This window comes from Ruditapes philippinarum, unplaced genomic scaffold, assembly GCF_026571515.1.
Source record: "Ruditapes philippinarum isolate M1 unplaced genomic scaffold, ASM2657151v2 ctg4974_1_1_1_1, whole genome shotgun sequence".
NCBI lineage: Eukaryota > Metazoa > Mollusca > Bivalvia > Venerida > Veneridae > Ruditapes > Ruditapes philippinarum.
The window spans coordinates 1-64,038 of NW_026863832.1; the positions used below are offsets into that span (position 1 = coordinate 1).

At 32.2% G+C, this 64,038-nt stretch overlaps 2 protein-coding genes across 2 annotated transcripts; both read right to left on the minus strand.

Annotated features, from left to right (window-relative positions):
* Nucleotides 1-11,667: 11,667 nt before the first annotated feature.
* LOC132723442 (N-acetylglucosamine-1-phosphodiester alpha-N-acetylglucosaminidase-like) lies at nucleotides 11,668-42,541 on the minus strand. Its single transcript, XM_060708167.1, has 10 exons — nucleotides 42,382-42,541; nucleotides 24,356-24,822; nucleotides 22,169-22,262; nucleotides 21,263-21,505; nucleotides 20,849-20,977; nucleotides 19,695-19,888; nucleotides 18,703-18,882; nucleotides 16,644-16,766; nucleotides 16,210-16,279; nucleotides 11,668-11,938 (listed from the first exon to the last, which is right to left on the minus strand). The coding sequence occupies exons 1-10, from the start codon at nucleotides 42,429-42,431 to the stop codon at nucleotides 11,683-11,685; spliced, it is 1,806 nt and encodes a 601-aa protein (XP_060564150.1). The 5' UTR covers nucleotides 42,432-42,541; the 3' UTR covers nucleotides 11,668-11,682.
* A 3,903-nt stretch (nucleotides 42,542-46,444) lies between these two features.
* Nucleotides 46,445-51,410, minus strand: LOC132723441 (carboxypeptidase B-like). The gene is made up of 7 exons (XM_060708166.1): nucleotides 51,309-51,410; nucleotides 50,771-50,878; nucleotides 49,901-50,017; nucleotides 49,145-49,229; nucleotides 48,452-48,651; nucleotides 47,745-47,829; nucleotides 46,445-46,826 (listed from the first exon to the last, which is right to left on the minus strand). Exons 1-7 carry the CDS (start codon nucleotides 51,381-51,383, stop codon nucleotides 46,642-46,644), a joined length of 855 nt encoding a protein of 284 aa, XP_060564149.1. The 5' UTR covers nucleotides 51,384-51,410; the 3' UTR covers nucleotides 46,445-46,641.
* Nucleotides 51,411-64,038: the final 12,628 nt, after the last annotated feature.

The window sequence follows — 64,038 nt, forward strand, 5'->3', positions numbered from 1 at the left end:
ATTAATATGACAATTACTGTATTTCTTTTTGTCTTTTACTTGGCAAATGAAAACATGTTTGCTTTATAGGTTTTTATGAAGTAGGATAGTTGTGTTATTGCCTTTAAAGAATCTGTTTTAAGACAAGTGCATTGAAATGATTTCTTCCTTGGTTTGTCCGCAAAGTGGGGCACTTGTTTTGTCCATGAAGTGGGGTGCTTGTTTTGTCCGCCAAGTTGGGAAGAAAAAATGATTTCATGTCTCATATACATCATATATATCTTCTTTCAAACAATTCCTTTTTATTTGTCTTTGGAACCTTTTTTTTTTGCATGCATTTTTAAGTTATTATTACTTAGTAATTTGTACAGTAGGTTCAGAGAACTGGGTAAAGCTGCCAATGTGCCTCCTTTCTATTTATGATAATTATGGCCTCATTTTAGCTCTGTACAAATATGGACACATACTTTTGTTTTTTGTCGAGAACTTACATAGTTAGAAATTGTCTAGGGCAAGTTGCAGAAGAAACTTTCCTTTTGTTATTTTTTGCCACTGACTAGTTAAAAAACTGTTAGAATAAACATTACGCTTTACTATGCCTATTTACTTACATGAAATCAAATGTAAAATTAATTTGAACAACTGTGCTCTTCTGAAAAAATAATAACACATCTTTTAAATACCTTATTTCATGTAATGTAGTGTTATTTACAATCTTGGTTAGAAAAATAATCATTTAGGTTAAGTTGTGTATGAAATGGCAAAATGTGTAAGGTTTTACCTAGGCGTTTATGGTAAAAATTATGATATTCAATTTCTTAATGTTTTGATATTGTAATGGTAGGACAGAAGTCTTGGTTCTCTTTTTTCACTAGGACTTTAACTATATATTCAGAACAGACAGTTTAATAATCATTAAATTTTTGTTATCTAAATACTTCCTTTAAAGTAGAATCTTTTAACTTGTTTTTCATACACTAAAATTTGCATTTTTTGTGTGATCAATACGAGGAAGGGACTGGGGGGATGGGGGAATGGCAGGGAACTAAAAGATGCATAAAAATGGTGAAGTTAAGGGAGATTGTAGCAATTATTATTAGACAAAAAGCAAAGAAAGATTACAGGTTTGAACCTGTACAGTGCTTGCAGCATTAGTAACTAGCTTATACCAGCCATTGTGAGCCAGGTCAGCCTGCGCATCCGTATAGTCAGACTGGACTCAATACTGTCAGCTGCTCAATCTATGATTTTGTTAATGAAATCTTTTAAAAAACAAAACAATGGACTGTTCCAAAAATAAAATAAGGACAAGTTTATTTTACGAAATCAGGGGGGATGGTGGGAGGGGAGAGGGTAAAGGGTACTTTAATGTTGGAAATAAGGAACGAAATATGTGCTCCTAGTGATCTCAATCTGGAAGTGCTTATTATTTAAGTCTGTATATAAAATTAATATAGTTGTATCTGCAGAAATGCCTGTGATGTCATAATTATGTGTCTTTTCTTTAATTTTTCTCTCTTTTGTGTTATTATGTTTCTTTTCTTTTTATTTCTCTCTTTTGTGTGAACATTTCTTTTTTTTTAATGAAAGAAGGGAGGCAACTATACTGTAAATATTGAGAAAAAAAACAAGAAATATGATGAAACAGAGTGAATTGCCCTTGATTGTGAAATTGGATGGTTTTAGAATAGGAAGAAATGTATAATTTTGAAAAAGAGTTATGCCTACTGTAAATATATATTCTTGTATTTGTGAAAGTTAAAATTGCTTTAAAATTATTTATGTACAACTTGGTGCAATATTTATTTGGACAAAATGGCCAAGCGCTAAAAAATGAGATCAGTTCAACTTTTGTGATAATTCTTTCCCCTTTTTTCCGTACTTTTTATTAATTATGCCTTTTCTTAGTTTATCAAAGCAGCAGCAGACAAATTCAGTCACATGATGTACAAAATATCACGTGTATTCTAGAATTAATCCGTACAGTTCTACATGTTGCTATTTATAATCGATTTGTATAGAATACATAATTGACCAATTTGTTAACATTTATTTGCTGCGATTGTCTGCCATTTTGTCTGAATATTTATTTCACCATACTGGATGAATGACTATTTTTAAATTTATGTTTTCTGATGTAGATGTTGATTAAGAAATAATTTTGTTAACTAAAAGTTTAATATATACATGTATAGATGCTTTTTCACATAAAATGAGTTATCTCCCCTGGCCGCCATTTTGAAGGTTATTTCAAATATATTTCGTGCTTAAGATGAGAAAAAGATAGTTCACGATTCTGTCATGTTCAAGTAAGCTGATAATTTAAAAAAAAAATAGGGCTTTAATAATGATTTCTTGGGTACTGGTATATATAAAAGAATTTGACTGTTCACCTGAATCAGCAGTTTACATTGCTTTTTTGTTTCTTCTTCATACTTTGTTAACATATCCAATAAAATATTGACCCCCAAAATGGCTGCCACTTTTGCTAAGGGGGGTAAGACTGACTCTGACACTTGTATGTTTTTTTCTTTTCAGTGAAGTAAAAAATGATGAATAAAACAAATGTGATAATTTTAAAATAAATCACCGAGAGGCTTTCATCTGTCCAGGCAACAATAAGCCTTAGGATTAGTAGTATTATCAAGACAGCATAAGAGATATTTCCCAGTATTTCCCCATAGATATATTGCAAACTTTTGGCTTATTTCCTAGGACGGGAAATTCCCACCCTGGGAAATTCTAGCAAACACTGCATACCCTATGCAAGTAAGAAATGATTTTGCCTCTATATGCAGGGTGATATGTCGGTAGTAAGTAAGTGTAGTAAAAGTGCTAAAAATATTCACTTTATTCCATGTTTCAAAAATATTATTTAAACATGTCCTACTTTAGCATCAGCAAAACATACTTAAACACTTCATGTGTTAGTTTGAAAATATTGAAATTTTAATTAAATAATTTCAAACAGAACAATTTTTCATTTCTGCTGATTTTTTTTTTCAACAGCAGGAAAGAAATTCAAGACAAAATTGTTGAAGCCATGAAGGCAAGATCAAATTTATTATTATTTTTATTGTTTCTATATTCTGTTTTATCATATTTAAAAAGTCAGTGTCTCTTTTTCTTATGGCAACATTTTGATCTCTTAGGTTAAAAAAGGTACTAGATGCATATTTTATGAAGTGCATTTGACTTTCATTATGATGTAGGGTATGATTTCAAAACACAATCATGTGTATTATTTCGTCATAGAAAGGGCACTTGTCACAAACGTACGATGTTTGAAAATGCAGCGATAGAAAATAATTGCAAAATTTCTTTTTATTAACTTTTGTTTTGCAATGAGTGACGAGATATTGATAAACAAAGTAAGATATAAGTCATATTTTATATTTGGTAAGTTAATTTTGAAGGATTAAACTTGGTATTGTTGTAACACAGATGATACAAAGAACATGTTACTTTTTTGTTTACAATGTACTGTTTTTATTTGAATAAATGATAGTTAAGCTGGCATGATTTTCGAAAGCTTGAATAAATGGTAAAAATCATGATTGTGAATTGATTAACTTTGAAAATAAAATGTATTTTTATTGATGTTTAAATGAAATTAAAGTATATTTGATAGTGTTGACAATTGACATGAACTTTAAAGGGACACGTTTTCATATAATTATTAATTTATGACACACTTATTTAGGTATTTGATTGTAAAGTATTATCTATTTATTCTATTTTTTTTTCTTCCCAGGCATTTATTTATTTGTTAAAGGGACTCCAATAAGATTTTTTTTTACTTGAAAGGGACTGGAAAATTATTTTTTTAGATTCCTGTACAGTTGATTGGAGGTGGAACAATAATTTATGTGCAAAATTACAGATCTTTTACTAACTCAACTTTTCAAGAACAATCGCATTAATTGTACAAAATGGTAAAAAAACAAAAACACAAAAAGCGCTCAAACACTTTTAAATTAAATCTTTCTTTGACTCAAACAAAAAAAAAAGACTTTGATTTTTTTTTGAGGATATTTTTGTTGCATATTTTTTTCTGTTTTAAGTTTCCCAGATGATGTATGTAAGAATTTCAAATTTGTTATTTTTAGGTTTTTTGATCTCATTGGAGCTTTCTTTTAAACATTATTGTTCATAATTCATTTTCTATGATACAAGATTTTAAACATAAGAAAGTTGCAAAATAAAAACAACAAACAAAAAACAAATAATTAAGATCAAAGGATATGTTTGTAGTGATTTAGATGATTCTATCTAAATCTTTACATGTAAACATTGAATATTTTATGCTAATGTAAGTTATTTTTTAAATTTCAATTTAGAAGGCATGTCCCTTTAAACAAGTGTAAGTTCTTTTATGTATATATTTTAATGACAAAGATTTGATTTTGTATGTATTATTACTTGCCCTGTTTTACCTGTGATTTATATTATACAGGGTTATTATATGTTCTTTTTATAACTGTTCAATTAAGATCAAAATCCAATTTTAAAAGTTAATTTAAAATTACCTAAACTGAAGAAAGTGGTATTTTAGTCTCATTATTTAACTTTTTTTGGTTTGAATTTTATTGCTTGCAACATTATTTTAATACACTGAAATTTTTTTTCATTTCAAACCTAAATCTAACTTTTTTTGGCTTTACTAGTGCGCTTTTGGTCATTGGTCTAAATATTTTAAAGAAAAGATTACATTTTGAATTGTATTTTTAGCAAGTGATGGTGTTAAGAAAAATATTGTTCTCATTGTTAGGTAAATACTAATCATATGTTGGTTTATATTATACAATAGAATTTACTCATAGATTGGGGCATAAAACAACATGCAGTTTCCGTGAAAGAATTATTGATACGGAGTAACCTTCCTTTTAAATTCTTACTTCATCAGAGTATTCTCCCTTTGAGCAAACAATTTTTTTTTTCCAAGTTATTTCCATTTAAGAAAGCTTTTTTTTTACCAAAAGAGATTTCCTTAAGAGAAAGCAAGTTTTGCTTAAGAAGAATAATCTCCCTTTAAACCAGCAATTCTTGTTTCAATATAAGGCATTTATTCATAGTTATCTCCCTTTGAGCAATTTATTGCTACGAGATTTTTTTCCGTCATTGAAGGAATTTATTTGATGCTATTAATGATAAACTATACTATATTTATAAAGCCTTGCATAATTTTGTTTCTTGATTTATATGTTTTACTTATTATGCAGTACTGACAAACATTTATAAACAAAAGTTTAAAAACATTTTAAGAATTTATCACATAGTATTTTTTAGCAAAAAAATCATTTTATACATTAAGCAAAGATTGAAAACTTCAGGACAAAAATTTATAGACATTTATACATTAATGAAACTAGGTGGTTTTGACCCCTGGTGTTGCTTTGAAGATTGTAATACCCGAGGTTTGCCAAAATCATATTTCTGTTTTGGCGCCATATGACCTAAATTGTGTTGATGCGCCGTAAAACCAAACAAAACGAACATAATTTGAAAATATTTTTCTGTTATAAAGCATACAGAAAAATGTTTTGCTGCCAAAGGTGGATATTAAGCAATGAAGATAATATTTATTAAGCCATTATGCATTTAGTAAAGGGTTGGTTCTAATTATTTTGTGAGAAGACATTTAGTAAAGAGTGCAATTCAGTTTAACACAGTTTTAACCTATTCAGGCATTTAGTTAAATGTTTTAGCTATATTTTGGTTTGCTAATTTTAATGGACATTTTTTTTTAATAAAAAAAAGGTTGGTTATATTAATAAAAGAAATTAGATAACATTTTTCAGTTGAATTTTTGTAATAATTTCAGAACTAAAAAAAGAGAAAAAAAGAGAGAAAAAAATCTTTATATTATTATGATTTTGTTAAGGTTCAACATTAAATTTTTACTTTTGAAATACAATGTTCTTGCCCATATCTTCACAATCCATGTAAATATATTACACTTCTTAAAGCTATTGATGATTAAATAATAATTGTTCAGTTTTTTTAACCATACAACAACTGTTTTATTTAGTTCTTAAAACAAGCATGTATAATTATTGTTATGTTATATTGTGACCCTGACATGGTACTAGTCTTGTTGTTGGATGCCCCATTTCATGATGTAATATTCTTTCATGAGTTGTTGAAATAAATGTTTAAAAATATGTGACGTAATTGATGAATAAAAATTATAAAATTCTTTTTAAAACATGACAAAAAAAATAAATAAAATGTAAAATTGATTTTCTTGTTGTCTTTTGTCAATTTTTATGAGCTTCGCCAGCTTCATTGTGGTTAAAGGATATTAATCTTTACCCCACTATATGTCTAAAATGGACTTGTCCATCTTTTTATCTAGGCATAACCATTTACCATTTTTAGGGAAATTTTCAAAATACATGAATGTTCCAAATGAATGGTGAACAATGCAGACCATTATCAGACTGCATGGATGTGTTGGCTTTGCTGCCCTACCTTGGACTGCACTGGTCACATGGGTAGAAAGTGTAGCTGCCAGCAGGCTAAGAGTTAAGCTACACTGGGTTGTCTGTACTTGGTAATTATTCTCATGGAAAGGCTTATAAAAAAGTTCTGAAATAGAAAGAGTCATGTTAATAAATTTGTGTGAAAAAACAAACAAACAAGAAGTGCATGTCCAAAATATCACAAATGTTCTGGTAAAATTTCTCTGTTAAGAATAGCAGCAGAAAATTTTGTTTCCTTGTATTAATCCAATATCAATTTGTATGATATAAAACAATATTTTTAGACTGTCCATCAGACAAAAACAATGCAATAACACAATTTGGAAATTTACGCATATATTATTTTCAACCAGTTATAGCAATACAGCCTTTAAGGTGGCTGACTTCATATCACCTGTGCCCTCTAAGCTGTGGGTACAGATCCCTCTAGATACAGGCAGGCATGTAGGTGAACCACTTGAAGCAGAAAAGCCTCCTGATAAAAGGGAAGAGGCCAACTGTGGCCAAGCAATTACGGTTGTAGACTTTAAATCATTTACTACTCACTGCTGTGGGTTCAAATCCTGTCAAGGACATTGAACTTTTATGTGAAGAAAGATATTCAGCCAAGTCGTCTGCTTATACCTGGAACAATGCACGATGTGACAACCATTGTCTTTCAATGACTTTTTTCAATGTTGGTGTGGCATTAATATGAAAGGGGAGGTAATTTCCATCGCAGGAAAGGAGAGGTTTTAATTGTATTGAAGGGTAGATAACTACGATCAGATGACAAGGGAGGTAACTAAAGTCTTACATCATAGTATGAATGGGATCGTTACTTAAATCCTATGAAAGGTGTGGTAACTCGATCATTTGAAAAGGAGGTATATTTATTCATATGAATGGAATAGCAACTTAAATCACATTTAATATAATGAAGATAAAGACAGTTTGTCCCATGAGTTTAAATTGTTTGTGTGTAGAAATTGAATACCCTAAAAACTTGATGATAAGCTGCAGCTGACTAAAATGGTTGGTGTGAGATTAGTGGCTTATTTTCAACGTTGATACATCTCAGTCTCACTTGATTTTTTTCTGGCCATTTCAAATTCAAGTAAATGAAATGAATTAACATGCGCATGAATGAAGATTTTTCTGTTTTAGGAGTCTGTATTCGGTAGCTTAGGAGTATTTGTTTGTTTCTTTAATAAATATTCCCGTACTTAAAATAATCATAATGCCCCGCCCACCCAAGGTAAATCTATTAAACGTTTATAATTATACAATTAGTGAGAATATTTTTTAGAGAGCTTTCATCTCATTGCTGGTAAACAATGAATTTTGGAGAATTTAGATGTTTACACAAGGTGTATCTGATAAATTGTTAAATTTTCAGACAGGCTTTCTTTCAAGTTGCTTTGGACTGTAAGAAAATTGAGGTTTATTTTAAAGGACGGCTTATATTCAGGGCAGGCTTATTAAGGGATTTTTAGGGAATACATGAAAATCGGGGCTAAACCATTATTTTAATAAAAATAAATTATAATTTAAATATTTATTTCATATATGTATTTTTTTCAACAGTATTCATAAAACATAACTAATAAATATTTAAGGCGCATCATGACAAAACCAACATAATGGGTTTGCGACCAGCATGGATCCAGACCAGCCTGCGCATCCGCGCAGTCTGATCAGGATCCATGCTGTTCCCTATCAATTTCTCTACTTGTAATAGGGTTTGTAAGCGAACAGCATGGATCCTGATCAGACTGCGCGGATGCGCAGGCTGGTCTGGATCCATGCTGGTCGCAAACGCATTACGTTGGTTTTGTCATGACGCGGCTCATTTCAAACAAGACTGATAATGAGATGTATATAATATATATTATTATAGATAAAATAATAGTATTTAAGAAATAACAAACTCCATATTTTCAATATTTTCGTAAATATACAAAATATGGAATTTGTTATCTACACTGCACAAGGAACATTTATATTATCATATATATGTAAACAAAGATACAATCTTGCCATTCAATTACAACTAAACATACACATGTACATTTATGTTAAAATATGCATCAAATCTTCATTCAGTAACATCAAAATAATTTTTATGAAAATAGATTTATTTTTGTTAACAACACATTTAAAACAATTCTAATAATACATGAACATTTTTTTGTATCAGAATATATTTCTTACTTTCAAAATGGAGTTATTTTGTTTTGTGAAATTAAGAGTTTTTCTTTAAATATTTTTATTTGCTTTTGAAATTATTTAAAATGTTCTATTTGTAAGTGTAATATATCCCATATTCACTGACAACAAACAAATGTCTCCTATAAATCAGAAGAAAGTTTGTGTATGATTTTAACTCATAAAGCCTGCTGGTGGCATCTAAATCTATGCATGCAAAAAGTGCAGACCACTTGAAATTTTTTAAATCAGGGGCTACTAAAATATCCCCAATAAATTTTCCCCTCTTGTTTATTTAAAAAAGGGAAATTTTCCCACGGGAGGGTAAACCCCATTTTTAACCCTATACATTATTTGAATTCAGAAGAATAAAATTTATCTCAAATGAAAATCACAGTAGAAATGTACTTTAAAAATATACTCTATCTTCTGTAAAAATGTACATATTCATAAAAATGACAACAACATAAACAATTTCGGATTTCATTGTTAAAAGAGAACAAATTAAATGACATCATGATTTTGAAACTGCATGCCTCCAGATGAGCTTAAATATTTCAAAATAATCAAACTTGAGAAAAATGTAGTAAAATTTTAAGAAAAGTAAAATATTCACAATTAAAGAAATAATATGTTATATATGCAATAAATTGTGCAGTATCTCATACCATATTTCTACTGTGTGACTAAAACACTAAGGGCTATTTTTGGATCTTCTGAACTATTTTTGGTTATTTTCCAAGATTTTAAGTGCTGTTTGCAATGTGTATATTACTTTCTTTGTTCACTTGACAATACATATTAAAAATTTTCATAAAAAATAACATGAATCTGAAGGCATACTGCCAAACCAACAAACAAGTCTACCAATATCTTTACACAGATTATATCAAAGTAACAATCATAAATCCAGTCTAAAAATATTAAACAGCTTTCTTACATAAACACTTTAAACCTTTTAATAGATTACACACAAGAAATTAAATTTACGAAATTAAGATAGAGTAATTATTTGTTTTGCCAAATATTTTAATAATTTTTATGAATGCAGTCCTCTGTAAAAAAATCATTTAATGCATACATTTTTTTGCAGTAAATTAAAATGCAAAATAATAAAATTTACAATTCTTTATTAAATATTATAGCCTTAAAGGGATACTCAGGAAAATAAATGACAAAAATATCAAAATTATCTTATGTACTCAAATCACGCTAAAATGACATTTGTGACAGTCCAAGCATGAATTTCTGTATAAATTCTATAATATTTTGGGTTTGAAGCGTAAATATATCTATATATGTTGAATAAAATTTAGACGCTAACAGAATCACCGAGTATTTTTAAAACTAGTCATGTTACTTGAACAAACCCTGGAAGTTACATTAACAGATATTGTGGATATTGTATGACTGAAACAAACCTAAATCATTCATTTGACATGTTCTTTAACGTTTCCAGATGTAAAAACTTAACTATAGTGTAAAGGTGACATCAATGCCAATGTCTGCAGTAGTACAATAGCTCTCCCTATTCTTCCAATAGCTGAGCTGATACTAGTAAATACATGTATACTAATAGCAGGTACATATACATACAATATATAACAATAAACATATATATTCAACATGAGCATTAAAAATAACAATAGCACTTTGATGGGTACAGTTATTGCTGAACTAGGATTTCTGATTTCAAAATTCATAATAAATATTTCACTAATTTGTATTTCAATGATTCAAAATTTCATTCAATAGAAAGAATAATTTAGACAAAAAAAAATAAACAAAATATCTTGATAAAACACAAACGTCACATAAAAAAACTAATACTGAAAATAGATTTTCCTTAATTTTTGAAGGTCAAGGTAGAGCCTTCAATTCACAAGTTCATATATTTTTTTCCCCAATTAAAAAAGGAAAAATCTCCTAATTTTTTTTTAATTTTGCCTACCTTCATTTGCCAAAAGGAGACCCTAGACAAGATCCTTACTATGAAACTGTAATTTGCTTTTTGCAACAATTAAAAACATGAGTATTATCACTAGTGTATGTGCAGCAAAAATTGTACAATAGGGAAAACACAATAAAAATTCTCCCTTCTAGATTCCCCAAGAAACAGAGCACAGCAACATCATTAAAAGGTCAATGTCATAAATGAACCTCTCCTTTATACTAAAAGGTATTTTTTAAGCATTTTTTTAAAAATTTCCCTAATGAAAAGTTTAGGAAATCAAGATGCACCTCCCATTCCCTCTGATCTTCATGTTCAATATGAAAAGCTTTTTAATTTTAAAAGTCCCTTTGCAAATTTTTTTTCTTCATATGAAAAATTTATAGAAAACATTTTAAAAACTTCAAAATATGTAAAAAATTTGTAACATCACAGAAGTTTGGGCTAACCCGAGATATGGCCAATAATATTTTATACCTGGCATACCAGGATAACAAACATATTATCATGTACCCTATATTTGTCCCTGTCCTCGAGTCAACACCGTTACTGTGTATGTGTCACAAAGTCTCAACAAATGTTTGTTTAGAAAGAAAACAGTTGGATATTTTTTAACAACAAAGTAAATTAAATGTATTTGCCAAATTTCTTCAACATAAAACGCTTAGATCATTAGAAAATATAGTGCATCATTCAAGAATGGTTAAAAATGCTTAGGGCAACAAATCATGGCCACCCTTGGATATATACAGTATCTTTTGTACAGGAATGATAAATCATAATATCAATTTAGAATAAATTACATAATAAAATGCGCATCACAACAAAACCAACATAATGCGTTTGCAACCAGCATGGATCCAGACCAGCCTTTGATCCGCCAATCTGATCAGGATCCATGCAGTTTGCTGTTCCCTATCAGTTTCTCTACTTGTAATAGGGTTGGTAATAGAACAGCATGGATCCTGATCAGACTGCGCAGATGAGCAGGCTGGTCTGGATCCATGCTGGACGCAAACCCATTATGTTGGTTTTGTCATGGCATGGCTAATTTTTCTTTACGCAACACCCTGAGTGACGTCATGACACAAAATCTTTTGGCTTTTCGATGAGAGCAGTTTCATCACATTCGTCACTGGGCGTAGACGATGTTAAACTGGAATACTGCTGTCCTTGGAATAAAAACACGTTACCATTGGTGGATTTGGCACGTTTATATTTCTTCTTCTTGTTTTTATCTCGGCACTTTGAGCGAACTTTACAAATTAGGGCAATGTTTAACACTATGCTGATAACTGCTATTACAGTTGTGATTATCACAGATACTATTGCACTTCTGAAATATAAAAAAATATATATTTTACAAACATTTTTCCCTTCAAATTAATTCTTCCAATTAATTTTTTATATGTCAATACTAAGTTTAGCTGTCAAACTACAAAGCATTAATCACCAAACTGAAATACATGTTATTTGCATACGGTAACTCTTCAACAACAAGGGTGCCATAGTCACAAAATACGCCCGTTTACGAAAGCTTTAGATGGAGATGGGAGCATTATGGATAAGTGTTATCTAGCAAGCAAGTTTTTATTCTTGGCACTGTGTTGTTAAATGAACCTTAAAACAAATCAGTAGGGAAGATATGCACAGGATGTGTGACCTTGACCTTGGTCGCAGGGACCTGAATTTTATGCACGGCACTCAGCCTCACAATGATGAACATTTGTGCCAATTATATTGAAATCCCTCTATGCATGTAGAAGTTTTGCTCCAGACAAGCGTTTTTCTATGAGCTCTAACTGTGACCTTCACCTTTGACCTAGAGACTTGGTTCATGTGCAGGGCGCTACGTCTCATGGGGGTGAACAATTCTATAAAGTAACATTAAAATTCCTCCATGCATGTAGAAAATATGCTCCGGACAACATCTGGATATTTAATCATCTCCAGTGACCTTGACCTTGCAAATATTAACCTAAATTAAATGTGTCACACCTGTAGTCATGATAGTTACCATTTGTGCTACAATCCATCAATAAATGATGACTAAATGGTCCCTATACACATCTTCAAATTTTTATCTGAACTTTGACCTCTATGTGTAACCTTGACTTTGGTCGCAGGGATCTGAATTTTGCGTGCGACACTCAGCCTCACAATGGTGAACATTTGTGCCAAGTTATATTGAAATCCCCCTATGAATGTAGGAGTTTTGCTCCGGACAAGCGTTTTTCAATGAGCTCTAAGTGTGACCTTGACCTTTGACCCGGAGACCTGGATCATGCATGGAGCAATACATATCATGGTGGTGAACATTTCCATAAAGTATTATAAAAATTCTTCCATACATGTAGGAGATATGCTCCAGACAAAATCTGGATATTTCACCATCTTTAGTGACCTTGACCTTGCATATATTGACCTAAAGTACATGTGTCACAGCCGTAGTCATGATAATGACCATTTGTGTTACAATCCCTAAATAAATGATAATTAAATGGTCCGAATACACATTTTCATATTTTATCTGAACTTTGACCCCTCTGTGTGACCTTGACCTATGCTGCAGGGACCTGAATTTTGGACAGGAAACTCTGCCTCACAGTGGTGATCATTTGTGCCAAGTTATATTAATATCCTTCTATGCATGTAGAAGTTTTGCTTCGGACAAGCATTTTCCAATGACCTCTAAGTGTAACCTTGACCTTTGACCTAGAGACCTAATTCATGTGCGTGACATGGCTTCTCATAATGGTGAACATTTCTATGAAATTTCATTAAAATCCCTCCATGCGTGTAGGAGATATGCTCCGGACAAATCTGGATATTTCATCATCTTTAGTGACCTTGACCTTGTATATATTGACCTTAATTATATGTATCACAGCCATAGTCTTGATAATGACCATTTGTGTTACAATCCCTCAATAAATGATGACTAAATGGTCCATATACACATCTTCATTGTTTTATCTGAACTTTGACCTCTATGTGTGACCTTGACTTTGGTCGCAGGGATCTGAATTTTGCGCGCGACACTCCGCCTCACAATGGTGAACATTTGTGCCAAGTAATATTGAAATCCCTCTATACATGTGGAAGTTTTGCTCCGGACAAGCATTTTTCAATGACCTCTAAGTGTGACCTTGACCTTTGACCTAGAGACCTGGTTCATGTGCGCGACACTGCTCCTCATAGTGGTGAACATTTCTATGAAGTTTCATTAAAATCCCTCCATACATGTAGGAGATATGCTCCGGACAAAATTGGACGCCGCCCGCCCGCCCGCCCGCCAGGGGCGTTCCCATAATACGTCCCGTTTTTCAAACGGGCGTATAAAAAGCTGATACAATTTTAAATCATACAATAGTAATTTTATCCCATAATTTTTTTTCGATTTTAGTTTGGAAAAATGTTCATTTTAAATATACAGTAAAAATATAAATAGTTATATTGATCAGCCAACCAAATGAGCTTACTCAGAAAGCAAAAGAGCTTAGTTAGAAAGCAAAAGAGGTTAGTTTGACAGCAAAAGAGCTTAGACAGCAAATGAGCTTAGTTACACAGCAAATGAACTAATACAGTAAATGAGTTTAGTTAAACAGCATATGAACTTAGTCAGACACTAAATAATGAGCTTACTTAGACAGTAAAGAAGCTTAGACAGAAAATAAAATCTAAATTTTTAAGGATCTATTTTTTTCACTCACTTTCAAAATTTCTGTCTTTGGTACAAAGTGACATTATCAAAAAGCATTACATTTGTATTTGTTATTGGTGAACATTTTAATAGTAATCCACGACAGATACAACAAGAGCTGTCCGTAAGACAGCGCGCTCGACTTTTTTAGTGCTTGCCTATAATACAAAACATTGACAGTTAAGGGCCATAATTCAAATAAAATCTTTGACAGAATTACCTTCTCCTGGACATGTTTGGGAATCATGATTGTAAACAAGTATTCCAACTTTCAAATTAATATCTCAAACAGTTCAGTCAAAAAGTGGACTGGTACTAAAAACTTAACCAAGATTCTAAGTCGATAAAAGGCCTTAATTTTTAAAACAAATCCTTGACAGAGTTACCTTCTCTTGCGTACAGATGGGGGTAATGATGTGAAATAGCATTAAAAGTTTCAAAGCAATATCTCAAAGGGTTAAGGCAATAAGTGGATTTTACCCATATTCAATGTATTTTCTAAGTCAAAAAGGGGCATAATTCTGTCAAAAACCTTGACAGAGTTATGTCCTCTTGTCTGTTGATAAAGGTCGTGATGGTAAACAAGTATGGTCAGTTTCAAAGCAATACCTCCAATGGTTTTGAAATAAAGTGAGGTGGTACAAAAAACTTAACCAAGATTCTAAGTCGATAAAAGGCCTTAATTTTTAAAACAAATCCTTGACAGAGTTACCTTCTCTTGCGTACAGATGGGGGTAATGATGTGAAATAGCATTAAAAGTTTCAAAGCAATATCTCAAAGGGTTAAGGCAATAAGTGGATTTTACCCATATTCAATGTATTTTCTAAGTCAAAAAGGGGCATAATTCTGTCAAAAACCTTGACAGAGTTATGTCCTCTTGTCTGTTGATGAAGGTCGTGGTGGTAAACAAGTATGGTCAGTTTCAAAGCAATACCTCCAATGGTTTTGAAATAAAGTGAGGTGGTACAAAAAACTTAACCAAGCTCAATACACTTTCTAAGTCAAAAAAGGGCCATAATTCTGTCAAAAACCTTGACAGAGTTATGTACTCTTGTCTGTAGATGGAGGTTATGATGGTGAACAAGTATGGTAAGTTTCAAAGCCATACTTGTAATACTTCTGAAATAAAGTGGGGTGGTACGAAAAACTTAACCAAGGTGTGACGCCAACGCTAACGCTAACGCTAACGCTAACGCCGACGCCGGGGCAAGTAGGATAGCTCCCCTTTTCATAGAAAAGTCGAGCTAAAAAGTAATTGATTATCATAACATATGAAAAATATAAAATCAGATACGTGATATTTTGAATTTCCTCTAATGTTAATGAATCATGGACAACATGTGTTAAAGATTTTTATATATAAATGAGAATAAAAGAGCAATGACATATTCAGATCAATATTCTATTCAACAAGGTGTCTAAATAATGGAACATATTAAGTAAAAAATTATTGATCCTATGATTATACAGAAACATATCAATTCTTGGTTAAAGGCATATTATGCCTCAGAAATAATTTGTTTAATTCTACAGAAAGGTCAACCATGTGTGTAATATTGTTTTGATAATGGATTTAGAACATGTTAGATGTTAAACTATTAAGGAATTAAGGAAAGTAGCACAGAACATGCAGTAATGTGTCATAAAGGCAGCAAATTGTAAACAAATTAGTATTTTGACCATGATCCATGCAAAATACTTAATCACTATAACCATACCAATTGCCAAAAGACAAAAGATGCAAAAGATATTAAATCTATATGGCCAATGAGTAAATTTTTGGGAAGACTGCAACAAAAACTAAAACTAAAGATTTTCTTTAAAAAAAAAAAGAGTAAAAAATGATAACATTTCAGGGACTTAATGGGCCTTTAAATCAAGTTTTAAAATAAGATTCTCTTACTGTTTTTGTTGGACCATTGCTAACTCCACCTCCCTTTTCTGCTCTAGATTCTTTACAAAACATGTACCAGCTAAAAAATTACACAAAAAAAAGATTTATGGCAAATTCATATTCAATTGTTTAGCCAAACAACTATCTTTTGCTGAATAAGTATTACTGATAATTATCAAGAAATTTCCAACATGCTTTTTATTGAGATTAAAAAAAAAATATAGCCTACAGAACAACCCGTGTGGAGAAACACTCTTTGGAAGATGAATATTGCTTCTGAGAGGTGTTGCTGTAAGGAGGTTCAATATTTTGTTAAGTCTTTGAGGAAAAAGAGACGGTTGTTGAAAACAAAAATCAACAACGACAATGATGCAGCAATCATAATAGCTCAACTTTTTTTTGAAACAGACAAGCTAAAAACATAAATATATATTAAGTTTTACATTGAAGATAATCTTCCTGAGTATATGTGTAGTTACACGCCCCTGTGACAGGATTGCAGACGCAGCTTTCCTCACATGTGCACTCATTACTGCATTTACTGCCATAAAATCCCAGCTTACAACCTAGAACAAAACTAGAAATGTGTCATCATGCCACGGATGCCCCCGCATGCAGCCAAAATTTCAAATGTTATAATATTTAGTTCCAAATTTGTTTGCACAAATTATTTTTTTCATTCTAAGTTCAAAGCCCTTAAAACTTTTCAATGTTAACACAAACCATTTTTATACAATGTTCAAGGCACTGAAATTATTCAGTCTTAACCTTTTAAAAATAGCATATTGCATATTTGTAGCCAACATAATGGCTATATACATTTCCACAAAAGTATGAGTGGTGAAACTGAAAGTTCAAAATTTTTCCAACATTCAGGAAAGATAAGTTTGTCTAAAATCATTGAACCACGACCAAATTCAAACTTAAACTGCTTATTCCTAAGATGTATCTATATTATTTTCAAAGTGAAAGGGACATAACTCTGCCAAAAAATCATCGAACCATGACCAAATTCCAACTTGACCTGCGCATTCCTTTGACATATCCATATGTCAATTTTGAGTTGAATATGTAACACTGTTGGGTTGATAATGAACAGAAACTGTAAATTTCATATCATTTTCAAAGTGAAAGGGGCATTACTCTGCCAAAAATCATCGAACCATGACCAAATTTGAAATTGACCTGCGCATTCCTTTGACGTATCAATATGTCAAATTTGAGTTGAATGTTTAATACTGTTGGGGAGATAATAAACAGAAACTGAAAATTTCATATTATTTTCAAAGTAAAAGGAGCATAACTCTGCCAAAAATCATCAAACCATGACCAAATTTGAAATTGACCTGCGCATTCCTTTGACGTATCAATATGTCAAATTTGAGTTGAATGTTTAATACTGTTGGGGAGATAATAAACAGAAACTGAAAATTTCATATTATTTTCAAAGTAAAAGGGGCATAACTCTGCCAAAAATCATCGAACCATGACCAAATTTGAACTTGACCTGCGCATTCCTTTGACGTATCCATATGTCAAGTTTGAGTTGAATGTGTTGTACCATTGGGGAGTTTATGAACGGAAACTGAAAATTTCATATTATTTTCAAAGTAAAAGGAGCATAACTCTGCCAAAAATCATCGAACCATGACCAAATTTGAACTTGACCTGTATTTTCTCATGACATATCAATATGTCAAGTTTGAGTTGAATGTGTTGTACCGTTGGGGAGATAATGAACGGAAACTGAAAATTTCATATTATTTTCAAAGTAAAAGGGGCATAACTCTGCCAAAAATCATCGAACCATGACCAATTTCGAACTTGACCTGTATTTTCTCATGACATATCCATATGTCAATTTTGAATTGAATGTTTTGAACCGTTTGGGAGATAATGAACGGAAACTGAAAATTTCATATTATTTTCAATGTAAAAGGGGCATAACTCTGCCAAAAATCATCGAACCATGACCAATTTCGAACCTGACCTGTATTTTCTCATGACATATCCATATGTCAAATTTGAGTTCAATATGTGCAAGGGTTATTAAGATAATGAACGGAAACTGATGATGACGGAAGGACGGAATGACGGAATGACGGAACAGGGTAACACTATATGCCCCTGCCATTATATGGCGGGGGCATAAAAATACTGACATAATTAATTCCAATTGCACATCAGCAAGCTAAGCAAATAATAACAAAATATTTAAAAAAATCCATTGAAATCTTAAATCACAAGGGTAAATCTAAATGTCCCCCCCCACCCTATAGTGGGGGCACAATTATTTACATGCATAAGGAACAAAACGCAGAAAACAAATTTCTAAAAACTTAAATTGCATATCTGTATATATAAATATTCACAGTCTAATAAAGTATCTCTCTAAACTTTAGTTTCCCCTAATATCTGATAATATATCTGGTTTTAAAGATTTCTGACAGGTGTTATGGCCCCCATATAAAGGGTTGTTTGCATGTATAACAAAAATCTTACGATATTGGCAGAGACGTCCCGAATATCCCGGCTCACAGGAACATTCTCCGGTGATTGAATCACAGGTTGCGTTATTCTCACACTGACACTGCTGCTCACATTGGTTACCATACCAACCATCTTTACACGAGGAGGAACAGTTTTTACCATGGTAACCAGGTAAACAAATACACCCAACTGCTTGAAATCATAAAATATATTTCATGATTCAAAATGAAGTCTTTTATAACATATACACTTCCATGAAAAAAAAAATAAAACTTAAAAATTCAGAAAAAATATGCATGTCTTGCCATAAAAACAAACATATGCATCTTCAGGTAAACGCTCTTGACCAAGTTAATTGGACAACATAAGATTTATGTATCAAAGCAGAAGCAGTGGCCTAGTGGTTAGGGTGTTAAACCACTTGACATGGGATCATGGCTTCATATAAGTTCAAGCTGCCATGTTTCCTAACATGGCTCCAGTACTTGTTAAATCCAGAAACCTACAGATTCAAATGGTTCCAAGATAAGTTTAGATGATATTTAAGCCTTTATTTGCTGGAATCGGATATAATTACATGAAATCACTAGTATAGAGCCAGGCTCGACCAGTCTGACCAGGCTCGATACTGTCTGTAGCTCAACTTTTATATTTCGATATTTCAACTCCTTAATGTTCAAATGGACTGTTCCATGACAAAACCAACATAGTGCGTTTGTGACCAGCATGGATCCAGACCAGCCTGCGCATCTGCGCACTCTGATCAGGATCCATGCTGTTCACTTACAAACCCTATTACAAAAAGAGATACTAATAGCGAACAGCATGGATCCTAATCAGACTGCGCAAATGCGCAGGCTGGTCTGGATCCATGTTGATCGCAAACCCCAATGTTGGTTTTGTCCTGGTGCGGCTCAAATGGAATTTTCCAAATTCAAAAACTGGGCAAATCCATTACACAAATATAGCAGGTTTAAAGTTTGAAATAAAACATGTTTACATACCCTCAGCACAAACACCATGATTGCTGCAGTCCCCTGGACATTCTAATTTATCACAGTTAATTCCTTTCCAATAACCATGGCAACGGCATTCTCCTAACTCACACACACCATGTCCACTGCAATCTTTGGATAAACAATGCGGCTCGTGCACGCATAATATTGTAGATATTTTCCTGGCACAATTGTATTTCCCGCTATAAAGTATAAAATTCAAAACCTTGTTATATGCACATGTATCCTCGTGCCTGAACTTTGAAGTTTATATCTAAAGAACATTTAAAGGCTTAAAAGAACTCTACTGAATTTTTTTTACGTGACTAGTATTTAACCTACCCTCGCGCAATATCCTCTATTTATTGTTTATTGCCATAAAGATTGATTTTGAATTTATTTTCATGTATACTTGTATTTCTTTATTATCTTTTTCAATTTAAATTGATGTAAGATTTTCAAGTCTTATAACAGTAGCTAAATGTAAACAAAGTGTTTTTTTGACTTTCAAACCAAACAAGAGCTGTCGGTAGGACAGCAACGCTCGACTATTCTTAGTGCTTGATAGTAAAAAAAATGCTTGATACAGTTACCTCCTCCTGTTTACAGGTTGGGGTAATGATGGTAAACAAGTGTGCAAAGTTTCAAAGCCATATGTCAATGAACTTTGAAAATATTTGAGGTATTACAAAAACTTTAACATAAATTCTAAGTTAAAAAAGGGGCATAATTCTGTCAAAATGCTTGATAGAGTTACCTCCTCCTGTCTACAAGTTGGGGTCATGATGGTGAACAAGTGTGCAAAGTTTCAAAGCCATATGTCAATGGACTTTGAAAATATTTGAACTATTACAAAAACTTTAACGTAAATTCTAAGTCGAAAAAGGGGCATAATTCTGTCAAAATGCTTGATACAGTTACCTCCTCCTGTTTACAGGTTGGGGTAATGATGGTGAACAAGTGTGCAAAGTTTCAAAGCCATATGTCAACAGACTTTGAAAATATTTAAACTATTACAAAAACTTTAACATAAGTGGTTACGCCGACGCCGACGCTCGGGGTACTACAATAGCTCTACTTATTCTTATCGAATAGTCGAGCTAAAAAACTGGGTCGCTATAATTGTCCTTACTTTTTGTGAAACTTAATAAGACAATAATTACCATTTATCAGAGGGATGGTTGACTAGAGTATTGTTCATGACGAGGGTTGATGACCCACCACCGTCCAGATTTATGGCGTTCACAGCACCAAGATCCTTCATCAGACCTGCAGCATCATACAAACTTGCCCTAAAATTAAATGGAAAGAATAATTATGTAGTTAAGAACGAGTTAAATTGTTAGGGCTGAGTGCCCCCAACCTGAATAACTATAAGTACAACCTCACACAACTGCATCAGGAATTGGATTCTTTGGCTCAGTGGTATAGAGCATTATAACTTTCAATAGTAAGCGGGAAATTGTGAGTTTGAATCCCAGTCATGGCATAAACAAGGTACTAGTAAGGTACAAACTTCAGTGATTAATCTTACTGGCTCCAAGTGGTATTTTGATCGAGAAAAGCTAAACACTTACCCAGCGACTCCTGTCTTCCCTTCGACCTGCATTATCATCACTCGGCCCTGTTTGTCGTGACCGACCAGAGTTCTCGCAGAAATCACGGAGGCAAACGTCTGCAATGTGCCCGTCTCTTCTGTATCCCTACACTCACTGTTTATACTTTCGTCTACATGATCGTGGCCGTCTTTAAGAACCCAGATTACCCCACCCACTAGTTGTAAGAAATCATCTTTAACTAGGTCGATCTCGGACAGATATCTGTAAAAATATATGATTTCTTGTCAATCACTTTAAACAATTACATACAAACAAAAACTAAATTTATTTTTTCTGAAAGTTCCTAAATATGGAAGTGAATGTATTTCAAATGACTTTAATGTATATCCAAATATCATAATTATCCTTTTTTATTTAATAGTTTTTATTTCATTCTGCAGTATTTAACATCCCCCCACCCACAAATAGAAAGGTCCAGAAAAGGGACTCCTTTAAAAAAAAGCAAAATGGAGTCCAAAAATTTATAACTTGCCTATTATTGTGATATTTTTTTCTTTACAGCTTACCAATATTATTCATTTACTTTCAATATTCAAAACGTTCCATAGACTCAGACTTTTTCCCAAAAGAATGACACACAGTAAACGGCTTATCTTTATTATACATAAATTGTAGAAATTGTGGACCGACCCTCAAAATTTCATATCTGTGCATTTCTGAAGTCTGAATGATCATTACTATACACCTCCTGTATGTTATAAAAGTAAATCCCATTCAAGTATTCATTGTCTCAGAACATACTAATAATATTACCTAGACCAGAACACCTTACATCTAATCAATGGCTTGGTGAAAAATTATCGTACCACTAATATAACATATGACAATACATTAAGAACCATATATAATCATGTTATAACTTACCCAGTGAAAATTTCTCCCGACTTTGTTATACCAAAATGAGCATTCTGTACCCCCTCAGTATCTTGTACCAATCTACCATCACTCACTATATTACCTGATAAAACAAATATAACATTTCATTACAAAATATACATATATATTCATATTAAACAAGCTATTTAATTTAAGTTCTAGACATGACATTTAGTTTATGTGATAAATATTTTCTCCCATTTTTTCTAACACTCATTTTGTTGAACTCTGTATCATTACAGTCACCACTCATATCTGCATTATAGCAAACTAATGGTTATTTTAGACATATTGCAACATTTACAACAATATCCATTTGATACTGACAATAAAAATATTGTTTACAATCAAATTTTAATGTTTTCATTTTTTTTATGATGTCAAGTCTTATCCCAATGTCACCAGGGATCAGATTATCAGACCCATTCCCAAGGGCTCATAATCTTATTGTTTCCCAATATTTATATAAAAATTCCCAATCAAACTGTAATTAACAATAACCAAACTGAAAAACTTGCTGAAGTTCATTCCAGTATCTAACAAACCCAACAAACTGATGTTTCCTCATCTTTGAATGGGTTTTATAGTCAAATTTTATTGTACTTGTTAAGCTCTGGTTGATATTTGTATTGATTAGAATAATCAATGTCTCACAATTATACCATGTCACAAAATACTATGCCAAAAAGCCAGAAAGGAGTTTTCAAAAGGTAGAAGTCTACCAAATATTTTTTCCAAATTATGAAATTTTCAAGGCAAAATGACCAGACTCTAAACTAAAATAGTTATTTAAACATAAAAGCTGATGTTATTTTTCATACAATATATACATGTATATACTTGACCCTGACTTAGGCAGGGATAGTACTAACCAGGTGAAGTCAAATAGTTTATTGGCATAAATGAGCCGCCTCATGACAAAACCAACATAATGCGTTTGCGACCAGCATGGATCCAGACCAGCCTGCGCATCCGCGCAGTCTGATCAGGATCCATGCTGTTCACTTACAAACCCTATTACAAGTAGAGAAACTGATAGCGAACAGCATGGATCCTGATTAGACTGCACGGATGGTCACAAACCCATTATGTTGGTTTTGTCATGACAGGGCTCAAACATTTTACAAGTTCATTGCCAAATGATTGGCAGTTTTTAATTCACCTTTATCCTGTCCTATGTTTAAATAAGTCAAAGGTCATCCGTCCATGTGCAGTCCCTTTGATTGACAATTTAACATTTCCCACATGCCTTGAGACATAGACCGTCCAACTTTGATATTTCACTCAAATTTTATGACTATTATTTAAATTAAAATATTACAGTATTGCACCAAAGTTAGTGAGAACTTACATACCTTGAGGGCAAAAATGTATAAATATTAAAACTGGACATAAAAATAATTTCAAAACTAGAATTTCAAAATTATTAATATGTTATATTGTATATGGGTGGAATGAAAGTGCATGTAAACATTTTCAAGTCAAAATGTTGGCAAATTATTAGTTTTCATCTTTTAGTCCTTTTAAACAAAATTACAACAGCAAAAGATCTTCTGTAAATTTATTAAGAGAAAAATCTTAATGCAACTTTCGATACTGAAAAAGTGTATGTGTCCATAATTATTACAATTTTAATGAACACCGATAAAACCATGATATAAAAATGTTTGATTTTCCTTAAAAAATATTAAACTGCAGTTGAATAGTTCACTTCTTACAGTCAATCTGTAAAATTATAAGAATTGGGAGTTCCTGTCAAAACTTTCAGCTTTCTACTAAATTCTTCTACATTAAATTTAAATTTTGTGTACAAAATTATGAGGTTTGTTATGAAATGTCCAGGATAATTTGTATTACATATGTACTGGTAATAAAAATAGTATCAATTCATGCACAGAATGATTATGATCAAAATTATGACAGGCAGTGGTTATGTGTGGTGGGTCTGTCTAAGGATTGCTACATGTATGTCTAAGAATTGACTTTGATCTGTCTAGCTGCCAAATCATGACCTAAACAGGATTTAAAACCAAAGCAAAAATAAAACGCCAAGAATGTTTCCTCACATGGCACCAGTACTGGTAAATAACTTCTAGAAAGCCGACAAAGCATTCATCAAAAAAAAGTTTCGAGTTTTCATTATAACTGATGTAAAATAAATAAGGCTAAACTAACCATAGCAAGCTCCGTTATGTGTGTTAAACAATCCTGCATTTGTTGCTACGAGGCATCGTTTGCTTTCTGCTGTTACTTGTACTTTAGCTAAATTCATTGTTTTATCTCTGAGTTTGCACGTGCCCTCGTGTAGCGGCTCGTACACTGAGAAAGTCTTCATGGGGTTATTTGCGTATGCTATATGTACTTTCACATTTCTTCCAAAAACCGTAACAGTTAATTGCTGAGAATCAACAATTGGTAACGTCAGTTTATCGGAAACTCCTTTCCCATCTTTACCCACTGTCCCATGTGCGGGATATGTTTGACTATCTAAGTGACCGTAGGCGACATGTGAGCAGTCCCTCTTTACACGATTTCCGCCGTCAACTTTATACGGGTATTCTAACACGACGTCCGATGGATAGATCTGGTTTAAATCGTCCACCACTCTTCCGGTTAAATCACTTGCCAAACTAATCACGTTACTGGAACAAACACAAAGAATAAAGAATACAATCATCATTAAGCATCCCAAGTTATTTAAAATGTTAACGAGTTAAATACAAATCTCGACAGTCAACTCTCTATGGCTGTCACATGTTTTATGTCCAATATTCTCATACTCAAATGATCCAACTTGACATATGTATCCATGACCGGTTTATAGGTTAACAACATTGTAAGTTATAGTCAAATAAATATACAAATATACATAATTATGTATTTAGTTATTTTAAAATGAAGAAAATTTAAATTGCATGTGAATAAAATCAATAAAAAGCTTAATAATAATTGTAATGAAATATATTCAATTAACAACAAGCAGAATGTATTTCATTGATATTTCCCCACCATATGATACAATCATACATGTATAATTTAATTGAAGCTTCTACGTACATATGTGCATTTGAATGAAATGGAAGTCTGTCTTTTGTAATTGTATTGTGCTTTGTAGACTGTGTCAAGAAGAATAACTCTTACATAATTTTAAAGTACATATATTAAAATTAAAAGGACATTATTCTGACACTGTGTAAATGTCAGTCATTTTATGAAATTTTAGTTGAAATATTTTAAAATTAATTCAGTACATGTAATAAGTAATGTTATTAATAAAAAAAAAACATTTGAAACCAAAGTTGTATGTTTTACAAATAAAGTAATATTTATCAAACGTGCTTATGCAAAAATGGTTCTAAATCCTATGGAGTTAGGACCTTTGTAACTTTTAAAACAATTGCATAAAGTATTTGAACTTAAAATTTAAATATCTTTCAACTTTTCAATCAACTGAAAGGTTATCATATACCCCCTAATGTATTTGCAGATTAATATTAAGCTTAAAAAAAGTTAAGGCTTATCAAACAAATCATCAATTGTATAGTTTGTATTTGCTACTCATTCTTTAGTTGATAAATTGATGAATATTTGATTGATTAACTAATTGATTTATTGACTGACTACAGGAAACAAAAACAAATGAGTTTTAAACATAATTATATTCTTCATAGAAAAAAACAAATCTTTAACATTCAAGCCAGGAACCTACCTTACGAATAAAAGTTTTATTTTCAATAATTCAGAATATATATTTCAAAAACATTGCATAAAGGAACTGTAACAAACATATTAATTTTTCACTAGACAACTGCATCAAAAGAATCAAAGTTACAAATATTATAAAATACATCAGCTTTAGCTGTATACTTTCAATATCAGCATTATTTTTTTAAGGTAATAAGCTTCCCCATTATTACAACATTATAAAATACATGTTTGCCCTTAATACATGACATTGCTTAGGCTTTATATACCTTTAGCTCCATAAAACAAATAATGAGCCCTTATTAAACAAATGATGAGAAATCATTTCATATTCAAGACAAGTCCATTAGGACATGGTCAGGGTTTATAAAATTGGCAGGTAATACATGCTGGAATTCTTGATGAACTTGTCCAGCATCCATTTTCTTTTTTTCTTTTTTTTTTTTTTTTTTGGTAAGTGTCCATCATCATCTTCTCAAATATCTGAGAAATTTAAGTTAAAAGTCATGTATGTATACAGTTAAACCTGTGGTTAAGACTATACCTCTGTATAAAGACCAACCTGTAAATAAAGACCACTCATTGATAAACCTTCATTGATAAAAATACATAAAAATACAGCCAAGTAAACCTCAAATAAAGACTACTTGTCTATAAAGGCCATGCATGGTCTCTCCTTTGGATGGCCTAGTTTGAAGATATAATGTGTATATACAATGTATATTATATACTATATTGATTATCCACATCCCATATTTGTGAATTGATACATTAACATTTTCTCAGGTCCTGAAAAGAAGCCTATATAATGTATGTGTTAATATAATGGTGTACAGCATGCTTGTTCGAATATTATAATAAGAATTTGTATCAAGTGAATAGAACAGCTGTTAACTGGCTGATTGTTAACGATGAAAAGTAAATCATTTTTATTCTAATGTAACAGAAAGCTGGAAAAACTCACGTTGCTATTGTTAAAGCAAATGTTAAGTATTTGCTTGTAAGCCAGAATAGAGATTTGCATGGATGGAAGTTTGCAATACAATTTATTAGGTGTGTAATAGGAATGGGGGCGTTATTTTCTTTACAAGAGTACAACAAATCTTGGCTATAACATTTATCTGTAAGCTAAAGCCTTTATACTTATAGAAAAAATTGCCATCAAGTAAAGGGCTACATATTGAGATACTGAAACATCACCTTGACCTCTAAATGAACTTGACCTTCAGGGTCAAATTTTCCAAAATGGTAGAAACTTTATACTTTAAAAAAAACTATTGAATGAGGACTTTGTTTTTACACACAAAAAGGTCACCTTGACCTCTAAATGAACTTGACCTTCAAGGTCAAATTTTCAACTTTCAGATGTAACAAATTTTGGAACTTGGGTATTTTAACGATCTTTGTTTCATACATAAGAAATGCACCTTGTACTGTTCTAGTGGCATTAATTTATATACCTATCAAGTGTAAATGGTCAGTGTATACAGGTAAATGTAAAAATAAGTTTACATTTTAGCACAATTGCTTTGAGCTTTTTCTTTTTTTTCAATTTTAAATTCTACTTCACACGAATAAACAATAACACATGTGACTTAAAAGGGGATTCTATGAATTTCCATGAATATCGTTTAGAATTTTTCAGTAATATCTAATTGCTAAAAAGAATGGGGCAGACTCTTTGATATTTTTTATATTTTATCTTGAACATTTGTTATTATCAGTAATTTGGTCAATCCCCATTATAATAGTATTTTCAAATATGCAGCTAATCCAGTTCAAATTAACAGTGCAACAGCACAAAAAGAGAAAAAAAGAGAAAAAATAGAATAATATCAATAACTTTTTTTTACACTAAAAGATAGAAAATGATGTAATGGATTAAAACAACAACATCTGTTGTCAGTATCCAATATAAAACAGCCTTAAGAAATATGTTGATGGTGTTTTAAACATGTATAATATCAGGTCAATCTAGTTAGAATCTAATCAAATGGACATAAAAGAAAATGAATAAACATATGTGACATCTGTTTTAACAATAAGGGACCATTGAAGGAGACACTGAGGTCCTAGATCTAGAAATGAATGGCAAAAAAAACTTGATCAATACTTAAGTCAATGTTTGAGTATGGGGGAGACGCTACATTTTTCATAACTGGGTTATTATGCACCTTTTCTTCATGCATCAACATCAGGATGCACTTAAAACATGAGTTTGCAGGGAGCAGGATTTAAAATACAAGAGGGCCATGATGGCCCTGAGGTCGCTCACCTGTATATAGCCCCCCCCCACCCCCACCCCGGGCCAATTTTTACCCAAGGGCTTTTATTTGTTTATTTGAACAGACTTGGTAGACACCCATAAGAAGATGTTTCATGCTAAACATCTAAGTTCTAGCTCATTGGGTTTTTTAAAAGAAGATTTTTAAAGTTTTTACTATACACATATAGTTAAAAACAATGACACCCCTGGGCAGGGCCAGTTTTGACCCCCGGGCTTTTATTTGAACAAACTTTGTAGATATTTACTTAAAGATGTTTCATGCTTAATATCTAAACTCTAGCTATTTGGGTTTTTTCAAAGAAGATTTTTAAGTTTTTGCTATACACATATAAGGAAAATCAATTAACCCCCCCCCCCGGGCGGGGCCAGTTTTGACCCCAGGGCTTTTATTTGAACATACTTGGTAGACACCCATTAGAACATGTTTCATGCTAAATATCTTAGCTCTAGCTCTTTGAGTTCTTTAAAAGAAGATTTTTTAAGTTTTTACTATATGCATATAGGGAAAATCTATGACCCCCTGGGGCGGGGTCAATTTTGACCCCAGGGCTTTTATTTGAACAAATTTGGTAGACATTCACTAGAAGATGTTTCATGCTTAATATCTAAGCTCTAGCTCTTATGGTTCTTTAAAAGAAGATTTTTTAAGTTTTTACTATATGCATATAGGGAAAATCAATGACCCCCCAGGGTGGGGCCAATTTTGACCACAGGGCTTTAATTTGAACAAACCTTGTAGACACTCACTAGAAGATTTTTCATGCTTAATATCTTAGCTCTAGCTCTTTAGGTTCTTTAAAAGAAGATTTTTTAAGTTTTTACTATATGCATATAGGGAAAATCAATGACCCCCTGGGGCGGGGCCAATTTTGACCCCAGGGCTTTTATTTGAACAAACTTGGTAGACATTCACTAGAAGATGTTTCATGCTTAATATCTAAGCTCTAGCTCTTACGGTTCTTTAAAAGAAGATTTTTTAAGTTTTTACTATATGCATATAGGGAAAATCAATGACCCCCCGGGGCGGGGCCAATTTTGACCCAAGGGCTTTTATTTGAACAAACTTGGTAAACACACATTAGAAGATGTTTCATGCCAAATATCTTAGCTCTAGCTCTTTGGGTTCTTTAAAAGAAGATTTTTTAAGTTTTTACTATATGCATATAGGGAAAATCAATGACCCCCTGGGGCGGGGCCAATTTTGACCCTAGGGCCTTTATTTGAACAAACTTGGTAGACACTCACTAGAAGATGTTTCATGCCAAATATCTAAGCTCTAGCTCTTAGGGTTGTTTAAAAGAAGATATTTAAAGATTTTTCTTTCGGTTGCCATGGCAACCAGAGTTCTGCATGGAATTAAATTCTTTGAACAAATTTTAAAGGTGACCACCAAAGGAACATTCCTGTGAAGTTTGGATGAAATTGGCTCAGTGGTTTATGAGGAGATGTTATTTAAAGCAAAAGTTTACGGACGGACGACGGACGACGGACGGACGGACGGACGCCGGACGAAAAGCGATCACAAAAGCTCACCCTGTCACTTTGTGACAGGTGAGCTAATAAGACCGATCGAGGGTTGACTGCAAAACTGCAGTAACTTACATGATATAAAGAAGGACTTACAACAATTTTGCCATCAACCATTAAAAAGATAATTCCAAAAAAATGTCATTAGTGCTATTCTTGCTTATTGTATCATGTATAACTTGGCGAGTCCGCGTTTTTGTTATCTTATGTTGTTGTTTTTTTTTCTGTTTTTTTGCAGTCAACTAGTTTTAATTATAGCGCCATGTGTCATTAATATTAAAACATGCAATACCGGTATGAACAAAGTGTGCTCATGTACTGATTCTATTTGTTAATGCATGTTTTATACTCCCTTAATGTAAACTTGCTTGTAAATTAGCTTCTCATTAGTCAATAAGATGAACTATCTTTTCTTCCGTTGCTTTTTTGGTTTCAGTGATTTATTATTAAGTATCAGTCATCGAATTTAACACTGGCCCGGTGGCCCATGGCCAGTGTAAATTAGTTCGGACCAGCTAGTGTAAATTAAAAGAAAATTTAGTTAAATATATATAATTTTATATAGTAGAATAAATTCAAAACTGGAATTCAGGCCAGTAAATTCATTGACTTAAGTATGGAAGTCAAAATACTACTTTGTTTACATTTTGCTACTTTTATGACAGATAATTTCGCATTCAGTTCTATTTTCTTCAGGTAAACAAGCATGCTCTGAACCTTTATATAAATGTTATAACATTCATGTTTGCCTATTCTAAAGAAGTATGGTTGAACTTGTTTCTGAGGCATATTGTGAGGGATAATGTGCCTTTAAATATCAATAAAGACAACACTTTATTTCACATATACATGTTTACACAAACATACATTTAATCTTACCATTTTATAATTTAATGTATGTATTAAAAGATTATTTTGAACAGGTGAGAATTATCTTTAAAGTGAGGCAAATTATTATGGGGTGAATTGCCAGTGGGGCAAATAGTTATCATTTTGACTGTTACATGAAAGCAGTGAAACAGCAGATTTTCTGGAGGTTTAATAATTTAAGAGTTATTAAAAGTTTTTATAAGTATAAAAGCGAATCTTGATCCAGTGGTCTTAGGACTTTTTGATTGATGATGTTTATATTTAATGAGGGTTGCAACATCCACCAGTTAAGGCACAAAAAGCAGCTTTTGCTGTCAAGTAAGGACTCCTAGTATGTCTTCAGTCTGTCCAGTCATGCCCTTAAAGGCTTAATTTTTAAAGTCTGGAGTGGTAATAATTTACCTCCAAGAAATTTCCATGGACTATTAGCCAAAGATATGAATTTTGAGATAAAAGAACCTCACTGTATGGCAGCCAATGAGAACCTAAATGGACTGATTAACCTAAGACAATTTATGAAAAGCAGGGACTGTTATGCCAGCTAAGGGCCTGCCTTTCAAGCTGTCACTCTCTGTGCTAGTGGTCCTCGCGCACCTTAGCACACTTTCTTTGTAGTCCCTGCCTACTATGTAGGGCAACTCCCCTTGGCTTTAGTCAGGGCATCAGCAGCCCAGTCGTGGGTTGCTATAGAAGTTTAACTCCCCAGAGACAAAGGGGTAGTTTGGTCTACAGGACCTACCCTATATGTACAACAGTGCTTGGGTCTTGACCAGTCAGTCAAGGTGTCCATAGTGATAAATCAGCAAAGCTCCAAATCTTCTGCCGATGTCCTGTGCCTTCTCTCCGACAAGCAAGGGGAATAGAGAAGCAGTCTTATGACTAACAAATACCCGATACATATTGCATTAATGTATTGTCAAGGCAAATATCCAAGTAATCATTTCAGCTCAAACACAACTGAAAATTGGTCTTCATTAAAAATATACTATGCTCAAATTCAATATTAGAAAATATTGATAATTGCTACACAGTCTCTTTGTAAATATAAAATAAACATGTTTTGACTTCAAACAAAGTAGTTATGTAATGTTTAAAATTCTATGTACACTATAGGTGGTCACAATATAAATATATAGATCTTTATTAAAAAATCCAGCAACTTTACTTGACCTGTGATAGGGAACGCAGCTTCCCATACATAGGTTATTCATTCTTTTATCCAAATTAGACATATTCAGTAAGAATTTCATACATTTCAATAATTTTTTATGATTAAAATATTTTACTCAAGAATGAGAATATTATCTCTTTAATTGTTAAAGTCCTCTTAGGACCACTAAACTTCTATATTGAGTGTATTCTACAATAACTAGCAGAGATCTGCCAATAATTTGGAAGCTCACTTGGTCTGAAAATAATGGGCCATTTGTAAAAAAACATGGGCCATAGGTAAATAATATAAACTTTGACCTAAATGTTTGTATATTAGTATATTTTATACTGACTATTTTCAAATTAAAAGTGAGTGGTATATAGTGAGACCATTAATCACTAAAAATAGTGCTCATAAAAAAATTTGTTTGAACTCAAGTACAGACTACAATAACAGTGACCAATTTGATTTTTTTTTTGGTTTCAATACACAATACTCAAAGAATATTTAAATATCATGAAAGTTTTAAATTACAACTGCAAAACTTTTTCTTATATGAACATTTACTGCACATTTCATTTCATGACATTCGGAGCATTTATCTGCATATTGAATTGATAGTGAGCTTGAAGAGCTGGCCCAAAGGGCCTGCTCACAAAGCGAGCTTTACGGTAACGCGAGTACCTGCTAGATGATGGTTTTTAAAACTTTCATCCGAAGTACCAAATTGACACATCGCAACTTTTTGAATTAAAAGATAACGATAAAAACTGTGGTATTATGATTGAAAACGGAAGAGTAAACTGGTGTCCTGCGCACTTACATTGGCACCATAATGGGACAGGGAACCAGAATAAACGGAAGTAGTGTATAAAATACCGAATGACAATTTTAAAACGGAACAAGAGCTGTCGGTAGGACAGCAACGCTCGACTATTCTTAGTGCTTGATAGTAAAAAAAAATGCTTGATACAGTTACCTCCTCCTGTTTACAGGTTGGCGTAATGATGGTGAACAAGTGTGCAAAGTTTCAAAGCCATATGTCAATGAACTTTGAAAATATTTGAGGTATTACAAATACTTTAACATAAATTCTAAGTCGAAAAAGTGGCATAATTCTGTCAAAATGCTTGATAGAGTTACCTCCTCCTGTCTACAAGTTGGGGTCATGATGGTGAACAAGTGTGCAAAGTTTCAAAGCCATATGTCAATGGACTTGGAAAATATTTAAGGTATTACAAAAACTTTAACATAAATTCTAAGTCGAAAAAGGGGCATAATTCTGTCAAAATGCTTGATAGAGTTACCTCCTCCTGTCTACAGGTTGGGGTCATGATGGTGAACAAGTGTGCAAAGTTTCAAAGCCATATGTCAATGGACTTTGAAAATATTTGAACTATTACAAAAACTTTAACATAAGTGGTTACGCCGACGCAGACGCCGACACTGACGCCGACGCTCGGGTGACTGCAATAGCTCTACTTATTCTTATCGAATAGTCGAGCTAAAAAGTAAAATAAAAATGAAAGATCATTGCATACTTTTTTCAAGGTAAAAGTAAATCGAGCTCGCTTTGAGGCTTTGCCTTTTTCATATTAGGGAGGTGTTGAAAAATTCTTTTTGTCAATTAAAAGATTAAGTGCTGAAACTGGTTTTCAAATTGATGATTCAACACCATGTTATCTTAAAGAAGGATTTGCGATATCAATATTAAAACCTGTCGCTGTTTGTATGGGTGTTGACTGGATGACGAAATAACCCACTTACAAACTTGCTTGCATGATTTCAGTCGGCCATATTCCCTAGCCATGAATGATAACTCCCTGTTTCCCTGTCTAAAATTCCACCAAATTATTTTCCCTTTTAAATGAACTCAAAGAAGGGACCTTTTTAAAAGACTTTGTATTTATTTATTCGATTTTTTGTTCAGAAACGGACAATTTTTTGTTTACCTTTGTATAATTTGCTTTCTATCTATATATGGTTCCTATGGTAAACATATGAGTTTTGATGGTAAAGAAATGAATTTTCTGAACCGAAAGTAGTCTAACACACAGCGTTGCTGTCATCACATGTAAACAATACATTAAATCGTTAAGAATATTGAGATATTTGTTTGACTATCAGTTTCAAATGCAAAATATTAATATGGAAAACAACTATGTGTAGTTTATTTGTATTGTTTTAATGTGTTTGTCTGATATTTTAGTTGTAAAAGCCATGTACACTTAGAGGTGGCATCGATAAGGATTTTTGTATCGATATATCGGTAATGAATTATTGGCGATACAGCGATATATCGATTGCTAGGCTAAATTTTAGATTTCAAGTCTTTTTAAATGTTTCCTAAGGACACTGACAATGCAGTTATATATAGACAAATGCAAAAAGGATAAACTATGAAAACTGAACAATTTGTTTCTTTTTTTTATCATATAGCTATAAATGAAAACTAATGACTAGTAACTATAAAGTTTAAAGCCTTTTCCATTTTACTTTAGTTGTTGTTGTTGCTACTACGCTGTTACTGATCATGCTAAATTCAGTCCTTGCCGTTCCAAATAAGCCGGGTTTAATTGGCAAATTATAGTGTTTAGAACCTGAATAATTATTAAAGTTTAACATTTTGTAATCATAATTTTTACAAAGAAACACTGACAATTTTTTCTTGGCATTTTCCCTTTTTAAAATCTGAATTGAGGGGTCTTGACATAAACTTAGCAGACGTGCAAGATTACAACGAAATTATGCAGCATTCGTTAGAGACACTGGGAGGTAACTTTAGCATTGATTTCCGTTTTCATTTTAGAAAAAAAAATGTTTCTGGCATCCATAACTTTAAATGTCGCTTTTTTTTTACGTTTAGCGACAGTAAACAGGTCTGTCAGTTCTATAAAACCTGTTCGCTGAAGTCTCTTTAGCTAGAAATATATGTGCATTCGATATCCGATATTTATAAAATGGAATCGATATCGAATCGGATAACAAAGATCGTTGATACACCGATATCGATTGAATCGATGACACCCCTATGTACACTTAGTGTCGCTTCGTAGCAACCGAGTTTAAAACATGAGCGGTAACTGAACAAGATATGGCAAAGCGCATGCTCGCGCACTGACTTCTGCTCTATCGAAATACTGCATAATTATACATATAGTGAAAGTTCGTAAGTGTAACCAAACCAGTAACCGAAGGGTTTTGTTAGCGCGACCATACATATTCGGTAGTCCAACTAATTGTACTGCGCGACGAGATATTGTGCTATTTTCGTGTCTGGGCAATATCTCGCCTCTACGTACAACATAAAAAGTACCTTTTCTGTGGTGAAATTTGCGCCGGGATTTTGAGCGCAAGCTTTGGACCGTCTAAAATCGTATTAGAATTCATATTTTAATAAATTTGTTACGATACCTTTAAAGATTATTCATTTCTACATCAATTTCATGTTTTATTTGTGAAAATATTCCTAACATAAAGATTTTGATAGAAAAGTAAACACATGAACCATCAAAATAAAGACATCGCCGCTAATGTCACGTGACAAAAACACTGTTGATTACTACACTGGTGTGTATGCGGTACTGCGTTACTGAGAAACGCCGGAACACTCTTAGTAAAATATCAAGTTTAATGTTACATTTAAGACATTTATTTATGCAAAAAAAAACAAAAAACTATGAAAGGATGAAAATATTATTTTATTGGGGTAGATGCAAAACTTATTCGTTATTGTCAGAGCGTTCTTAGAAATATCAGAATCATCATTATCTTTTTAGAAAAGCTACTCTGTAAATGGACTCCTCACAAAATATTTTCTAGTTTATAAAAAAAAAATTATTTCGTTCAGCTTTCCCAGTAAATATAGGACATGGGACCTATTGGTAACTATAGATTTTTTCCCCCACGATTATGATGAAAATAGGAATATGTTAATAGCAGAAACACGAGGTTTATATGTTTAAAGAGCAACGAACGGATTCCTAGTGCCTTAGCGACTACGAGAGGACGCCATTCTAAGGAATTTGACAGTCTGTTATTTATATTAATGTTGATTAACTATTAAACGATAATTTCAATGTTCAAAATATTTTTTATCAATAATAAAACGAATAAATGTCAAACGCGGTATAAAACGAATAAATGTCAAACGCGGTGCCTCGACATTATACATGTATGTGCGGAAACAACATTCCATGTGATTTTTTTTTATTATTTTCTTATCCACGCAGGTCCATAATTCTTGCTAGTTTATTGCAAAAGCTTTCTGATGATGATTATAGAAAGAAAAACACACACACACGCACACACACGTAGGTATGAAATTGTTTTAAAATGACCGTGGTACAGGGAAAAATACTCGGAAATTTATTTCATGAAACAGGTGCCCGCTTCATTTTTGTTTGTTTGTTGTTTTGCAAAAGACTTTCATAATGTTGGTATACAGTAAAGATTTATTCCATACATTTCACTTTTATGCCGTCTTAGAAATTATTTTCTTTTATAAAATACACGTTGAAGAATCAAGGCGGTTATTTTACAATGTTACATAAACAAAACGCTGCGCCACAGAAGTGTAGGGTGTGGAGCTCAAAACGATTGAAAATAAAGAAATGCATATTTGTCAATCCCAGCACATGTACTGATCATGTATATATATATAAGAATACTTAATATAAGCCGTTTTGAAAAAAAAATCATATTTCAACCTCTATCATAATACACAAGATAAAAATGTTCGCCGGAAAAAATCCGCACACCTACCGTCAAAAACACCATGTATTTTATTCCGTTTCAAAATTTTCACATAATCCTTTGGCCCACAGACACAGAAGATATAATTCTCTTCATGATGATGTTCAATTTTAAACTTCCACATCAATATAAACAACGCAACAGCCGAAATAAACATCGAGATTATCGCCGTTTTACTCCATTTACAAAATCTTTCGACAAATTCAAACGTGGCACCCCAACGTTCACCTTTCATTTGGATTTTAAAGGCGTTTGGAGCTACACACCCAAAGTGCCTGTGATTTCTTTGATTCTTGTCCAATCATATAAGATTTAAGGGTTATGCAACACGTTAAATCATTTTAAACAATAATATGATACAGATTGCTACTGCCCCAAGTATTAAAGTTGTTGCTTTGGAAAACGAACTTTTAAAATCGGCAAGAAAACACGGCACCTCTTCAGTTCTTTTTTTTTCAATAATTTTTAACATTCTAGTGAATTTAGATAGAAAACCAGAAAATAGTTCCTAAATATTAAATGTCACAACTCAAAACTTAAAAAGTTGGTATATCTTGCGTTAATTCAGACCGAGGAAACTCGTGGCCGTAACACATTTAAATTCTTACCACCGTTTAAACAATTTTCATGAATGAATTATAGAAAGAAATTTAAGCATAAGATTATCGTCTTTAAAATGAATCATCAAGTATATTTATAATTATAAATTGAAAAATAAATACATGTAATTACAATCTAAAAATAACTTGTCTTTACAATTTGGACCATGTTCAATTCAATTCTTTATTCAATTCTTTATTAAGATGATTCAGGCCACCAGCCCATACATCACAATAAACATAAAACATAATTACATATTATAATACATAATCACAAAAAAAAGTGAAAATTTACAGTTATTAACATAACAAGCAAGACTTGTAAATCACAATAAACACAAAACATATTTACATATTATAACACAAAATCACAAATACGATGAAAATCTACAGTAATCAACATATTTACAAATATAAACAGGTATATAAGTAGTTTTATAAAAACGAAAATATAAAGAGTGACTATTTAATTTGCCTGTTCCTGCATCTTGAAGAAACGAAAAACAAGAAAAAACAGGAACAAGGTTGTATTAATTCAAATATGCCCTTAAATAAGGGAGATTACTTCAAGTATTAAATCTAGATAATCTAGATTTTTTGCTATAATCAATTGACATAAAAATTAAAATTAATCAACATGTTAACACTGCAATAATGACGACCTCAGCTTTAGAGCATAATAAATAAACATAGCTAAACATTTTATTGTCTGTTCTTTCTGGATGACATTAATACATGAAATTTGTTCAAAGTTGAATTATTATAATATTTTTTGTTAATATAATTTTCTCTTAGATGACTATAAGTTGAACAAACTAAAATAAAATGAAATTCATTTTTCAATCTGGTCTTCACAAAAGAAACAAAATCTTTGATTTCTATCAATACCTACGTGTCTCCCTTTTTCAATCATTAAAGGGTGTGATGATGACCGAAGACTTACTAAAGCATTCCTAAATTTCTTGATGTCAACAATATCAAGGTAATTTTCATACTCAAACACTGATTTATAATTAATATAAGAAGTAAGTTTAGCATTTGAATGACATTCAGCAGACCAATCTTGTAGATACTGATCTTTAAGCCTTAAATCGAGCTGTTTTTAAAAATAACTTTATATTTGAAACATGCTGCTGTTCCCAAAAATATAACCAAAACCATTTCTATATAAAAACAATTTAACATTAGAAGCCCAATTTCTATATCCAATACTGTCATAATACAACAACATATGGTAACATTTTTTGACATATCTATAATCTTGCATAGAAAGAACTCTTAGCCAAAATTAATACAGCGTATACTACTTAAAATATGCATTGGGTATCTTCCACAGTCACCAACAATTACAGCATTACAAGAACGTAGGGGTGCATTCATATATCGTTTACATGCATACAACTGTATTTTTTCAATATTATACATATATTCAAGACCCCAAATTTCTGATCCATACAAAAGAATGGGGACAATTTTAGCATCAAAAAACTTAAAAAATACATTTTTTTGACATAGGCATTAAATGATTCAATGAAGATAATAAGGAGACTAAAACTCTCTTAGCTTTATTAGCATTGTTCTCAGCCATCTTTTGCATCGATAGCTTACTACTAAAATATATAATCCAACATAGGAGAATCCATTAACACATTGTAATTGGTTGTTATTATATGTCCATTTTTTCATGACGAGATAAGTAGCCACCTTTTCTAAAGACCAAAATTTTAGACTTTTCTATGTTAACAGACAATTTCCAATCATTACAATATTTTGACAAAATATTTAATTGTTTCTGTAACCCATTACAGTATCAGCAGTCAAAGCAACATCATCAGCAAATAGTAAAAGTAAAATTTGTACAGTATCTGGTGTCAGCTGTATTCCAGCAATACCACTGGATGCTATAGCATCATATAGTTCATTTATAATAAGAGAAAAAAGCATCGGGCTTAAATTACAGCCCTGACGTAACCCAAGAGGACACTCAAAAATTTCACTATGTTTAGAATCCATTCTGACACAAGCTTTGACAGAATTATAGATACCTTTAATTGCCCTTAAAAGACATTACCTTTAATGCCCTGATGATGTAAAACTAAATACAACTTTGATCTGTCAATGCTGTCAAAGGCTTTTTTAAAATCAATAAAAGCCACATACAACTTTCTACGTTTTTGACATAAAACTTATTTGCAATAGAATAGAGTATAAAACCATTATCTATAGTAGAATACCCAGAACGAAATCCTGCTTGTGCCTCTGTTAATCTGTCATATGCACTTGTAAAAAATGTTAATCGTTTGTTTAAAAACACTAATATATATTTTACTACAAATTTCTAACAAAGCTATTCCCTATAATTATCAGGGTTATTAGTTGGCCCTTTTTTATGGATAGGAAAACAAGTACTGAAAGAGACCACTTTTCAGGAAACAAACCACTTAAAAATATCCTATTAAACAGTTTACGTAGATATGGTAATAATAAATCAATTGTTTGAATAAATGTTCAGGTATTAAATCTCCTGCTGTTGATTTATTTCGTTTCAGCTCAGTTATAGTATTTTTAATCTCTTCATCTGTAATTTCACCATTAAACAATATGTTTTCTACTTCATTTTCTACTCCATTGTAACAGTTATTGTATAAAACATCATTTTCACTATAGCTAATTGATTCATCATTTACAGCATTACTTTCATATACGGTATTTGTATCAGATTGAAAAACTGATTTGAAATGCTCATACCATTGATTTAAAGATATTTTAGGCCTTGTTTGTATTGTTTGTTTTGAAAGTTTAATTTTCTTCCAGAATTGCTTTTGGTTGTCGACAGAAGCCATAATTGAATGAAGGGTACATCCATCAAAATTTGATTTCTTTACCTTACACAACTTATTAAAATTCCTTTTACAATCAATATATTGATTCAAATCACTGGGACTTTTGCTTTTTCTGAACTTTCTTAAACATTTGAGTTTCTCTCTTCTACTTTGCTTACAGTCATGATCAAACCATTTACATTTATATCTTGTGTTTCTTATTATTATTTTCCTTTTGAATTCAGAACAATTAGCCAGTATTAGTTGCTCAAAAACATTAATAACATCATCTATATTGTTAGATGTGTCACTAATCATTTCATCAAAGGAGTCAAACTCACCATTTATGATACTTGCTTCAAGATTGCCTTTGTAAATTTGTTCATCACATAAACTATCAAATCTATAGCATACAGAACCTTCATTATCATTAATTACATTATCATGATTAGGTTTAACTTGATTTGTTTTCAATTTTAAAGAACATAACACAGGCATGTGTTTGCAAATAGGCATGTCATCAACCACAAATTTACAAATATACATAAACACATTTTTACAAGAAATAAAATAGTCTATCACACTACACCCAGATGAGTCGATATATGTAAATTCACCTTTGCCTGCATCTTGATCAAGTCTCCCATTTACTATAGATACACCATATGTTTTACAGAATTCAAGTAGTTCTCGTCCTCCTTTATTAACACACTTATCACAAGAGGATCTTATTGTTGTTATAGTTTCATTTAAAATATCATTATACTCCCTAAACATTGGAACATTGTTTTCAGAAAGAACAAAATCATCTAAGTCTGAAGTCCGTGCATTAAAATCTCCACATATGAACAATTCAGATGAGATAAGATAATCATTGCTAATAAGTTCGTTTTCAAGACATTGAAAGCCTGTCTCTAGCTCATTGTCGTAAAAAGGAGAACCAGTTGGTGGCATGTAAACACAGGCATACAAAACATTTGATTCAAATTCAAATAATTCTTTGTCAATATTTAGCATAACACCAAATTTAAAGCTATTACAAACTTGTTTAAAGCTATTACAAACATGTCAGCATGGAAAATTGTTTAACTGATTCCGGATAGGAATCACGGCTCCAATTTAAATACTTATCTATAAATCAAATTTATCTAAAACTTAATCTTATAAATTTTAAGTTGACACAAAGAATTTAAGTAAGGAAGAAACAGAACTGCGCAGTATCAACATTTCCGAAGTGTATATTGGTCAGCGTTGTATATTGGTACCGGTGTCGGCGTTGTGGAAAAGTTGACACGTGTAACGTTTCAAAAATAAATACATGGTTGAATATATTTTCTATAGATTCTACTGGAACAAAAACTTTTCTGGAACATCGCTTAAACAACACCCAAATATCCAAGCCATTACGGCATGCTATGATTATAGTCTTTTATTACACGGATAAATGGTACATGTACACGCAGACAAACGAAAAATGGGCGCTCGGCGTAACGAGTTTTACTTTTCTGAAAACTGTTGAGGAATGAAAAATTAACGCAAGAATTTACCATTTGAATTCAAAAAATCTTTCATAGCGTAATGCACGTTTGGAAAACAAAACTTTCTAGGCAAGGAGTTGCTGATTTTAATACGCAGCAAGTTGTAACTAACATAATTATTCTAACATAGATAATACTACAGAGTGGTGACAATATAAGTTTTAATGAAATACAGTATTTGTTTATCCTTTAATAAACATGTTTATAAAAAAGAGGTCTAAATTAAAAGTTTCTCCGCATCATTTTAAAGATTTCAATCAATTAGAAAAAAAAGGTTAAAAATTATTTCCTGGCGATTTATTTTAATGTATCAATAAATATAAATAATAATAACAAGATTAAAGAATAATAAGCACTGTTTAACAGTTTTTCATATTTTTTGCCACGCAAAATTCACGCAAGGTACCGAACAATATCGATTTTTAGCGTATATGTTACATTACTGTAGCAACATCACAATATGGCGGCGTTGGTACACAAACGAGACGGCGAAATGAAACTAACGTGGTTTACTTTCTTCTAAGTTGATAGTCTAGCACTTTTTGTGCTGTTGATTCCTTAAAATTGTATTGTTGAATAGATTCTTAGTTTAAATTGTCTGCATTTTTACATTAACATCGAAATCCACGTTTCACCACAGAAAGGTCTCCTTTTGGTTTTGACGTTAAAGCGAGATTCTGCCCCAGAACGAAAATATCTCAGAATCAAGCTTTGGCACGTCAATATATTCAACATATTCGGCCGAGATTTAGACGTGCCCATGGCCCTTTGCGGACCTTTTAATTTTGTAGTGCCAATGTCGCAAAATTGCGGCCTTGGTAAATTCCGACTAGATACCTACATGTAACTTCCTATTAGATTAGATCTCCAATTTTAGTTTCATTAAAATCTTTATGTAGATCTACAAAATTATGATAATGAATGAAATAAACAAAAATTTCTCACCTTAAACTTATCAAAAGAAAATGGAGTAACTCTATCATATGCACATTCATGGCAAATTTGACGTTTTTCTTTAAAACTTTGCCACATTATTTACAAGCAGAATGTCATTTCCTGTTGCTCTTCATTTTGGAGAATTTCAGGGATAAGTTCATAACATTGTTTATTTTGGGAACAATTTAAATCAGTTTTCAAGATATTTACTTTAAAATTTAGAATTATTTATCGGGAAAATTATATGTTATAATTTATTGGGAGATATTACGCAAAAATTTGGGAGATAAACGGACGCTTTATTATTTGTAATATATAAATAATTACTCGTCCATAACCGGAAGCAATATGGTTGACAATGTGGTGAAATTTTTGCAAATATTCAGAAATACAATATTTTAACTTATTCTAATGACTTGAGATGTTGCTGTTTTGTCCGACGTGTGCCAATGTTTTGGTTGTTGAAGAAGGGACACAGTGCTATAGATTTGCTTGCCAGACATGCCCTTATGTTCAAAATGTTTCAAGAAAAATATCGAACAGAAAATATCCAAAACTGAAAGAAGTTGACGACGTGCTTGGTGGAGCCGCTGCCTGGGAAAATGTTGATTCTACTGAAGAGACATGTCCAAAATGTTCACATAATAGAGCTTTCTTTATGCAAATACAGACTAGATCGGCTGACGAGCCTATGACAACATTTTACAAATGTTGTAATATGCAGTGTTCACATCAATGGAGAGACTAAATCGTTACCATGGAAACTGTGTTAATAAATACAGACATTCACTGGTTATAATATTCTGTGTTTAAGAGAAGGTAACAACGAATCCGAGGAATTCAACAATTCAATCTTCATTTGTAAAGAGGAGAAAACTTGTGCCACAAGTGTGACTGTAACAGTATCAAATCATTTTACGTACATAGTTGCAATGTTTCATAGAAACATGTCAGAATACATTATTATTACTTCTCGGTTCCTGTTTCTTTGTTGAATTAATTACTGCATTTTCTTATTTTCTATAACACTTGTGTTGAAAAATTAAGTAATTGATAAGTTATAAATTATTAAGTATCAGTGAAACGATTATTGTATCTTTTTGTTCTTTTGAATAATGTCTTTAACTAGATAATAACTTTCATTAAAAAACAAAAAATCAAATGATCTGTTGTTATCAATATTCAAAAAAACTATGTTAATAATAAAATTTTATCTATCCAAAATACAGGCTTATGTGCAAAATCTTTCATGCAAAGTGCTAGATTTTTTTAAAAGACAAATTATATATATACAATTACAAAACTGTACATTAACTGATGATAAATTTTCAATTTAAGTGATTATGATATATTTCATGATGGCAAAAAGAGTTATTGAACTAGCACTCTGTCTGTAATGTCTAAATTTAAAAATAAGTCAGACTCGGATTTTACAAATAAATAATATATATCGGTTATTGCATTATTGCCATGTTCTCTTTGCAATGGTGTATTGCAAGATATTTCTATTATTGCAATAGTTCTAACATTCAATTTGTAATTATCCAAAGTCACTATTTTAAAATAATACTTTTAAATGACAACATGTTGGAAGATTAAAGAATCATTGAATGATTAATAAATAATGAATTTTTGTAACATATATAAGTAATGCTGTGACAAGGCTTGAGGCAGGATTATTCAATATGTACAGTAGCTTTGATTTATTCTTGCAATAAAGCTAATATTTAGAACATAGTTTTGTTGGTGTCTTGTAACTGTCTTTCACTTTACAATCCATAATTTTTATAAATATCAAGGTATGGTGTCGATAAAAATTGCAGAATAACATCCTTTGGTAGTCAAAGATTATGTTCCTGAGAGATGATGCTATTGAGAGGTTATAATTATTGCAATGTATTATTTTGGGAAGATATGAAACTGTTGCTGTAAAGAGGTTATTGCTTGTTATGCATACAATTCAGGGCATTTTCTCCCTATCACCCAAGGCTAAAATAAGGCCCCTTTCCCAATCCAAAAATAGCCTCTTTTTTCTCAGTTTGTAAAAGAGAAAATCTCAACAACAGCGAAAAAGAACAAACTGTTTCAACTTCTTAAGAATTTGAACTATTTTGATAACTATGTTTCTTTAAAGAGGTGACAGATTATATGGTTATACACTTGTTAAAAAGTTATGTTACAGGTAGTTTTCTAGCTCAGGGTGAGCTTTTAGGATCGTTGAATGTCCATCGTCTGTCGTCCGTCAACACTTGTTCGTTAACACTCTAGCCTCAATCATCATCAAACTTGGTCAGGATGCTTATCTTGTTGATAGCTCGGATGAGTTTGAACATGGGTCATCTCATATGAAAAACTAGGTCACCAGAGCTAAAATAAGAAAAACCTTGTTAACACTTCTCGGTAACATTTTTGCCACAATCATCATCAAATTTTGTCAGGATGCTTATCTTGTTGATAGCTTGAATAAGTTCGAACATGGGTCATCTCAGATCTATGAAAAACTAGGTCACATGAGCTAAAAATAGAAAAACCTTGTTAATACTCTAGTGGTCACATTTTTGCCTTAATCATCATCAAACTTGGTCAGGATGCTTGCCTAGGTGATAGCTTGGAAGAGTTTCAACATGGGTCATCTTGGATGAAAAACTAGGTCACCAGAGCTAAAAATAGAAAAACCTTGTTAACACTCTAGCGGTCACATTTTTGCCTCAATCATCATCAAACTCGGTCAGGATGCTTATCTAGTTGAAAGCTTGAATGATTTCTAACGTGGATCATTTCGGATGAAAAACTAGGTCACCGTAGCTAAAAATAGAAAAACCTTGTTAACACTCTAGCGGTCACATTTTTGACTCAATTGTCATCAAACTTGGTCAGGATGCTTGTCTAGGTAATTGCTCGGATTAATTTGAACATGGGTCATCTCGGATGAAAAACTAGGTCACAGGAGCTAAAAATAGAAAAATCTTGTTAACACTCTAGTGGCTACTGTTTTGATCCAAATATCCTGTAAATTGGTCTGAAAGTTTGTTTTGATGATTTCTAGGTCAAGTTCGAATATGGGTCACCTGGGGTCAAAAACTAGGTCACACTGCCCAAATATGGAAAAACCTTGTTAACATTCTAGTGGTCACATTTTTAACTCAATTATCATCAAACTTTTCAGGATGCTTGTCTAGCTCATTGCTCAGATGAGTTCGAACGTGGGTCATCTCAGATGAAAAAGTAGGTCACCGGAGCTAAAAATAGAAAAATCTTTTTAACACTCGTGTGGCTACTGTTTTGATCCAAATATCCTGTAAATTGGTCTGAAAGTTTGTTTTGATGATTTCTAGGTCAAGTTCGAACATGGGTCATCTCAGATGAAAATCTAGGTCACACCGCCCAAATATGGAAAAACCTTGTTAATCCTCTAGTGGTCTCATTTTCGACTCAATTATCATCAAATCTGGTCAGGATGCTTCTCTAGGTAATTGCTCGGATGAGTTTGGACATTGGTCATCTCGCATGAAAAACTAGGTCACCAGAGCTAAAAAAAGAAAAATCTTGTCAATCACTCTAGTGGCTACTGTTTTAATCCAAGTATCCTGGAAATTGGTCTGAAAGTTTGTTTTGATGATTTCTAGGTGAAGTTCGAATATGGGTCACCTGGGTAAAAAACTAGGTCACACTGCTCAAATATGGATAATCCTAGTTAACACTGTAGTGGTCACATTTTTAACTCAATTATCATGAAACTTGGTCAGAATGCTTGTCTAGGTAATTTTTTGGATGTTTTCGATGGGCCATCATGACCCTCTTGTTAAAATTTCCCAAAATGTCAAATAAATTTTCCCAATTTATGTCAGAGGCCTTTTTACACCTTTTAGCCAAATAAGTTGCATTTGCTTAAAGCAATTTAAGCCCAACCGGAAAATTTATCATACAAATCATTAGAAACATATATAAAATGACTACTATGTTGCCCAAATTTACACAGTGATTAATTTCTACATAAAATGTAGCTACATGGATCCGTTCAACTCATTTTGTATAGAATGGCTGGTGAAAAAGAAACATTTGAAGGAAGAAAATACTTTATTGTCTATTTATCTCATGATAATGTATCATTGAAAACAAAATATTCTTTTTTATGTATGCATATAATATACATCAAAATAATAATACACACAAAAACAATATAAATATAAGTTCTATTTAAAAGATACAACATTGAAATGGACTGTAATATATATATTATTGCACATATTAATTGGTACATGAATGGTTTTAATTATTGAGTACATATTTAGCAAGTGCTATCAGTGCCTGTAATGTCTCTTTTCCACTTGGTATAATTTGGTCATCTGGAAGTAAGAAGCCATATTTCCCCGTATCTCTAAGCTCAACACCGTAGGCAAATTTTGCTCCTAGTTTCCCATATACCCAATCTGCACTGCTGCCACTTGCTACGTCTATGAGAAAAAGAGATTAAGCATTAACACTTAAAGGCACACTTATGCCTCAGACACAAATACATTTTTCAATCTTTAGAAGGGTCCAATAGGAATTTTATTATATTAGAATTAAATATTGATTTTAGAGCATGTTTGATGCAAGCTTATCACCTGTAGAAAGCATTGTCGGAACCCATGGTGCACATTCCGTAAATATACTACATATTTATGATAAATAGTCTGGGTTACCGAGGATGGAAGAAAGTAGCACTGCATAAAAAATTATTTGTCATGAAAGTTGAAAAATGTAAACAAAGTAGTATTTTCACTACCATAACAAATACTAAGTTACTATAACTGCATTAATTCCAAAAAGCCATAAAAGCTTAACATGGTTATAATAATTGGCTAATCTCATTAAAATCATATCCTATTTGTCACCCTTCTACCTTTCCTTGTGAAGAGTAACAGAGCGAAAAACTGTGATCTAATTTTAATGAGATTGGTTATAAATTGGCCAATGAGTAAGTATTTGGAAATTAAAAAAAAAAAAAAACTTTTCAGAAAGAAAAATAAAAACATTTCTGGGGCATAATGGGCCTTTAACTTACCTGGTTTCTTATTACATTACAGTAAAATCTTGATATCAAAAATGTTCTACAGGAACAGAAAAATACTGCCTTTTTTCAGGTACTCTTTTACAATAAGTAAACTTGCACTGCAATTGACATGTGCTTTATGGTTAGTTTAGGATTGCAGTTACATGGTTTCTAATTCAATTGTTCTGAAAATACATGTAGTTCAGTGGCATGGTTTCTTAATAAAGTTCAGTGGTAAGGTTCAGTTGCAGTAAGCCAGGTTTCTAAATATGTGTATAGGCTTTATGTAGAGGTGGTTTTTAAACATAGGTTTACCTGTCTATGTTTAATAACTTACATATAATATCAGCAATGGTACCATGTTCATATTTTGTACCATAAACCTTTTCCAGTGCATCAACAGCCATAGCAGAACCTTCATCCTGAAAATAAAGGAAGACAAATCTATAATGGAATTGAACTTCCTGAAATAAAGGTTGATAAATATACATTGTAGAATAAAATTTCCTGTAATAAAGGGAGATAAATCTTGAATGAAATTGAAAGGAACATGCAGAACATCACTTCTTATAGTTTATATTTTGATCTCTTTAAATGCTTGCAATGCTTATGCACAGATCCCTTCATGACCCTATTTTTGTATTCAAATTATCAGATTAGTGGATTACAATAAAATTTTAATCACAATGTATTTGTTAACAAAAGAGAACATGTCATTATTTGGTGGTTAAATATATTGTGATGAAATAAGATAAGATCTGACAAACTGTCAAACCCATGCCCCCTGCCTACCCTTTGCCCCCACACGCTCCCCCCCCGACAAACAATTTTATCCAGTCAATTTTCCCACTAAAATACATGTATTTCAAAAAGTCATATTTTTATCCATTGTATTTGAAATCATACATGCAGATGTAGTTTTAAATTAAATTGTCACTGTTTCAGACTATAAAATCGTAATTTTAAATTAGATGTGTATTGTCAGAATATCAAATCATATTGAGAAACAAAACAAAAAAAATATTGCATGGTTACATTACTTACTTGTAGTTTGAAGTCCTCTGGGCGCTTCTTGGTATAACCCCATGGCGACATCCATAGCTGGGAGTAACTATGGAAATCTATGAATCCTTTCAGATTTTCGATTTTACTGAGAAAGTCAGCAACCCCCTTTACTTCAACTTCAGAGAAAGCTTTTGGTCCACAGTATGTGTCTGAACAGGGATCTTTACTTGCACCTTCCTCTGTAATAATACGTTCATAATATAGTACTCGAAGACGGGAGAGACGTATCATATTATACTTGATTTTCAGTAACTCAAACTCGCTTATCTCGAAATTCCGCGTAAGTCGAAAAAATGTTAATGCCCCGTCAATATTCTTTCTTTATCTATAAACATTGTACTTGCATATATGTAAAATATTTAAAATGAAGTACCACAAGTCACGTTTAAATTTGATTTTATCGTACTTTAAACACAGACTGTCATTTCATGGTGTTACAGAAGCTGCGAAACGGTAAAGATTTGGGGTTCAAGTCCCGATCAGGCTACACATTTTTTACCGTATGAAAAGGATATCTTGAATGTACATTTGTATTAACATGTATATGGAATAACCGAAACTTAATTGTTCTGCGAAAAAAATATCTAAAGTAAACCAGCCCAGTAACAACGGAAACAAAACTGCAGAAGAGCAAATGGCTTGACAAGTTTCAAACATAATGTCATGACTTACTACACCACTCCAGATCCCAGTTCCTGTTTGGGTCAACACCACGGCAGATACCTTGCTTTGATCTAGTCTTTCTCCACATGCGTGTCTATAATTGCAATACAAAGAATGAATCATTAGCGCCTATTATCAAAAGAGAAAAAACGTAGGGGATTCCACATTCATAAAATAAAATTAATTTAACTATTCTATAGTCAGCGTTATACAACTTTCGTGTTTTTCAAACTTGTCTGTAACAACTATCTGATATTCATCCTATTTCCGAATTTAATATGTTGTTTACACAATTTTACATAATATATTCGAACAATTCTTTCGTGGATTGAGCTTTTTGGTTTTTATCGTCGTAGCTGTTACCATGTGACCCGAGTCTTGAAAAAGTGAAAACTAAATTTTGATGAAATGTTGTAAGATTTGAACCAGCATGTCAAAAAGCGAGCGTCACCACTTCCACCACCTTACTGGCACTTACCAATAGGACCGCAGACTGCGGAGTATCTTCCCGATCCTGTACGTACTACCTGTATAATTATACCGTTCTTCTGGTCTTTGATAATCTTTTTAAATTATCTTAGATTACGGCTTTTATCATTTACATTGACTGCTAGTTTGACCTGACTGATTTGGCTTTTTTTTTTAAAGCAGACCATGTCAAATTGAGATATATGAAAAAAGGTAATTAATGACCGAAAAACATGATATATAATAACTTGCAAAAATCGCGAGATATTGCAATTTTTTGCGCTCAAATGCTCTTACCCTATCATCAACAAACGTGTACTCGTACCCGTCTGGGTTGGTAACCGGAAGTATATACCAATCAAAACTGTCTACCATTTCTGTTACATCCGTATCAATCTTGTACCTATCAAGCATCTGAAAGATGAAGACAGTGCTAAAATGCACGGATACACTATGTCCTCGGAGACAGTGCTTAACTGACGGACAAACTTTGACCCGACATATATTTTACTTAAACAACATTGAAATTTCAAGAATTTTATGGGGAAGTTACGATTATAATTGCAAACTAATTGACACTAAATATCTTAGTTAATAATCTTATTATCGTGCGAATATAAGAGTAGTTGATTTCCCCTCTCAAAGTCTTATGGATACAAAAAAAATGCCGAGCAACGGAGTCCGGAAGCCAGGAGCTATCTCTTTATGTTTTTTTTTTAATCGAACTATGAACTAATTCAGAACTGGACAAGTTCATTTTACAAGTTTAGTCGTGTAAAGGTTCAACTTAAATTTTATGGTGGTTTATTTGTGTCATGTCGTATTTTTACTTCTCGGGTCACTTTGTCGTACTTTCGTCTGGCACCCCACAAAGCAAAAGGCGAAAATACGACAAAGTATTTTTCACTTTGTGCCCCGCGGAGCGAAAGTATTAAAAATACGACAAATTGGTGACTGTCGTATTACCGTGTGTTCGCCTTGCACACCGCGGAGCGAAAGTGTATACGACAAAATGTTGATTTTGTCGAATTTTTCGTGTTTTTTGTTCGGCGCACCGCGAAGCGAAAATGCGACATGACAGAAATCAGACACCGTAAAAAATTCTGACTCATCACCTTTTAAACATGCTGACTAAGGGTTGTTTAATAAAATCATGTAATATTTTACCTGTCCAGCCATGTAAATAACTGTAGCTGGGGAGATCCACTCACGTGCATGAATACCTCCTTCAATCCAGAACGCTGGTCTGTCCGCATTCTGTGGCTGTGTACTAATCTAAAAATATGATTTGGATACATATTTTTCTGTATTTTTTTCTGTTTTTTCTTGCATTTTTTCGAAAACTACAATTTAAAGACAAATAATTTTTTTTATGCGCTTGTTTTTTAGGTATAAGAAACTGGATGTGCGACAACGTAATATGTCAGTTTTGAAAGTTATGAGAGAAAGCTATTCAAAAACCTTTTGATGAATAACATCTTTGAATTAAAGCAGTACACCTTAAACGGAAATCCTTTACCAGAGGTCAACAATTTTTATTCAATAAAATGAGCGAATAAGTTAAAAAATTTACATATTTTGTGATAACATTCCACATAATGGACAAAACCATTTTCCTTTTTACTTGTACTTACAAACTGGCCTTTTGTAGAGGTGGCCATTTTTTGGAGAATTTTACTGTCTTAATTTATAATAGATCATATACCTTTATTCCAACCATTTCTCTCCCCTCATAAGACTTTGTTACGTTAAACAAGGTGGCCCGGTCTTTGTACATCATTTGTTATATTCTGCATCCAGTCAATAAATCTAACGAAATAAACAAAATGAAAACATAATATTGTTTTCATTATTATTGTGATATATAAGAAAAGATTGTCCTTTACTAAGGGCGCTCACTGAACTATTCATATACAAATGGTAGATATCCAGGCAAGAATGAAAACTTTTTAAAACTTTGCATGAATAGGTTAACAGAAATTATTAAAGCGCACTCTTTTTGATGTGTCAGTTTTCTTAAATTTGAATTTCAGACCCAGTGAGATTCTATAATGTGATTTGACATAAACCGTTCTGATCGCCGTCAAATTCTATGTCACAGACAATAAAAAAACAAGAACGTTTTTCCTTTTCTTTTCATACACGAATGCACGTGCGATAACTGAAAAATTATGTATATTTATACTTACATGTCGTCTAACCTGTGGTATTTTGTGTAGTCAAAATTCGTTGGCTTTGGACTCTCTAATATTTCTGTAGGCCTTTTGTTCATCAATTATTTGCTGAACATTCTCAATCATGATTTTAACGGACATTGTCTTTGTTCCAGCAGATAATTTGTGACGTCATCATATTCAAACGGTGACAGACGAATATCTACGGAATTGTTAACGCTTGATGGGCACGCCATACGTCCAAGTGCTGCAAATAAAAGTCATATGAAAAAAAAAGTTTACTACCATAAACATGTGACTAAATATACTTAAGATATAATAGGTGACAGTACTCCGGGGTGACAAGATTTTGTTAGTCCTTGTCTTTAAAAAGTGGAATGTTTGTCTTAAGCATGCGTAATGCATAATCTGATTCCCCAACCCCACCTCAAAGTATTTTGAAAACAAGGAGATTACTTGACTTAACCTGTTCTTCTGACAGGAGATTCTGTAAAAGTTTCACTTCCGGAACGCTATGCGGAATTACTCTTATCACTTTAATGCCTGAAATAATGTAAATTTCTTAAAGAGAGGATGCGGCTTGTTTTTAACGTGAACGCAATCACTATTTTGATTTAGATTTGCCTGCTTTCGCTCCAGACAAAGATTCGTTTTTAACAACGCTTTATATAGCCTGGTTACAACAGTAAAGTAAATAACAAACCTGTGTTACCAATAAATATTAAAGTCAAGCAAGCCTGTATTATCCGTAAACGCCAATTTTATTTAATCGTACAGGTGATCAAAAAGACGATTATAAGATTTTTCACACTAATTAGAATGATCAATATGCTTTACAGGATGAAAAAAAAATAATATTAGATTTAAAAATTATTTTTGTCTCAACGAAAATAAATATTATATCTAAAATTGAGGAGATTCAAACTTACCCAGCAAACGGCCCGTGCCCCAGCGTTCCATTGAAGCCCAGCAATGGTAACACGAAAACGGCTAACACTTTCAACGTTTCCATTTTTAAATAAGTGAATTAAGTGATCTTATTTTTTAAATTCAGATATTTATACTCGTGTTTGAAAACTATAAAATCATGCGATTAAACCGTGGTGCAATGGTACCAGTTTTTGTATGGTCTAGATTAAACGTAATAATTATATCTGATAATAGGGACATACGATATGTTTAATTTTTCTGTATTGACTTACTTCAAGTGGAATAAGATTAAATGATAGCAAATCTCAACGATTACCCATTATCCAAAAAGTTTGAATGAAAGGGCGGAAAATCACGATTGGAATAGGGTATTATTATAGCTATGGTGGTCAGTTTTCAGTCGGGCATACTTCTGATCGGGAAACAAGGGGATTCCCCTTCAAGGCTTCCCGATAGGCCCGCAAACGTCAAAATCCTTCCCGATCGGGAATTTATTGGCCCTTTTTACGTAGTTCAGGAAAATGGCCGGTGCATTAATAGTTTTTTCAACCCAACTACAATATATGAATATCACATTTAAAGTGCAGAAAAGATATATCTAAAATCCTACCGAGTCATTTTCTTTTAAAATGTCTAAAATTAAAATAATCTGAAAGTGAATTTGAGTGAAGTTTTACGATTTTACTAAGAAGTAGCTGCTTCCCGTTTTGGAAACACTGTTTTCCTGATCAGGCATCTAGCATAATATTCACCATTTAAATGTTTCCTGTTTGGAAAGTTTTATTCGTTTAAGTTAGCGCGTTCTAATTCTGGAATTATTTCGTGTTGATTGAGATTGCTTGGGGACAACACCAACAAATAAAGTTATCTGTGCAACAAATCAAAATGTGAGTCATGGTTTGAATGTTTTGAAAGTCTGGTGTGCCTAGCAGGTTCAGATACAAATGATAGCATCAATAGGTGGTTGTCTTCTCAAATTTTTGTAAAAACGAATATTCAAATATATTCGAATATGTAAAAAACGCGAATATTCTAACATCAATTTTATTATTTCGTTCCCGGCCCTAGTTTATTTTTATTTATGCCCACTTCGAAGAAGAGCGGGTATATTGATTTGCTATGTCCCACAATATGCTGTATGACTATAAATTGTATGTATATAGAGGATAATAATAATAATAATATTAATAATATAATAAAGACTTTATTTAACGAGAGAACTCATGTTGAACAAACATATCAATCTTCCATGGGAGGCCCTCACAAGAACAATATAAATTTAACATATTCAAACTATTAAAATACATAAATGTAAAACATACAGGAGATTATCAATTTGTATACTTCCAATGTGTGATAAAACCTCAAGTATAAGGTTTTAAAATGGTTAACGAAGATGTAGCAGACTTAATATAATCCAGGAAGGCCGTTCCAAATACAAGTTTCCAGAATAAACAAAAGACTTACAGAAATTGTTCAGTATTTGGTCTAGGGGTATAGAGGTTGAAAAATCAGATATGTGTCAAAGAACCGCAAAATGCGAGTATGAAACATCTGACGATAAAATGAAAATTATTCAATAAATAGGAAGGCGCCCTGATTATTCATTATTTTTAAACATCCATAATAGCTTTTTGAAAAACAACCCTCTGTGAAAAGGTCAATCCAGCGGAGTTCAGAAAAAAGTTCAGCAGATGGAGTGTCATAATCTTTGTCTAGAATTAGTCTGCAGCTCTCTTTTGGAACTTAATGAGTTTATCTTCTAGAAAAGACGTACAGTTACCCGTAAATTATGCAACAATAATAAGATGTGGTAAATATTATTGCATTGTAAAAAGCATTTTACGTACAGGTATAGGATATGAATAATTTTATACGTGATAATTTAAATGTAACAATGAGTTACACTTTTTAAGGAACATTATCAAATTTGGCTTTGCCAAGACCCCAAAGGTGTTATAATTGTAATAACCAAATAATTGTTTTTCTTCCAGAAGCTACAAAAATTTGCTCTGTTTTTATATAAAATACAAGGGATTTACTTTCATTGAATATAATTTTGCTTGTGTTTTTTGAGGAAATATTACATGACCTTTAGTTTTGTTAACATTGATAGACATTGCGATTCAAATCACACAATTTGTTTGGCATTTAAAAGATCATTGAGGTAAGAGATTAAACTACTTCTGTTTAGGGATACCATTCAGAGTTGAAAAGGGTGGTGTCATCAGCAAAAATATCAGTTTCTGTTTTTCCATGGACAAAGGCAGGTCATTGAATATAGATTAAAAAACAGTATAGGACCTAGCACTGAGCCTGGAGGAACTCCAGTTAGTTACTGAACTTGACTCGCTGAATATTAAACCGGATATGTAAGTTCGTTGGATTCTGCAATCTAAATAGGAGGAAAACAAGCAACTGATGAAGGGTCTAGGTTATACATTCTAAGCTTTTCAAATAATAACAGAGTGATCCACATAGTCAAAAGTTTAGAGAGATAAGGAAAATTGAACCAACTATTTCATTTTTGTCAATAGCTGTAATCTCAATCATCAATAATTCTAATCATGCTGTTTGACATGAATGATTTGACCTGAATCCAGACTGACGTTGGTAAAGAAGTTGATTTTTTTTCTCAAAGGTATTGCTTTAAATGTGAACTGAACATGACGTTCAAGAATAAGTGATTATCAAGGGAAGTAATGGAAATTGGCCTATTTCTTTTATCACTTTTAGAACCCTTTTTAATGTACAGGAAATGAACTTTTTGCATTTTTTTGAATGATTTAGGAAATGTATTGTTTAGAATATTGTATTGAATATATGGTAAGTATGGGAAGCAATTATAATGAGCCGATAACTTTAGAAACCTTTGCACTGGAGACCATCTGACCCACATGGACTTTGGGTGAAATCAATCGGGATTTTAATTGGTTAAAACCACATATAGAGAGGCTCTATTTTGGTATTTTGAAAGGGGGTATATGCTGAAGTTTAGATGTAAATTTAGTTCAACAAGCTTCAGGATTTTCATAACCAGTCTGATTAATTTGGCATTGATGGGATTGGTGGAGATTTAGCGCAAATTGTTCTGTTGAATAAAAATTTGCAGTGATTAAAAGGGTCAGAAACCGGTTTGATCCCATCACATCATCAATAAAATGGTGTTTTGAACCTTGGAGTTTGTAACCAGATAATTCCTTTAACCAGTCCATAATTTCTTTGGGTTGTGTTTGTTTTGATTGGATGGTAATCAAATTAATAATATTGTCGCTTAGAATCATATATGAGAGACTTAACATGTTTGTTTCCATATGTTGTAATTATATTGTTGTCAAATTAACCTTATGAAACTGGTGTTTTTGTTTTAATAGCATCGAGGATGTTTTTTATAAAAATCCAGTTTTGGGTTTGGGTGACCCTTCTTTACCCCTTTTTTGTCTAGTTTTTGGTGCATGGGTTTTTCAGGACAGACAAAAATTTATCCAGTGAACAAAAATCTAATAGAGTTTATCTTGATTTTCCTACAGATTGCTACTTTCTGGACCAGGGTTGCTTCCGCTGACAATTCGGTTAAAAATCGATTTTCGTCAAAGTTTTTAAGAGACCGGAAGGTTATTGTATGCTTATTGCATGGGACCTTTACACTGATATTTGAAAGTTTTTGGTGTAAGACAAAATGGGAAAAATGGTCACTAATGGATTTAAGGGAAGGTAAAAACATCGACCTATATTTTTGAGGCATGTTTGAAAATGCAATGATCTATCAAATGTAGCAGAGCTTTGAAGTTACTCTGGTAGGTAGATTACCAACAAGCTGAGAAAAATTTACAGAACTGCATTAGATTCTAACCAAGATTTAGAACAATTATCAATGGCTTCAAAAATTATCAAGTTAAAATCTCCGATAACCAAATACATTCTTTTTCCTCTAAAATATGATTTTTCTAAGGATATAGCAAAATTTCAAGCCACTCAACTTTAAGAAGATGGTGGTCTGTATTCATAACACAAAATAATAACGATTTAACATTTAGGCTGTTTAAGGGTTCAAGCCAATGGATTCAATAGAAAAAACCTTTCTAAATCAGATCTATGTACAAAAGATAAACAGCTTCTAACAAAATAATTAAACCGCCTCCATTGGAAAAGGCCTGTCCTTGCGAAAAATGTAAAATTGTCCAACTGTAGTTCATTGTCCCTAGAAAAATTTACATTAGAAACGTTTCAACCATAAACAGAGTATATCAACCTTTTTGTTCTGAAATTATTAATTTTGAGTTCGTCTAATTTTGGGTACAAATTAGGTGAATATTAAGATGTAGTTATGTCAACCCTTTATGCTGTCCCAACGAGTTAACTATTTCTTATTGGAGTCATAGTTTAAAGTATTGTCATTTACAATTTCAAATTAAGTCAAATTAACGTTGGTTTTCCTCCATCTTTGAAATGAATTACTTTCACAAATTTAACGACGGGCGACCCCAAGAATTCTATTTTCCTCAGCCATGAAAGTTTGGTACTGGCAGTAACCAGGTTTCGTCTCTCCTCGCCCTGGAAAACGCTCCCCTTTCTGAAAATGAGACTTGTTTTCCACTGTGTTAATGCTATGGTCTCAGATGGCCATCCCGCTAGATAGCCTAGGACGTTTATAGCCTTCCTCATTTGTTCCCAAACAGTTTTCCAACCCCTTTCTATTTAGATGTAAATATCCCTTTATACAGCCGCCTTGTCCCTGGATACCCCCATGCGGATAAAGTCAGAGTCATGGTTAATATTATTTGTGATGACCACCCTGCACAAAGACTCTAAAACTGTTGTTGGTTTTCAAATAATAATGGTGTTGACAAGTTTGTCATTTTTCTGGTAGAATTGAAAAGAAATGCCTATTTTAACATTTTGAGGGTTGATGGTTTTTACCGTTGTGTAATTGTATCCCTTCAGCTCATCAACTATTGGTACTGGCTGGAAATCTGGCATCAGATATATTATTTGTGCCTACATGAAGTAATATTACATCTTTTATTCCTTTATTCCATTTGAAATCTGTATCATTCATTGATATGAAAAAGGTATTTTCAATTGTACGTATTCTTTCCACCAGCAGTGAGTCTTGATTGTTTACTTTCACATTAAAGTCTGACATTTCTGTTTTCGCACTCAGGATACCTGTCATTGAATCACCTGCTTATAAATGCAGAGTATTTAGATTTTGAATTTTTGATTTTCTGTTGGCCGAGTTTTTATTTTCAAGGCTTTTTTGTGTTATTTTGATGTCTTTCCCTCAAAATTATCCTGTTTTTGTGGCTCAGGCGAGATTCGTTTTTTTTTGCAGAAGTCCTGTATTACCGATCTACCCAATTTTTGCTGTTTTACTTCAAAACATTTCTTTCAACAGTTCATCTCTCAAGTCTTTTATGTCTTTCGCTACTTTCTTTCCTACACACTCAGTCACACTTTCAATTTTCGATCGATACTGTCTGCTTTCATTGTAGACTTGGCTAATCGATCGGCCTTAGTTGTTTTCTCTTTTGACAGGGTAACATTTTGCTTTTTTTTTAAATTTTTTCAATTTGATATCTTCAAGTATAAGACATTAGCTGTAAGCTTTGCTCAGATTATGTTTCAGTTTTGATAGCTCAAACTTTCAATTTTTCCACACTTGTCACTTTGTTCAAATGGACTTTCATGCGTAAATTTCATTTTTCACGTTTTTGTATTCTCTTAGTCCAGTTGAGCGCCCAATTTTTCATTTTCACCTTTTTAGAAATTTTGGATTGAGGACAGAAACTCTTTTAAAACTGAGGGGTTTTTTGGGGAGAGGTCCCCTTTGCGGTTTTTTCCTTCCTTTTTGCCCGCTTTTTTTTAAGCTTTCTTCAAAAAATTGGTTGGTTTTTCAGTAGTAAAAAAAACAAATCCTTAATTGTTTAACCTAAAATTTTGGAAACACATTAATGGTTCACTTTCATCAATATCAACCATTACCCTTTTACAGAACACCTATCAGTACTGATGGAAACAGACAGATTGTCCACACGTAATTACGTCCTTCATTCACTAAAGGTTCTTTAAAATATTGAATGAGTGGGGTAAGTTTAATACTTTAAATTTATTGAACCGAGTTGAATTAAATCATATTATTCGAGCCTCTGGCGAGCATAATATTGTATTTATTCAAGGAAAGTTTCAAATAAATTTTAGTATTGAATCTACACGAATATAATATTCTATTTACAAAACGGTAAACTTGTTAAAAAAATAGTAATTTTTCAATACGCGTTTATTAGAGTAACGCTAACTTAGCCGCTTTAACGATATGTTTCTATAATAGCGCAAATGAACGTCACTAAAGGTTATTAACTAGTGTAAATAGCGTTTTTATTAAAATTAGAGGAAATATTGAATGAGTGTAAGTTCAAATCTGAATTTATTTTCACGAGTTGAATAAAAATAATATTACCGCCCCGACCTCTGCCGAGCATAATATTAAATTTATTCAAACGAGTTGGCAATATAAATTCAGTATGGATAACCTAACATAATTTTAATGATTCTATTTATCACATACCCAAATAAGATAAGACTCCCTTTATCTCCTTGACGGCGCCTATATTATACCGCCTTAACTTTCGCACTCTTTACACTATGTTTGTATAACGCTAAGACGTCACGTCAAAATATATTGCACGCGCCGTGCAATCCATTTATTTTACGGAGTCGCAAAAATCGGCACGCACCGAGGTGTTGTGAATAAATGGCTTTAAATTACTTCCTGCGCAGCGATTTAAATGTGATAAACAATTTTTTATTGTTTGAATAAAATATATGTTAAATGTTTATTTATGTTTGGTTTCCGTCCAGTAACATCGGTAGACTCAGTTATAAATCTTAAAAACTATTTATCCAATAGTCCTTCATCATTTTTACATTACTAATTGGTCAAACTATAGTAGGGTGAAACATATTGATTTCAAAAAGCTTTGTCAAAAGGTTCAAAGGTCACAAGGGACCCCTAAATTTGTCAGAATGGTTTCCGCCTCATTAAAAAAAAAAACCCTATTTCTCACAAAGTCTTTTATCATTTCCCAAAATTAATTAGTCATATGCTGTAGATGACCCTATGATTTTGTGGTCACTAGTTCAAAGGCCAAGGTCACAGGGGCCTTAAATGTGGGAATGGTTTTAAAAAGCTCATTTTATCTTGAAACTATCTATCACTAAGTCATTATTTTCACATATTGATTGGTCGTAAGTAATAAGATTCCCTATCAATTTTGGGGTCTTTAGGTCTAATGGTCAAGGTCACAGGGACCTTAAGTATGTTTGTTTATCCGTCGTTAGACCAAACCATTGTTTCTGCTGGATTATCCCTTAAAAAACTTAATTTATAAATAGTCCCTTCATATTTCATATAATTGATTGGTCAAAACTATTAACATAACCTATATTGATTTTGGTCTGTTAACTAGCAGTTAAAGGTCAAAAGTTAAGGTGTTTAAATTCGGAATCTGGTTTCCGCTCATTAAATCTTGAAAACCCTATTTTTCAGAAAGTCTTCTCATATTTCACGGCATTGATGGTCATAACTAGCAAAAATGACCCTTTTTGATTTTTGGGATTCACTAGGTCAAAGGTCAAGGTCACGTGGACTTGAATGTCAAAAGGGGGTTTTTCCGCACCATTTTTCGAAAAGATTTATGACAAAAGTTTTCCTATTTCATGTGTTGATTAGTTCATAGTGTGGTAAATGACCTTATTGATTTTGGGGTCACCAGTTTAAAGGTAACAGGGTCCTTAAAATGTCAGGAAATTTGGTTTCCCGTTCACTAATTTTAGAAAACTATTTATCACTAAATTCTTTTATATTTTCATTATTGAATTGGGTTAATTAGAAATACCCCTGTCGATTTTGAGGTCTTTAGGTTTCAAAGGTCACAAGGACTGTTAAATGTCAGAAGGTTTTTCTACCATTATATTCAAAAATACCCTTTAAATCAAGTTTTTGTGTTTCACCATTTTAATTGCTCCCCATAATCCTTGTAGAATGGCCCATTGTATTTTGAGATTCACTTAACGGTCAGAGGACAAGGTACAAATAACCTTGAATGTTCAAAGTAGATGCCCATAGTTACATTTATATGATACAAAATATATATTATTCCAGCTACTCTCCATTTTGTTTAACTTACTTATGATAGATTTCATTCAATTTCCCAGCTAGAAAGGGGGGGGGGGGGGGGCATAATATGTTTCATTATGAATTTTCTTTGTTTTATTTTTTTTTTTTTTCCCCTTATATTTTAATTCTTTTTAAAATTAAGTGCTTAAAGGGTTTATGTTCTATATCTATTACCATATAAATTACCCATATTTATTTCATAACAATCATTTTGGAAGTATACTTTTTTAAAATTTTTAAACAATAATTTTGCATCTGATATATATACCTTAAAGTTTTCAGAAAACAGAAATATGACACAGTCCACTACAAACACATGAAAGTAATTGCAAACACGTCTTGAGCCTATAGCCAAAAAAAAATATTTATGTGGAGCTCTTAGTTCAACATTTAACTTAATTATTTGAGATGCATTTAATTTTTAAAATTACACTCTATGGCCCAATTTGTTAATGATGATTTTTTGGTACTGTCCGTCAAGTATAGCTAATTTTTGAAATAGGTAAATTATTACGCCTAACAAGAAACATAAAAGTTTTCGGCCAGATATATTCCACTGTCGTTTGAATTATGTCCACATGTCGCTTTAAAAACTGGACCAGCTGCTTGGGCAATTTCTAACGCAAGGCCAGGTCTACTACATGTTAAGAGAGAAATGTGCTAATGATTGTAAGCTTGAGCCAAAATTACCAGGTTGTATATATTTTTTTGCCTTCAATCGCCGACCAATCATTGCCCTGGGTTTTCAAAACCCATTATTTTTTCCCCTTTCGCAGCCGTCGTTGGCAATATGAAAGGGTTTTCCATTATCAAAAATTCCAGAAAACACCTCAACAAACCTTTACGACAATCCTCGGATACATTTCTTGATATATAAGGTCAGAAAGCAAATTCCGAAAAATGTTATGAAATTGCAGACTTCTAAAGAATCCACAATTTCCTAAAATTGGGTTTATGTGGGACAAGCGCCTGACTGTCCATATAAAAGGTAATTTGAATTTAAAAACCCAATCTGAATGCCCTAAAACAATACAGTAAATATGTTTTTGAAGTTATCTTTGGGGCTTTTTAGAGAATCAAAAAGTGGTCTTGTAATACTCCGTGGTGGCTGGCTATGGAGAAGTTATTAAGCAATCAAAGGGGAAGAACAAAAAATCTAAAAGTTAAGACTGATTTTAACGGAACTATCGTGCCAACCAAATCAAAGCAAAAAACCTAGGCTTTTTTAGCGCTGGATTTGAATAATGTATTAAAAGTATTAAAAAAATAAGTTAACAAAAACTGAAAAAACAAAAAGGCCAGTAATCCGACAAAAAAACCCTTTTTTTACAAAGAAAATTTATTTTGAAAAGGCAACCTTGGTTTTAAAAAAAATTTTTAAAAAATTGTAAGGAAATTTTGGGGAAATTTGGTTAATTTCAAAATTTTTGTTTGGGAAAAATATTTTCCATTCCGTTTAACCCCCAGGAATTTGGCCAAAAAACCCCTTTAAAAATTAAAGCGAACTGTGCAAATGCCCCAAAAGGCCAAAAGAGGGGTTTTAAACCCAACCAAAAAAATTTTTTTCGGGAAAAACCCCAAATCAAAAATTTTACGGGCCTGGCTTATTTTTACATAAGATTTTTAAAAAACCCTTTTTTGGAAATAAAAAGTTTTTCTTTTTTTTAAGCGTAAAAAAATTTAAACCCCAAAAGGTTTTTTGGGAAATTTTCTCGGGGGTACACTGAATTAAAAAAGCCCCCAAAGGGGAAAATTAAAATTTTTATTAAAAAAATACCCAAAAGTTCGGGGCGAAAAACAATTTTGAATTCCCCCTCCCCATTTCCAAACCAGTTTTGTCATTACCAAAAGGGAAAGAAACATTTGGGAAAATTAAAACACTTTTTTTATTGAAAATTTCTTTTGAAATTTTTAATTTGAAAAATAAAATCCTTCAAAACCGTATCCTTTTTATTTCAAATTTTCAATAATTTTTTACAAAAAAAATATTGGTTTTTATTTTCTTTTTTTGGTTTACGTTTTTCCAAACCAATAAATTTCAAAAAAAAATTTTTTGGGGAAATTCCTTAAAACTTAACAACGTTTTTTAAAAAAAAACAGGAAAAAAGAAAAACGAGGAAAAAAGGAAAAGCCTGGTGGGGGGTGCCCGGGGTTTTCAATTTGAAAATTTTTGGGGGAAAAGTATTTTAAAAACGGGAAAGAAAATAAAAAAGGAAAAATATTGGTTTCCAAAAAATTTTTAAGTTTTTAAAAAACCCATTTTGGGTAAGAAAATTTTTTTTGGGGGAAAACCCTATTTCTTTTTTCTAAAAAACTTTCATTTGGTTTTTTGGTTTAAACCAAAGAAAAGGGACAAAAAAGTTTAAAGACATCAAGAAAAGAATGGGGGAAAACCCCCCGTTTTAATTCATGAAAAATTTTTAAATTTAAATGGGGGAATTTTTAAAAGAAAATATTTTTAAATTTTAAATTTTTTGTTTTTTCTTAAGATTTTTTAAAAGGGTATTTGTTTTCGTAAAACGAAGGGGCTCGGTTTTTAAAAAGGTAATAATTTTTTTTACGCCCCCGGGACAACTTTTGGAATTTTAAATTTTTTATTTTGCCCCTTTTCCCCTTTTTTACAAAAAAACATTTCTTTTTTTTTTTTTATTTTTTTTTTTTTTAAAAAAACCCAAACCCAAATCGGCCCCAATAAAGGGATTTAAAAACAAAAATTTTACCTTTTGCTTTTAAAATTTGTTTTTGGTCGATTTTTTGGAAACAATTAAACAAAGGGGAATTTTTGGTTTAAAAATTCACTTAAATTTTTAGCAAATTAAATGACAAAAAAAACAAAGGCCAAAGGGTATTTTTTGGGGAATTTTAATTTTTTAAAATTACAATAAAAATATTATGCATAAATACATTTTTTATTCAAAAAAAACCCTTTAAATTACCTTAAAACAATTTTGAAAAAATAAAAAAAAATTCAAAGGAAAAAGTCCTAATATGTTATTATGGGATTATAAATTTGGGTTTAAAAAGCCCCAAATATTTTTTTTATTTTGCTTTTTTAAATTTTCATTTATTTAGCAAATAGAATGCTTTTTGGGCATCTGCACTTTAAAAGGGGGCTTTAAAATTTTTTTTTTTTCGCAAATTTTGCAAAATAC

Coding starts and splice junctions, on each gene's coding strand:
- LOC132723442 (XM_060708167.1), bottom strand. CDS start 42,431: ATGAATGTGCATATGATAGAGTTACTCCATTTTCTTTTGATAAGTTTA. Junction 18,883..19,694: donor TCATGGTGTTTGTGCTGAGG/GTATGTAAACAT, acceptor TATGATTTCAAG/CAGTTGGGTGTATTTGTTTA. Junction 16,280..16,643: donor TCAGGAAGATTATCTTCAAT/GTAAAACTTAAT, acceptor GTAATTTTTTAG/CTGGTACATGTTTTGTAAAG.
- LOC132723441 (XM_060708166.1), bottom strand. CDS start 51,383: ATGATGTACAAAGACCGGGCCACCTTGTTTAACGTAACAAAGTCTTAT. Junction 49,230..49,900: donor ACACGTTTGTTGATGATAGG/GTAAGAGCATTT, acceptor TTGCAATTATAG/ACACGCATGTGGAGAAAGAC. Junction 47,830..48,451: donor CAGAGGACTTCAAACTACAA/GTAAGTAATGTA, acceptor CTTTATTTTCAG/GATGAAGGTTCTGCTATGGC.